Source organism: Telopea speciosissima, chromosome 4, assembly GCF_018873765.1.
Source record: "Telopea speciosissima isolate NSW1024214 ecotype Mountain lineage chromosome 4, Tspe_v1, whole genome shotgun sequence".
In the NCBI taxonomy this organism is placed as follows: Eukaryota; Viridiplantae; Streptophyta; class Magnoliopsida; order Proteales; family Proteaceae; genus Telopea; species Telopea speciosissima.
Window position 1 is genome coordinate 37,285,045 of NC_057919.1, and position 72,089 is coordinate 37,357,133.

At 39.2% G+C, this 72,089-nt stretch overlaps 1 protein-coding gene across 2 annotated transcripts; it reads right to left on the reverse strand.

The window, feature by feature from the left end:
* Window positions 1-1,077: 1,077 nt before the first annotated feature.
* Window positions 1,078-42,432, reverse strand: LOC122658917 (tetratricopeptide repeat domain-containing protein PYG7, chloroplastic). Of its 2 annotated transcripts, XM_043854073.1 has the most exons (4): window positions 41,954-42,432; window positions 18,852-19,144; window positions 12,850-12,996; window positions 1,078-1,450 (listed from the first exon to the last, which is right to left on the reverse strand). In XM_043854073.1, exons 1-4 carry the CDS (start codon window positions 42,339-42,341, stop codon window positions 1,166-1,168), a joined length of 1,113 nt encoding a protein of 370 aa, XP_043710008.1. In that variant the 5' UTR covers window positions 42,342-42,432; the 3' UTR covers window positions 1,078-1,165. The 2 variants fall into 2 exon arrangements, with proteins under 2 accessions (XP_043710008.1, XP_043710009.1); XM_043854074.1 differs by lacking the exon at window positions 12,850-12,996.
* Window positions 42,433-72,089: the final 29,657 nt, after the last annotated feature.

The window sequence follows — 72,089 nt, forward strand, 5'->3', positions numbered from 1 at the left end:
ATGCCCTAATTAGGCAAATCAAGTGACCTTTTTTTTTTTCATCTTTCATGTGTGTTTTTAGTAAACATATCTCACTCTCCAGATTTTTCTTTTGGACATAGAAGTGGTCAAAAACAATGAGGTCTTGCCCTCATGGTGAAGCCTTCAAGAGGCTGTAACCCTGGGTATAATACCGAGTTTATCCACTGGTTTTGCTAATAAGAATTTTATAAGGCATGTTCGGGATCATCGAACGCTCTGGTTTTAACATATTTTAAATTCTCACTCTGAATAAATAATAAGCTTCTCTTTACACCCTCAAGAATCTGAACAGCTGTGAGATACCTGATTCACATTGGATGATGAAGACAGTCCAACATTACTATAGGAGTTGGATATGTTATTTACATAATTTGATTCTCATGACTAATTGCAATTCAGATCTCCAACTAAACTTGTGTGGATTCTGATTAATCATGGGAGGTTAGTATGTTATTTGGAATCTAATCTAACAATTATGTTAAGCATTATCTTAAATCGTCAAGAAATAAACCTGAGTAAAAGGGAGTTTTTAACTCTCACAATCCAAACGTAACACAAGAAATTGCCCTTCACTCCATCCTGCCTTCACAGTCCACATGCAAAGCTGATCTTTCCAATCCTTCGATAATTAGGTTAGGCACAAGTACCTCACCAACCCCAGCCCTCCCCCTCAAACAAACAAAAAAGGGTTATTAGCCTATAGATTGGCCTTGTGACAAGTCTACACTCCATCTCAACCATAAGAGGCCCATCTGCCCAAAGGTGACTTTTAAACCATTTCTCAAAGATTTACATAGCCATGTAGCAAAAAAATGTTCGCACTGAAACTAAACAAGTTAGATGGTGACATAGCATAGCCATATAGGTATAAAGGAAAACTCACCCCTAACTCAGCTGACGGGTATTTGGTCATCAGACTCCAGTAAGCTGACCTGACTGAATTCTGAGCAGGTTACATTGTCTCTGTCATTGGTATGGGAAATCTTACTTCTCAAAGCTCCAGGAAAATAAAGTAACCATAATGAGTTGTCCTCAGTTTATTTAGATTCATAACAATAAATTAACATGCTCAATGGGACTAAAATGATTACAAAGTCAAAAAAAAAAAATCACAGAATATAAATTTACATAGAGCCACAGAAAATTACCTCTCTTTCTTTGATTTCACAGGAATTCCCTTGTACATGTTTACCCGTTCCTTTAATGCATCTCGACGGGGACGTGCTATCTTATTGTTAGGATCAAAAAGGAGCACTTCTTCAAATGCCTTCAGGGCAGATTTTAAATCTTTCTTTGTTTCATAGGCATCACCAAGGTTATTCCAAGCTATTACATACCCTGGTTGGAGGTTCACAGCATTCTCAAACTGAGTTATACCCTTTTCAAGCTTTCCATCGCGAACATAGCTGACACCGAGGGCATTGTAAACCTAATCAAATGGTAAAGAGACAGAAATTCGTTAGCATGGCACAAAGACACAGTCCAACCAAGGAGTAAAACAACGAACCATGCCAATGAAACGAGCAGGCAATTAAAACGTAGATGGCATAAGCTACTACAGATTTTCTCGTATGTTGTGTCTTGTTTAACAACGAAAAATACTGGAAACAGAACTAAAGCATGACCTAGAGAACCAAAAATGAGAATTTGTGCCTGTTGTCAGAGATATGAGGCATCATAAATGCCATAACTTAAAGATCCTGGATACAAAACCCATTTTATATATTCTCAATTACAGAAAATAAATAAGATATTAATAAATACCTAAGAAAAGGTCCATTCCATCCAGATTTGTAGAATGGCTCCTGTTGGAAATGCATTCGTGTTTGCTAAATAAAAAAATAGGGAAAATTACATGATTATCTACATTTGAGTTTCTCCTTACTAAACTAGCCTATCATTGTTTGGGTTTACAAAATTAGCCAAAATAGTAACCTTCACTCCATCAAAATATATTTAACCATTTTTAACCCCAAACTACCCTCCACCTCCTCCTTCTCCGATCACTCTTTCCTGAAATCACCTCGCCCAACTCTGCAATGCCCCACCCCTACCCGGCCCTCACCCCCTGTTATTCACTCCTACCGCCGTTCTGCAATCCCGCCCCACCTCCTGCAATTTCCGTCCCAATTCCCGCCCACACCACGACCCTGCCCCTGCTTCCTCACATCGCCCCCACCCGGTGCTTCTTTAAATAATTGTGGGGCTCTTATTGCTCCTACATTCCTCACCGAAACGACCAAAGTAGAGCCCCAAAACCATTAAAACCATCTATTATGGTCATCACAGGGGCGGATTTCAGAACCTACAAATCAGTTTTCATGGAGGTGCTTCTGCAGCACTCTTATTTTCCTTCATCCCCTAATTGATTCGTGATGGTATTTTTCATCCTCCCTGTTTTGGTTTTTATTTGTTTGTTTGTTTTTCACCTCCTCTAACTAGCTTGTGAATTTGCAAGCCATGTTGTAGATTCTGGAAGGTCGCAGACGTATCAGGCCCAGTTCTGTATACTTCACTCTCTGTTCGGTATACTTGGTCCCCTGCTCTGCAAACTTGCTCAATCGATCAGTAAAGAAGCTCCTGAGCATTCTGGGACCGCTCATTCCCATGATTTCAATGTTAGGTTTCAAGCAGTTGGGAAAGGCATCCAATTCAACATAAATAATCCAGATGTGAGATTCATGGTTGAAAGTGGAAGTTCGTCTACCTGCAAACCTCATATTCATACGGTAGATATGGGTGTCCAGTTGAATGAAAACAGGGGATTATCCACCGGTCGGTGGCCTCAGGTTCCCACCCCATCATTTGGGATTCCAACCCCCCCTTCTCCATGTCTCTCATCCACCACACCTTTCAGCAGCAAACAACGGAGCAGCGGTGAAGGTCCGATTTGGACAAATTAGGGGTAGATTCTGGTATGCTTCTAATTGTATGGAGGATGGGAGGGAATCAGGGAAGAGAGTGGTGAGAAGGAAATGGGGTTTGAAGAGAGTGGGTTACGAGCTCACAGCGAAGGGAAGGGCTGAGGTCGGCGGTCATGGTATGATCGAGAGGAGGAAAAGGCAAGGGATAAAATGTCAAATAAATATATGCCGGTGAGGGTGGGCTACTGTTTTGATTATTTTTGTAATACTTAAACTCGATCTGTCTAGTTCCATTAAGCTAAACATTGAGTCGTTAAATCATCTGTAAACCAAAACCCAATGTTGCCTAATCCTGTAATTTTCCCTAAAAAATAATCCTCAAGCCGTCATGAATACTAACGATTTATGAATTTATGTAGTACCTGCTCTCCATTGTGTTCTCACGTCAGGTGGGTTGTCAACAAGCTTACCAGATCATCTTCGCATGGCTGGCCATGAGTCAAGCCTCACCTCATTCCTGTTCCAAAACTGAACCTTATGCTGGGATAGTGATGCAGATCAAAGGTACTCAAAAAAGGACCAAGGAGGAACAGAGCTCGAGTCAATTCAAAGGATCCACTCAGTGGGCTAACCCAGTAACTTAGCTGAGTTGACTCAGTCCTAATTTGTTACATGGTATCAGAGCTGTAACCAGTATCTGTTTTAAGAATCGTTCATGGGTCTGGTTTGTGATGTACAGACACTTGTGCTGCCAAATCCTATTTCTGAAACCCTAGTTGATAGAAAAAGATCTAGGGTTTCGATGAAGTTTACACTTGTATGAAAATCCTACCAGCGCATGAAGATGTTCTGCCATTTTGATGGTGTGCATCCTCTACTGCTGCTGCTCCAATTATAACAGACAGATTTTCCCGACTTGCAATAGTTGGTTCTACTGGAATACCTGACGAAGTCGGAGTCCTGCTGCTATTGTTAGTTTGCTGAAGTTGCTGGAGTCCGTTGATTGTTGGTGCTATATGTTGCTGCTGCTTTAATGTTTCAGAAGATCTGTTCTGCCCACAGCATAGTTGTCACGGCATCTACGCGACCCAAGGTGTTGGAGAGGATCCAAAATCAAGGCGACACCAACTATGCGACCAAGGCGCCTGGACGCCTAGGCGACGGCTTGACAACTATGGCCCACGGTTGCTTCTGGTTGATATTTTCTGGTTCTTTCACTATCGGAGGATATTGAACTAGGGTTTCAATTTGTTTGACTTGATTCCCCTACTGTTGCTGATACCCCTCCAATCTGCTGTGCTGAAGATTTATTTTCTGGTTGATTTATTTTATCAAGGGTTCCCAGTATCTGCATGATCCCATTAAAACCTGAACAGTCGAACATGAGTTGGCTATAGAGTGGAACTCTTTGCTCATTTAGCTCTGCTTCTGATCTTAGGGATTGGATCAGCGATGTTCTTCAAGGCATTGAGGAAAAGATGCAACCATGACCAAGAAATCACAAGCGAAATCTGTTGAGGGTTTTTGTTTCCCGCTGATAGCATGACTGTCAAGAGGTAGAATATAGTCACGACTCTGAACTTGGGGGATCGATTCCTTTCCCTTTTACGAGATTGGTTTTATCGCTTTTGGTTATCTTTATTTTTTGTTTCTCAATAAAACCCCTGCCTTTTATTTTAATTCAGCCAATATCCATATTGAGTGTTATTGCCAAGACTGTTACCAGACAATAATGTCTAATTTCCTTCATATCCCTTATGTTTATTTGCTTCCAAGTGTACCTCTGGTGAATAATTACAAAACCCCTTTGTGTCCCCTCTTCTTTACATACCAAGTAATTACAATTATCCCACCAGACCCTTTACTCAACCTTTGATATACTTTTTGCCACTATCTCTTGTTAGTGACATATTTTGAGTATTCTCTTGCTTGAGTGGGCCCATAAGCGTGGCCAGAATTTACAGCATTGCCATTGGGTCGTAAATTTGCAATTTAATTGCTCAGGTGGGGCCCTATATCACAGTTTAGGGTTGCAATTTTTTGAAGATCAGTACTTGCGTGGAGGGATGGTTTTTATTGTTATTATTGAGATTATTTTATCAAATTTGTTTAAATCTGGCCAATCTAGGATATCTTTAGTGGCTGCTCTTGATTATGGGATTTATGTGATGCTCATCGTTCATGATGCTGGTTATTGCTGCTATACGATGGTGGATTATGTTAAGGATACAGGTCAATTGTCTAGGTTCAATGTATGTAGAGGCTAAGGGATGTTGACAGTATTGTGACTCAGCCCTAGGTAAGCAAACCATATTTGTAATCCATATCCCATCTATAAATAATAAAGGGACTCTGTCTCTTCTGACAAGCCAAATCATTCTCCAGTATTTCTCTTCTCAACTTGGTATCAGAGCCCAAGCCACTTTTGGGTTCAAAAATTTTTTTCCACCTAGGGTTTTCTTTTAATCACCACCGCCAAGGCTTCAGCCTCTCCTCTATGCTTAGCATGGATGACTGAACATGTGCTACTACATGTCACCCCACGCTAAACACCACTGACCTCTAACAATGGATGCCACTGCCGCTCGTCGCCACCAACTCAGGCCCATGCCTGCTTCCTCCTGGGGCTCCAGGCCCTCCGCAAGCTCTGCCGCCCTCACCTAGGTCCCCTGCTTCCCTACACAGCCCCGCTAGCCCTCTACCGACCTACCTAGGCCCCATCAGCCTTCTGCTGCCCTGCCCAGGCCTGCCAAACCCTCCACCAGCTTTGCATGGCCCTTCTACTACCTTGTACTAACATCCCTGACCCTTCTCTTGGCACCTTATGCTTGCCTCCATTGCACTGTAGAAGTCTACCTTACACTGTCTCCAGGCAAATATGGATCAGCTTGGGGGTAGGCCCGACCCCACCATTACGTCCGCAGCCGGTACAGATGTTGAGGAATATATGTCGGAAGAGGGGCGTGTGCATTCAGAGTCACCGAGACCTTTGAGGCTGCATCAGGAAGTGTTGTTGTTGATGATGATGATGATGATGATGATGATGGTGGTGGTGGTAGTGGTGGTGATGACCCTGCTGGTGCTGGTGGTGGCATGTGGAGTGGTGGTTATTATGATGATCGTCATGAGCATAAGGTGGGGACGCAGGCGGACCCTATGCGTTACACAAGTGAGTCTCAGTTTACGCATGCCACACAAGATCGAGGCCATGGTGCCCCCGCTACGTACAAGAGAAAGAAGGGTCGCAAACACTCACAGGCTCAGGATGATGACATGAGTATGCAGACCATGCTTGCAAGGTTCGGAAGCATGAGTATAGATACTACTAGTGAGCGTCAGTCGTGGCATTCATCTCAGCCTCATCATGACTATGATTATGGCCAGGAGAGCACCGGTTCGGATATGGTGCTATGGTCAGTTTGGGCAGCCAACACTTGAGTTCGACAATCAAAGCATTGGGTCAGATTTTATGGACATATTCCCAATCCCAAACCAGCCACACCCATACATGCCTCAGTATGCTAGTAGCAGTGGATCTCACGCCTCATGGCAACCAGCTGGTCCGGCTCTTCTATACCCTAAGATAGGAGACTTGGCATATGTTGATGACAACACATATATGAGTACTGTGGCAAACTATGTACAATACTACAACAACATGATGACATGGGAAGAATATGTGGACTGACTCGTTCTGAACGAGTTTGAATGCATTGCATTTTATGGGATGATAGAATGTAATATGTGAAACAGATTGATGTATTGTACACTTTAACATTTTTTATGCTTACTTAAGTTGTTTTACATTAATTGAATGCTTTAATTGCTTTCTATGACTAAATTATGTGTAAAGTAGGGTATTTTAGTACGTCATCGCCTACCAACCTAGGGTCCGAAGTGAAACTCTTATTTGGACTTTGTTTTTGCAAAATATGATAGTGTCATTGTGTTTAAATGGCCTAAAATAGGCTGAGTACCAAGTTTCAGACCCGAACTAGGTCTAAAACCCACTGAAACCAGGTTTCGAGTTGAAAAAAAAAACAAAGTGCACCAACTCGACCAAGATCTCGAGTCAACTTGGTTTTTCCCAAGGTCGAGTTCCGAGTTTTAGTTCCTTGCTCCTTGTGAGGTACTTCTCCTACAACTTTTTCCTGGGATCTATGAGAAGATTCTATTACTTCCCTTGGTATTGGGAGTGGGCCCTTAAGCCACCTTAGCACTCCTCATCACCATTCTCTTCAGTCAGGACCCACCAAGTTGAATGGACTTAATTATCTAGCATGGTCACGTGCTTGTCTCCTTCCATACGTGGTAACTATTTTTCGGGGTACCTCACTAGTGACACCTGTATACCTACTAAGACTTCTGCCAAAGAAAACTGGTTGGCTAATGATGCGTTGATTATGTCCTTATTAAATTCTATGGAACCGGCTATATTTGTCTGAGATTTGTTCTATTGAATTCCGCAAAGGAATTATGGGATTTTGTTAAGCACACATGGGCAGATTAGCATTATACCCAGATTTATGAGCTTCGCCATCATGTTCGCGAAACTACTCAGAAAGAGCCGTCTCTCTCTCTCTCTCTCTCTCTCTGCATATTACGCTACCCTTAATACTTTATGGAAGCAGCTGGACTTTTACCATCCTGTTCCCATGGTCTACACCTCTGATGCTGAAACATTCAAGAAGGAACATGAAATGGAATGTGTTTACGACTTCCTCGCTGTCTCAACCCTAAGTATGATCAAATCCGTGTCTAGGTGCTTAGCAGAGATACTTTCCCCACGCTACTCCATGCTTATAATATTGTTCAGCGTGAGGATCACTGCTATTCTGTCATGATGCCGCCTGCTACCCCTCCTCGTTTTGCCCTAGTGACCACTCCTTAGGCTTCCATTGCTTCAAATTCTACTGGTTCCACTAAACCCAGTTCATCTACAAAGTGTGACTATTGTGGGTGTCCTTGCCACACCAAAGGAACATGCTGGAAGCTTCATGGTCGCCCCAAAGGAGGTGGGCATGGTGGGAAACTGAACTCTAGTTGGACCCAGGCTCATCTGTCTGAGACCACAGATGGCACCGCTCCTACTCCTTTTTCCTCTGAACAATTGGTTGATCTCCAGCGTATGATAACACAGCTTAGTACTAAAACTCCTACCATGGCATCTTCAACTTCACCTGCCTCCCATCTTGCCCAGTCAGGTATATTCCTTACTTCCTCTCATTCTGGCTCTTCGTGGCTTCTTGATTCTGGAGCCTCGGATCATATGACTAGATCCTCAGATTTGTTTCACTCTTATAACCCCTATTTGGGTAAGGACAAGGTCCGAGTAGCCGACGGTTCTCTCTCTGCCATTTCTGATAAATGCTCTTTCTCTTGCACTCTGACTATTTCATTGTCCTTCGTTCTGCATGTTCCTAACCTCTGTGCAAACTTGCTTTCTATTTACCATCTTACCTCTAATCCTAATTATTTTGTTTACTTTTTTTCTACTTCTTGTTTTTTCAGGACCCAGTGATGAGGGCAACAATTGGACATGCTAGAGTGTGGGATTGCCTTTACTACTTGGATCCAGGTCTCGCTATTGCTCCTTCTCCAGTTTCTACCATGGAAGAAGAACTCAACCGAAACCTGTCGAAACCACCGAGTTAACTAGGTTTCACAGGTTTCCGAGACGAATTGAAGGGTGATTTTAAAAATTCAGGGTTTCGACCGGGATGTTGGTAATTTCGCAAGTTTCGTCACTTATGCCCATCGAAACTTGGGAAAATCTGGGCCGAAACCAGTTTAGATACTTAAGTATGCTAGTAACCAGGCCCGAAACCACGACAGACACTTATTTATGCCTAATATCCCCTATTTGAATCCAATTAAAATAGCTAAAAAATAAAATTCTAAAAGGAAAAAAAGTCAACCCCCCAGTTCAAAAACAAAAATTGAATTTTCAAAAGTGCGTGCAATTTTCAACTTTCTAATGCTGGGGTTTTTCTCAAATCTAAAAATTCCATAAATCTTAATATGGTAAAACATTGCTAAAACCCATTACCGCGAAAAAATATTCATTTGTTTTGATGTCAAAAAAAAATATTTTCATTCAGAGCAATTTTGACAGCATTTGTGCACACCAAATTAAGTTTGACCGGTACATAACTCCTTCAATATAAACCAGATTTAAGCAATCTTGGACTTGTTGGAAAGCTGAAACTTGGATCAAAACCACAAGTATTATTTTTAGCGTTCTTTATGTGAAACTAGAGCATGGATTGGATTTAAAATGTCAAAAATAGGCAGCACAACAAGAATCAGGGCAACAAAACAACTTCTGGGCCTCGAAACCAAGGTTCGAGTTAGTCTGGAGAAAGTTGTAGGTTTCGACTGAGATACGGTCGAAACCGAGACGAACTCGGTTTTTGGCTGGTTGAAACCTAATCGAAACCCAAGTTTTAGAACCTTGGTTTCTACTCATATTACTCAGGAAGATAGTGCTCTCCATCAGCTCCGTCATTGGTACTGTCATCTCTGTCACCCATCCTTTTATATTTTGCTTCGTTTTATTTCCTTCTTTGGTTAAACATTGTATCTTGGACCATTTTGATTGTGATATTTATGAACTTGCAAGGCACACACGATCCTCCTATTGTCCCAGTCTTATTCCTTTTTCTGTTATTCACTCTGACTTATGGGGTCCTTCCAGGACTGTTGCTCAAGGTGGGTTTAAATGGTTTATCACTTTTATTGATAATTATACTAGATTAACCCGGGTCTATCTTCTTTGGATCAAGTCCGAAGCTTTCTTTTGTTTCCACTCATTCCACTAAATGATTCAAACCCAGTTCAATGCACAGGTTAAGATACTCTGAAGCGACAATGGGACTGGGTACCTTAATGGTCATTTCTTCCAATATCTTGATGCCCATGACATCGCCTCTCAGACCTCCTATCTTCGTACACCAGAGCAAAATGGTATTCCGGAGCGCAAAAACCGCCATCTCCTGGAGGTCACTCGGTCTCTGATGTTTACCATGCATGTCCCGAAGTTTTATTGGGGCGATGCAATTCTTACTACTACCTTTCTTATCAATTGAGTTATTTCCAGTATTTTGGACTTCCAAACACCAATAAGTCAGCTTCCTAATCCCACTATTGCCTTTCATCTTCCTCCTCATGTGATTGGATGGTGTTTGCTTCGCTCACAACTCATCCCCCTCTCGATCGAAACTTGACTCACGAGCCTTCAAATGTATCTTCTTTGGGTATTCTACTTCCCAGAAGGGTTATAAGTGTTATCATCCTCCCTCTCGGAAGCTTTTTATCACCATGGATGTGACGGTTAATGAAGATGAACCTTATTATCAGTCTTCTCTTTAGGGAGAATCCTCAATCCCCTTTCATCATAGATAAAGTTCCTTTTCAAAGGGAGCAAACAGATGAGATCGACTCTGCCATACAACAAAAGGATCTCATCACCTATTCTCGGAGAAAGGAAAACATATCATAGAAATCCGATTCCTGCCACAAACTATGCAACTCAGAATAATATGGGACAGATTGAGTTCCTTCTGCTTAGTCTCGTGAAGTTTCTTGCGCAATTCATAGAACTAGACATCATTCCCAACCTACGAATAGGTTTCGAGCAGCTTTCCAAATTTTGGCAGTAGTATCCAACAACAGATAGCCCCTACGAAGTTGCAACACTGAGAAGATAAGACATTTCCAGGGAGTTAATTGAACTCCACCTCTCTTGTTCAATAACTTCAGTGGTATTATGTGCCAGTAAGACAACCCAAATACCCGTGAAAATCAATAGCGAAATAACAGGATCGAGACCACATCAAATAATTGCTCCCATCTAGACGCACGGAGCATACAGGGAATGTAGGGAAGCCATCATGGGAACCATAAACTTACCCTTTAGTTCTAGATGCTGCAATAGAAAGATCCGACGTCATCATTGCTACCAAAACAAAATCCCCCGGGATGATGTAGGAGAAACACACAAAGTCACAAAGTTGAAGAAGAGATGCTAGAACATCAAACGATAACCAAAAAAATCCACAAAAGGTGGAAACAGCCTTTTAAACCAAGAAAGAAGGCTGGAAGAACAAGCCCTCAGTGGTGGAGAAAAGCACCACTGAGGATGGCAGAGGTGTGGGAGGCAGTAACCCTACCTCTCGGTGGCGCTAGAAGAGAGAGAGAGAGAGGCGGTAGGTGGCGGTGGTGGTAGAGGCAGCACTGAGGAGAAAGGGTGGGGCCCGCCTTCTTTTGGCAGGTTTCCTTGTTGCGGCATGGCACTCTCGCTTCCTTGTAGCATGTCTCGTTGCTTTTGTGGGTGTGCCTCTTTCTTTGTTTATTTAGAGGTATGATTGCGAATCGATGTTTGAGAAGCATTTTTTTTTAGTCGAATTCTTTAATCCAATCATAGTACTAAATCTCGCGAAATCTCAGTCGAGATTTCGAATATTTTGAAAATCTCAACCAAGGCAAAACAAAATGGTACCTCGAATCAAAAAAATACCAAATCTCGGTCGAGATTTTGATTATCTCGTGATATCTTGAGATATTGAGATTCTCTTTTCAAAACACCTAGTACAAAAGGCAGAAACTCGTTAGTCTCGGTCGAAATTTCGACCAAGACTAACAAGGCTGCTCTTTTGTGGTTTGTTTCTTCTGTTTTCTTCATTCTTCAAACTCTCTTTGCTGATTTGTGTACCGACCTTCGAATCTATGCCGGAACCACTTGGAGAACACAAGATTCAAACTTTTTAAGCTGTTTACTTGTTATTGACTTAATGTACTTAATATTATGAGTTAAGTTATGACTTATGAGTCATTCACTTTATGTTTCCAACTTCCAAGTCAATTTCCTTGTTTAAATTGCTTATTAATCATTAATTTATTATGTCCTCTAGAACTTAAAGTCTTAAACAATGTGTATATGTAATTAACTAAGTTATATATTAGGGTTCGACCGTACATTGCCAATTAATGGTCCAAAACACCACTTTGGGTGACTATTTTTGCAATTTGAACATTTAAATATATTTATATAGCCTCAAATAAGGTTTCCATGAAGTTTATGGCCTTAACTTGGCCTAAAACCCACCGAAATGACCTACCGAAACATACCAGGAAAAATGCAAAATTTCGGATATTTCGGTCAACCCGAAACACTGAAACGAAACGAGTTTTCGAACTATGAATCCAATAGCTGCCCGGGTTGAATATCATCCAATACCAAAAAAAGCCTTTTCTCTCATTACATTACTACTATCGGTCTGTTAGGTTCCTTATTGTATGATTGTTCCATTATCGTTTTGCCGTGATTCACACAGCTGACAAGTACCTATCAACTTCCTTATTGGATGTCTTTTCTTGTATCTTGGACCTAGTGCTTTTACAATTGAAGGGATTTGGAAAGAAAGGTTCGACTCCTTTCCGGTCGATAGTGTTTGCCATGAAGAGTACCAGAGAAATTGACCCTGCATCGAGAAAGAGAAAGAACAGAGGAGAGGAGAGATTCGATTAGGGTTTGGAATCCCTAGGTTGATTCTGCTCTGAATCCTCTGATACCATAATGGTTTTGGAAATTATGACTTGTCATTAATGACAGAGGTCCTCTTTATTTATAATGAGATTACAACCCTAAAAGGGTAAAAAGGAAAAATAATAAAACCATAAAAGTAAGGTGTTAATGACCCATCCATCAAGAATCACAACAGTTTCTTTTTGTACAATGATATTGGAAATACTATTAAAAAAATAGGCAACTGGATAAGATGATTCAGATTGTAGTTGGGGTGATTCCATAGGTCATGCCAAGTTGCCAACTCCAATGCATCCATTATATAGTCTGTATCAATAAGCATTTGTGCCATGCATACGGACTTATTTACTTGACATCATTAGGGACAACAGATATTTCCATTCAATAAACTTTCAAGGGCACAAGTTAATACTATACCTGGGCAAGATCTTGATCATCTCCGTCCCATCTCTCAATAGCCTGCAGCAAGTATTTTGTCGCTGCAGGATAGAATTTCCTTCTAAGCATTACAGCACCAAGTTCAAAGAACTCGGTAGCACTAGCGTCACCACTTCGAACCTGCTCCTGGAAACCAGGAAAATAGAACATGAGAAAGAGAGAGGGACATTCTGCAAATATAGAAATTTCCCTAGATAGAACATTCCTTGTTACAGCCCCCAAAAGATCAGCAATGAATTAAATAAACTCTAGTAACATAAAAAATAAAATAACAAAAAACGAAGACTCTGTTCTTTTGCATTCTATGTCAGTTCAAGATAAAATGAGTAATGCATGTACAAACATTAGCAGAAAAGAAAAATAAATGAGAACATATCTCTTTCCTCTTCCCCCAAAAAAAAAAAAAAAAAAGCATGGAAGCAGAACGGAATGCATGAGTAAAAAAACAACTATATTGCTAATTTAGTTATGAAAGTTCCATAGACCTTGAAAGATTTGTATAGAAGTTGCATCAAATATATCCATCGAAAGCGCACATACACATTCAAATCATCTCTCTCTCTCTCTCTCTGAAGTTGCATCACATATATCCATCAAGAAAGTGCACATATATCCATCGAAAGGACACATACATATTCAAATCATCTCTCTCTCTCTCCCTCCCTCCTAAGTGAGTTTCTGTCTTAGTTCTACTCCTTCCTGTGCTCTCCTTGTTTCATCATTTCTTCTCTGTTTTACTGCTACTCGCTTCTTCAAGCTACTAATGGTACTCTCTTCTAGCAGTACCAACAGTCCTCCCTCACCCCTCCTTTCTTCCTCGTAGGTTGGGTGTGAACTTTCCTACCTTAGGCAACTTTAATCCTAGGATTTCACCTTCTACAAACCCTTCAGCTGAGAGAACCAAGTCTGGAATCTCATCTGGTCATACTATTCCCGCCAGGTCTTGTTTCAAAATATTCTTACCAATTTTTCGGCTTTAGATTTGATTGTTTGTTGAGTTGATTTAATAGTCCAGTGGATGAGGGATCCTCCAATCTTCATTGAAATTTCAGATTGAACTGAGCTTTTTTGGGGGAGATTTTTCAACCAAAATCAGAAATGTTTCATCGCCCTCGCTATTCTATCGAGAGGTTGAAGAAGCCTAATTCTGTTATTTACAACTAAGGCCTTCTTCCTGATTTTACCAAACAGCCCCTTAACTTCTAACATTGATTCTGTTTTATTGTCATTCTTGTTTTATTGTCCAGAAACACCCTCCACTTCAGTATTTATTCTCAGATGAGTCCCTGACTCTGTTTGTTCCTTCCTTAAGGATTCTGACTTTCAACAAAAATTACAGAATTGCCACTACTTATTTGTAATTGGAATTTTATCGCTTTGGTGGGTCCATAGAAACCTAGAAATAAGGTTTTGGAACCCAGGGTTGAATTAGTTACTATTAGATATTATCGTTGTAAGGGGGAGGGAAATCGTGGATTAGCGCTATTACTAGTCCACGATTTCCCTCTTGGGGGTATTCTGGTCTTTTGGCCTTTACCCTATTGATTTCATATATAGTGATTGTTTGGGGGGCAGCTTCTCTTACGGCTGTGACTCCCAATCTGTTGCAGCAGTTCTCCACTCTTCCTCCCCTCTTCTCCTTTCTCTCTTCTTCTTTCTTCTTATTTTATTACATGGTATCAGAGCTGGATCGATAGGGGCTGTTTCACGCTTCAAAGGATCAGTCGTTCTCTTTTGATCAAGGTGTTACAGTGGCTAAAATCTTCTTCTACAACTTGATTGGTTTGTAGATTTTTCAGGCTTTCGGTTGAAGGGGTGCAGCACCCTATGCTGTTTTTTATGTTTTTCTAAGGACTAGTTCATGATTATATGAAGAACTAGGTCTGATTTTTTGGAAATTTAGATGAAGTGTTGAGCATTGAAGTTGATGGAAGTCAGCGATATTTGAAGTATCCAATCATGGATTTTCTGTGGTGAGTTGGTTTATGCTTTGGAGGAGATTCACGATTTTTATTATTAATCGTGTCTATTTGTTGGCCTATTTGTTGGCTGTCTCTGTGGTTTGACGGTTACTTTGATTTGTGAGAATGGTTGAGACCAAGACTACCGTAACTGAACTTTCATCTTCTCATCGTATTACTGATTGAAAGTTAGAGGGAATATCGAATTTTCAGCAATGGAAGAAGGTGGTCAGATTGACTTTGACTAGCCGTGATCAGGATATTGAGCCAAATGCTGAATTCAATGGAAAATCAGATTGCAGACTTGGTGACTCATATTGATACAGTTAAGGAACTACGGGACTATTTGAATGTCCTGTACTCTGGACAGGACAACTTGTCACGTATTTATGATCTATCTCAGGCTTTCTATAAAGTGGATCAAAAGAATCTTAATGTTACCCAATACTTTGCTGACTTCAAACGGTTGTATGAGGAGCTGAATTCTGTCCTCCCAATTACCTCGGATGTACAAGCAATGCAAAATCAGCAAGAGCAGCTTGCGGTTATGGTGTTTTTGGGTGGACTTCGTAAGGAATTTGAGTTGGTGAGATCTCAAATTCTTGGTGGGGATAAGGTTACCATTGTTTCAGAGACCATTTCTAGGGTTTTACGTGCTTCCCGGGAGAGCAATCAAGATTCCACCAATGCTGAAAATTCTGCACTTGCTTCATTTCCATCAAACCGTGGTCGTAAGGGTGGAATAGGTACCAATGGTGCTGGTCGTGGTCGTTGGACTGTTACTGGTAAAGCTCCCACTTCTGACGCTTCTGAGAATTCAGGTCCGGTACGGACTTGTCATCATTGTGGTAAGCCTGGCCACATACAACGCTTTTGCTGGAAACTGCATGGTAAACCACAGCAATTTTCCAACTATGTTAGTAGTGATCCGGTGGTCCCTCCTCCCAAGTCTGAGGGTAAACTGTGACAATGTCTGATGAAGATTATGAACGCTTTACTCAGTTTCAAAATTCCCAGTCATCTCAGTTCTCTGCTGCTACTCTGGTTCAGACAGGTAATGCTTTGTTAGGAACTTGGGTCTCATCCTCAAAAGCTACCCATTAAGGAGAGGGTGCCCAAGTTCTTATTAATCCACCCACATCCCCTTTCATATCTGATGTGGGACTATTCTTTTTGCCTTATGTGTGGATATCCCATCAAAGGAAAGGGTGCCCAAGTTCTTATTAATCCACCCACATCCCCTTTCATATCTGATGTGGGACTATTCTTTTTGCCTTATGTGTGGATATCCCAACAATCTCCCCCCTGCATTCGAATGGCAAACACGTGGAGCCTGAGATCCCGATCTCCCCCTCCACGTGGGAGCTGACATGGAACCTGAGATCAAACCTCGAGAACCCTCGGCCAAACGGGAATTTCCACGCCCCGGCTCTGATACCACTTGTTAGGAACTTGGGTCTCATCCTCAAAAGCTAGTCGTTAAGGAGAGGGTACCCAAGTACCTATTAACCCACCCACATCCCCTTTCATATCCGATGTAGGACTCTGGGGTTTCAGATATTTTTTCTTCATTTCGTGAGTCCTCTTCGAGTGTTGTATTAGCTGATGGATCTTTAGCTCAGGTTCGGGGGACAGGCACTGTGCATGCTACCTCATCCTTGTCCTTATCTTCTGTTTCTTATTTGCCTAATTTTCCGTTTAATTTATTGTCTATTCACAAGTTCACCAAAGCTCATAATTGTTCTGTTACCTTTTTTCCTGGCTATTGTGTGTTTCAGGATCTCACGGCGAAGAAGACGATTGGTAGAGGCCGTGAGTCTGGGGGGCTATATCTACTTGAAGACAGATCAGCTGTGGCATGTTCGAGTGTGGCGCTTCCTCATCAGATTCATTGTCGTTTGGGTCATCCTTCATTGGAGAGTCGTTTTAAGTCTGTTTCTAGTCTTAATTGTGAGTCCTGTCAGTTTGGGAAACTTCACCGTGTAAGTTATCCCCCTAGAGTCGATAAACGGGCTGCCCACCCTTTTTCTTTAGTTCATTCTGATGTATGGGGCCCTTGTCCGATTGTTTCTCAGTTGGATTTTCGTTACTTTGTTACTTTTGTTGATGTTATTCCAGGGTTACCTAGATTTATTTAATAAAGAATCGTTCTAAGTTATTCTCCATTTTTTGTGCCTTTGTTCTTGAAATTCAAAATCAGTTAATACTTCATTAAAAGGGTTATCGTTGTTACTCTTTTGATTTAAAGAAATACTTTGTTACAGCTGATGTCTCCTTTGAATCTACTCTGTTTGTTGAATCTTCACTGTCTTGTTTCGATTTTGACGATGATCTGCCCGTCTATGTCATCGAAAATTCGTCTCCATTGCAGGGTCTATGGTGTTGACTACCTGGATACCTTTTCTCCTGTTGCGAAACTTACTTCTGTTCGCATTTTAATTTCTTTGGCTGCTACACACCATTGGCCTTTGTTTCAGTTAGACGTGAAGAATGCATTCTTGCATTGTGCTCTCCATGAGGAAGTGTATATGGAGCAACCTCCTAGTTTTGTTGCTCAGGGGGAGTCTGGTAAGGTGTGTAGGCTGAAGAAATCATTGTATGGGCTGAAACAATCGCCACAAGCATGGTTTCGCCGGTTTACAGATGTTGTGTTAGATTTTGGACTAACTCGGTCTGAGAGTGATCATTCGGTGTTTTTCTGGCACTCTGATGCGGTGAGGATGTTTTTGGTAGTTTATGTTGATGACATTGTCATCACAGGAGATGATTCTTCAGGGATTGAGAGCTTGAAGACACATTTGGGACAGCAGTTTCAGACTAAGGACCTGGGACGACTGAAATATTTCTTGGGTATTGAGGTAGCTCAATCACGGAAAGGGATTTTGCTATCACAGCGAAAGTATGTTCTTGACTTGCTTTCAGAGACAAGGTTACTGGGATCTAAACCTTTGGATATCCCTATGGATCCTAATTTGAAACTTATGGCAGATGATGGTGATGTCTTTGATGATCTAGAGAAGAATCGAAGACTTGTAGGGAAACTCAACTATTAAACAATGACTAGACCTGACATCTCCTTTCCTGTCAGTGTATTGAGTTAGTTTATGTCAGCTCCTCGGACGTCTCATTAGGAAGCAGTTATAAGGGTTTTACGCTATATCAAGAAAGCTCCAGGACATGGTCTTCTATATTCTGATCACGATCATGGGAGGATTGATGGTTTCACTAATGCTGACTGGGAAGGGTCTTCAGTTGATCGAAGATCTACTTCAGGCTATTGTGTGTTTGTTGGGGGGAATCTTGTTTCATGGAAGAGCAAGAAACAGACTATGGTAGCTCGGTCCAGTGCTGAGTCGGAGTATCGTGATATGGCGCATGGCACTTGTGAGCTGATGTGGGTTAAACAATTGATGACAAAGCTTGGGTTTGGTGATGATTCTCCTATGTTATTATGGTGTGATAGTCAGGCTGCCATTCATATTTCCACTAATCCTATGTTTCATGAGAGAACAAAACACATTGAAATTGACTGTCATTTTGTTCGTGAGAAGCTACAACAAGGAGTAATTTCTCCTCGTCATGTTCAAACAGGGGAGCAACTTACTGATTTGTTTCCAAAGTCTTTGGGGAGTGTGAGTAGATTATATCTGTAACAAGCTGGGCATGATAAACATATATGCTCCAGCTTGAGGGGGAGTGTTAGATATTATCGTTGTAAGGAGGAGAGAAATCGTGGATTAGAGCTATTCCTAGTCAACAATTTCCCTCTTGGGGGTATTGTGGTCTTTTGGCCTTTACCCTATTGATTTAATTATTAATAGTGATTGTTTAGGGGCAGCTTCTCTTACGGCTGTGACTCCCAATCTGTTGCAGCAGTTCTCCTCTCTTCCTCCCCTCTTCTCCTTTCTCTCTTCTTCTTTCTTCTTATTTTATTACAGTTACAATGAAATTGTTATAGCCAATGAAAGAAAACAGAACTAAAGCGGAAAAAGAATAGGACGAGGGAATGCAGTTTCTTACCTGCAACTCTTTAGCAGAAAGGTCAAGCTCTCTACGAACAAGGACTTGGCGAATCACAAAGAAGGTACCAGCCCCAAGCAAGCCTAATAGTAAAAGCAGGTAAGATAGCTGAATTCCTAATTCAAATAGTTCTCCAGTTTCATAAACCATATTCAATCTAATCTCCGGACTTGAGTGAACTATTTGTGCCGAACTCAGCCATGCTGCTGCTCCAGTTGAGAAAGAATACACCCACCTCAGTGGCTTCTTGTCATTTTCAACATTATGGGTAACTGAGCGTGCCCATGAACATTCTGTCACAAGGTGTAAAAACATGATAATAAGATAAAGATTATTCTTCTACAATAAGACATTTAAGTGAAAATGCAAGACACTAATTGAAATGTTCTAGAGAGTACCAAAACAATGTTATTGGAGATAGAGGATAGAGGACTGGAGAATATTTGATGGAAAAGTCTCTTTTAACACTGTTTAGAGTATAATTTGTGAGACAACCTTAAAAATATTTAAGAATTTATAGATAATTCCTACTGCGCAAAACCACAATAGTGGATTCAGCTACTAAAAAACAAAACAGAAAAGAAATTCATGTCCTAGGAACATGTGCAACATGAGATAATAATAATAATAAATCCCATCCTCTTAAAGGCTCAACCAAATTCCTAGGACGTGTGCTAAACCATAAATTTTAACTGATTTTCATTTTTTGCAACTTAAAGAAGAAGAAGAAAGAAGCATCTGCCCCCTGCATGTTGCATATCCTCAGGGGCTTAGGTCTCACAGTAGCATGAGGAGGTCTTGGATTGTTCCTGTATTCGAAGAGACTGCTCCAGTCCTATGCACAGAGGCTGCTCGCAATGCTGGCTAGGACCGTTGAAAGATTGCAGGTGGGAAAGGATGGAAAGATTGACATTTTTCCTGCATATACACCTTTTGACACCATTGGCAGGCAACAGAACCATGTGCATTTCTAGGGGATAACAAACTATTTTGTCCGTGTTGACATGTCACTCCCCTCATCTCTATAAATAGCATCATTTTTTATAAACATTTTATTCCTCCAACCCATGCTATTCCCTCATGGCACTCTTGTAGGATATTCCCCACCCCACCCCCACCCCCCCCCCCCCCCCCCCCAAAAAAAAGAGCTCTTTCCTATAATTATTTTCAATTCCTCACTCCCCTCAATCTCCTCTCAGCACGGTGGCAACTTACATGCCTATGCTCAACAAATGCATAAACTTCCTGCTAAGTGGATGTACCCGCCAGTTAAGCCCTTTCCCATAAACTGCTCAATAGCAACAAGAACCGTAAATTTTTGGTAAATCCATTAGCATGTAAATCACTGAGAATTTTGTGGCCAAAGGCAGAAGGAAGTATTCTGACAATAACACCCATATATTGAGCATCCAAAGAATCCCATTAGCATAAAATGAGGAACAATCTGAAGTAAAGGACAATAATTCAGACATCATTCCTGCTTACTCTGACCTCCCCAAGAAGCAAGAGACATCTTTGGCATTATAGAGGATGAAGGGAATGAACCCATCAGTTGGCATCCCTTTTGCTCCCTGTAGATGCCTCCATTACTCCACCTACTTTAAGCTAGGTCTGTGAACCCACTACAGCAACCTCCCATATCTAGCAATCACCACAGGAGCTCACTGTACTGGCAGACATTCAGGTTTTGTCTCACTTGAGCACCAATCACCAAACTTTCTCCAAGTTGCCAGAAAACTCTATTACTTAAGCGTACACTCTAGCAACGTTTTATAAAGCATGGTTTCAAGTATCGACCGATACCGATACCGATACCGATACAATACATACCGATACGTCTTTGTTTTTTTAAATGAACTGTCTCGAATTGTATCGCAATCTCTCGACCAATATAGGCCGATACGACCGATATCGATACGTCCACTAAGGGGTTCTGTGGGTGGTTTAATACGTATCGGCCGATACGGCTCGATACATTACCGATACCATCGATAAATTCCATAAAAAAGCCGTTTTCACTCACAGATTCGATTCAACTCCTAATCTAACGAAAAAATGAATCAAAACTCTCAACCATTAGTCTAAAATCTTGCATTTAATCTTGGTTTTTCACACTTTTAGACTAAAAAACGAATCAAGGAGTGCTACAACATCATCCTTTGCATCATCCAATACTTTTCATGGCTATAGAGTTAAAACTTAAAGGTAGATCAAATCTGGTTAGAGAGGAAGTTTACAGCAAGAAGAAAAGGGAGAGAAGAGGCAGGAAGAAGAAGAAGAAGAAGAGAAGAGAAGAGAATGGGAGAAATCGATTATGTGTGTTGAGTGATTCTCAACACACATATTAGCTTCATTAATTAAGTCTTTCAAATTACACAAGCCTCCTAGGGAGGTAAAGGGAAATAAGACAAGAAAGTAAAATACAACTTAGTCATATCTTATAACTAGATGGAACAACCCCTATACAAGATATTCTAATAAGTCTAACACTCCCCTCAAGTTGGAGAATAAATGTCATACATTTCTGCACAATAGAGTACTAAATAGACTAGGAGAGAGACCCTTGGTGAAGATATACGCTACTTGATCCTGTCTTCACAAAGGAGTACAAATGCACCAGTCACTTCTCTTTGATGAAGTGACGATCAACCTCAATATGCTTGGTTCGATCATGTTGAACCGGATTATGGGCAATGCTTATGGCAGCTTAGTTGTCACAATAAAGTCTCATTGGCCCTTCAGTTTCAAAGCTCAAGTCTTGAAGAAGTCTTTTCAGCCATATGAGCTCACATACTCCATGGGCCATGGCCCTAAACTCGGCCTCAGCACTGGACCGAGCAACAACTGGTTGTTTCTTGCTCCTCCAGGTAACTAGATTACCACCCACAAAGGTACAATACCCAGAAGTAGATCTCCTATCAGAGACTGAACCAGCCCAATCAGCATCTATGTAGCCTTCAATCTGCAAATGGTCATGCCTGGCAAATAGAAGACCTTTTCCTGGACAGGATTTCAAGTATCTAATGATGCGATACACTGCATCCAGATGTCCACTCCTGGGAGCATGCATGAATTGACTCACCACTCCAACTGCATAAAAGATGTCTGGTCGAGTCAAGGAGAGATAGATTAGTTTCCCAACTAACCTTTGGTACTTGCTTGCATCTATAAGAGAAGAACCACATTCATCACCAAGTTTATGATTCGGATCAATAGGGGAAGTAGCTGGTTTGCACCCCATCATCCCTGTCTCTTTCAGAAGATCCAAGACAAATTTCCTTTGGCAAATGTTGATCCCTTTCCTTGATCTAGATACCTCAATACCCAAGAAGTATTTCAAGAGTCCAGGGTCTTTGATCTCAAACTGTTTAGCCAGATAAGACTTAAATCTATTTATCTCAGCAACATCATTCCCAATCACCACAATGTCATCAACATAGACAATGAGGGCTGAAACTGTACCATTACCTCTCTTGATAAACAAGGTGTGGTCAGCTTAACTCTGGTAATACCCATACTTCAGAATGGTTTGTCGAAATCTCTCAAACCAGGCCTTAGGAGACTGCTTTAGGCCATAGAGAGCTTTCTTCAACAAACACACTTTTCCTTCAGCTGAGGGACACTTAAAACCAGGTGGAGGCTGCATGTATACTACATTACTACTTCTGCTAAATCTCCATGAAGAAATGCATTCTTCACATCTAATTGGTACATTGGCCAATCTTTATTGGCTGCTACTGAAAGAAGAACCCTGATGGAGTTATGCTTGGCTACAAGGGCAAAAGTCTCCTGGTAGTCAATGCCATACACCTGACTATACCCTTTTGCAACCAGCCGAGCTTTGTACCTTTACACTATACCATCGGATCTATACTTGATCGTATAAACCCATCTGCATCCAACTGGAGTTCTCCCCCTAGGAAGATCAACAAGTGTCCAAGTATTGTTCTTCTCTAGAGCCACCATTTCCTCAGTCATTGCTTGCATCCATTTTGGATTGGATAAGGCCTCTGTGACATTTTTTGGAATGGAAGAAGACTCAAGAGCAGTGGAAAAAGCAACACCTGTAGGAGAGATGGAGTCATAGGAAACAAACTGGGCTATGGGGTTAGTACAGGTTCTCTTCCCCTTTCTCATAGCAATGGGAAGATCTAGTTCAGAAGGAGAGGAATTACCTGAGTGAGGATGAGACTGAGGATGTGGATCCAAAGAGGGATTTTGGCAGGGTTGCTTATACCATGGTTGCTTCCCTTTTCCATTCAACAAGGATTCACCTCTTGTGAATACACCATCTTCTTTGAATCTCATACCCTTGTATTCTGGTTCCCTGCTAGCATCAATATCAACAACATCCACTTCTTTGTACTTTCCAATATCAAATAGGAATGGGGAAGTGGAGGTAGGCAAGGGAGATAGGAAGGGAATGACATCCGCATTCTTTTCACTGCTAGTACTCTCCCCCTGAACAGAATGGCGAGGGGAAGAAGAAAAAAAAGGAATAGACTCAAAGAAGGTGACATCTTTGGAGAGAAATCGCCTTCGGGAAGGAGGATGGTAGCACTTATACCCTTTGGTGGAATCAGAGTAGCCCAAGAAGATGCACTTGAGAGCTTTGGGATCAAGTTTGGTGCGGGCTGATTTGTTGACATGGACATAACAAACACAACCAAAGACTCGTGGAGACAAGGGAAAGACTGAGGATTAAGGAGAAAGAAGAGCCAGGGGATTTTGGAGCCAAGGAGTGGAGTTGGCATCCGATTAATAAGAAAGGCAGCGGTAAGAAGTGCATCAAACTAGAAGGTCTTAGGCACGTGCATACCAAAGAGAAGACCCCTGGTGATTTCCAGCAAATGGCGGTTTTTGCGCTCAGCCACCCCCCCCCCCCATTTTGCTGTGGGGTGTCAACACAAGCCAGTTGATGGATGATGCCATTATCAGAAAAGAACTATTGGAACCCCCCATACATGTACTCACCCCCCTTATCAGATCTAACAATTTTGATGTGAATACCAAACTGAGTACTGATGAGTTGATAAAAATCCTTAAAAGCATCACAAACATCACTCTTTTGTTTCAACAAAACCGTCCAAGTAGACCGAGAATAGTCGTCCACAAAAGAAACAAAATAACGAAATCCAGATAAAGAAGTAGTAGGAGAAGGCCCCCAAACATCAGTATGAACAAAGGAAAAAGGTGCAGTAGATCTATTACCACGATAAGGATAAGATGTGCAACAATGTTTAGCAAAAATACAAGATTCACACTGAAAAACATAAGATGCAGGAAAAGAAGTAAACAAGTGGAGTAACTGTCTCCTCATAACAACAAAAGAGGGATGACCCAAACGCTGATGCCAAAGCATAACAGACTCCAAAGTACTACGGTCATTCCGACCACAAACATAAGCTGCAGCAGTAGACTGAGTAGGTAACCGTGGCTCAAGAAGATAGAGTCCTCCTTTCTCAGTCCCACTGCCAATAACCCTCTTCATCTCCAAATCCTGAAAAACACAATAAGAAGGAAAGAAAGTGACACAACAATGTAAGGATTCGGTTAGATGACTCACTGATAATAGGTTAGTAGCAAAGTCGGGAACATGAAGGACAGACTCAAGGGAAATAGAAAGAGTAACCCGCACATTACCCTTACCAGAGATAGAGGAAAGGGAACCATCAGCAACCCTTACCTTGTCCCGGCCAGAGCAAATGGAATAGGAATTATAGTACTGGGACATACCAGTCATGTGATCAGAGGCTCCAGAGTCAATAATCCAGGTGGGTGCAGTAGGGGTAGCAGATGAGACCTGCAGAGCTGAGGCAGAAGTAGTAGACCCTCCAGAGGTAGAACCAGTAGCTGACCCTCCAAGGTGAGACATCAACCGACGTAGGGCTGCAATATCATCCTGTGAGAGGGAATCAGGAGTCAGCTGCGGTCCAGGTGGCTCGGACTCAAATGTCACAGAGTGAGCCTTAGCTCCCCCTTGCTTGCCTCCACGGGCACTAGATGAACCACCACGCATACCAGGGGGCTGCCCATGAAGATCCCAGCACCGGTCCTTGGTATGTCCAAGCTTGCCACAATGGTCACATTTGTATCTCTCACAATGATCGCCACGAGATGGCCCTTGGCCTTTCCCCCCACTCTTCCAGTCTCTATGGGAACTAGAAACAAGAGCAGACCTCTCTGTTGATGGTACAATATCCATAGTGGTCCTCCGGGTTTCCTTACTTTGCAACTAACTGCACACATCATCCAGAGATGGAAAGGGAGATCTCCCTAAGATTTGCAGGCGAAGAGGCTCATATTCAGGGTTGAGACCACCAAGCAAAATAAGGATCCTTTCCTTTTCTTGGCTCCTGTAGACCTTTGCCTGATCATCAGAATTGGACAACTGGAGATTGTTATAGTGATCTATTCCTCCCACAAGCTAATAACAGAGTTGTAGTACTCAGATATACTCCTATTCCCCTGTTCATATGAATGACCTTTTGGAGAATTTGATACACTTTTGTTGAATCTCCAACTCTATCAAAAACTCTGGATACACTGTCCCAAATATCTTTTGCAGTCTCCTTACTCATAAATCTCCGACCTATCTCAGGTTTCATGGAGAATATCAGCCAAGTCATCACAGTGGAGTTCTCAGTCTCCCACTTGAGATAGCCTGGATCGGTTGTAGCGCTGTGATAAACCCAGTAATGTACCCCAACTTTCCCCTACTGCGTAGGGACAACTTCACAAAACGGGACCAATCCAAATAGTTGGTATTGTCCAACTTCACAACCGAGATCTGGGTGTTGGGGTTATCAAAGGAAGCCATGGTTGAGAAACCACCACTTGGGCTGCCGACTGTAATTGGTCCACTGACCTCAGAATCTTGTCCAGACACAGTGGACATAATATGCAAACACATCAACAATCAAGATAAGTTGTTTGCGTAAGTGGGGAATATACTCAACCCAACCAAGGAGGCAAACCAATACACAAATGGTACTCAATCAACCAAACCACTAGGCTGAGACCAAGCCTAAGAAACAGCAAGCATAGAAAGAGCAAAAAATTTGCATAACTCCAACCAAATTCTTCTAGCAGCCAAAAACCTTTAGTTCATAACACCCAATAAGAGCATCAAAATGCAAAGCATTCCATTCTCAATCACATTCATATCCAATACAAGAAGCCTCAAAGAAGGCAAAAACAGAGCCGATACTTGTATAAAAGAACAAGGAAAAATCGAGTAGCCCCTCCGATCCTCCACCTTCAAGAGCGGCTCTTGGGGCTTCAAAATGCACTCCCATACGACATAAATGGGACAAGTTCCAAGGCCAGCCAAGCTGCCAATGGTAGGATCGAATCTGAGACAGTCCAAGGCTGGCGGAAAAACAGGGTCTGTTTCCAAGATTTCAAAACATCTAAAAGCTAAGTAGCATTCCCTAAACAAGAGATTTGGGGTCTGAAACAACACCCCTAGACGATGCAACTCCAATAGGTCTCATGCCAAGCTATGGAGAAGAGAAGGAGAACCAAGAAGAAACTTCACAGGCTGGTGGTAACTTGGCAGTCTTCTTCCATAGCTTCAAATCACACTCAGCAGCTCCTAAACTCTCTCCAACTTAGAGAATACCACTCCCAAGACTGTAAGGAGTATAGTATCTCACATATACAGCCTCTAATGGAACCCCCTTTACATTTATAGGGTTCCAAAGAGAGGAGAAGATGATCACTAAGCTCAGCCAACTCTCAAATCAGAGATGTTGGCTCTGATACCAAGTTAAAACTTAAAGGTAGATCGAATCTGGTTAGAGAAGAAGTTTACAGCAAGAAGAAGAGGGAGAGAAGAGGGAGGAAGAAGACGAAGAGAAGAGAATGGGAGAAATTGATTATGTGTGTTGAATGATTCTCAACACACATATTAGCTTCATTAATTAAGTTTTCCAAATTACACAAGCCTCCCTAGGGAGGTAAAGGGAAATAAGACAAGAACATAAAAATACAACTTAGTCATGTCTTATAACTAGACAGTGACAGAACTACCCCTATACAAGATATTCTAATAACTCTAACATATAGACGATTACAACATGTAAGAAACCTCATCTTTTATAACAATTTCAATTTAATGTAATTGTTTGGTTATACATTATTCACCATTTTAGTGTTTATGCATGACACTTGTTATATATTGCTTATCTATATTGTTTTTTATCCAAAGGTGTAATTCCATGTGTATTTTGATCATTTATGTGTATCTGGATTGTTCGATACGTATTTTTGAAACGATACGATACAATACGATACGTCTCTTAAAATCACCCGACCGATACGATTCCCGATACCGATACTTTAAACCTTGTTATAAAGACTTAACCAGGACTTCCAAGAGCATATCTCCAGATTCTTTAACCCTTGGGAGTCCAAAATAATGAGGATCTATACCTGCTTGAGTTCACCAAGGCACTGAGGAATAATGCTTTTACATGGTACAGTAATTTGGAACCTGGTTCCCTTCAGAACTAGCAAGATCCGATTTACAATTCTTCACCAACAATGTCCCTTGTAGAAGGCCATGTCACTGAGATAGAGTTGTCCTTCTAAGAAAATTATTAGAGCCATGACAATTATTAGCCAATAGTAGAACCAACTTGGTTCCAAGAAATATTAGTAGATATAACGAATCATTTGCTTACAAACATTCATTATGCATAGCCTACTGTACAAACTTGAGATAAATTGTAGTCAATCTATAAAAAATTAGGGGTGTTAATGTAATGAAAAGTGATCAATGGTTAGCTAGGACGTCCCCTGTAAGCGATGTGCCGCGTCGGCACCTGGATGTGGTGACAAGTAGGTAAAGGCTGTCGCACCATGGACGAATGCAAGTCAAGAATCAAGTCCAAAAGCGTAGGATTAGTTAGCATCTTATAACATTGGATCTTTAATGGATAAGAATCTAGAATTGATAGATGTTAAGAGGAGAAGAAGGATTAACATAGCCTGTATTCAAGAGACAAGATGGAAGGGTAAAAGAAAACTAAGGAGTTGAATGACTTTAAACTTTGGTATACGAGGGATAGAAGTAAAAGGAGTGGAGTGGGCATAATAGTGGATAAGGATTTAAACAATGATGTGGTGGATGTTAAAAGATTTGGAAATTGGATTATATCCATCAAGCTTGTATTGGAGAAAAAGGTTGTCAATATAATTAGCGCTTACGCACCCCAAGTAGGATTGGATGAAAGTAGTAATTTGCAATTTTGGAAACACATGTAATGGGGGCCGGAAAGGAGAAAAGAGAAGCTTGGAAGAAATTAGAGTTGCAGGGGGAAAGAGAAGAAACCGTGGAGAAGAGCAGTAGAAGAAGAAGAAAGGGAGAGGGAGAAGAGGAGTGCACACGCACACAAACTCAACTTCAATTCATTCTTTCATTACTCCAAATTTCATCCTAATACAAAATTTTTAAAAGAAGAAAATCCAACTAACAAAAGAAACCTATCAGACTTGGAAACAAACTTTAACAAGGAAACAATCTCCTAAGATTCCTAACCAACTCTAACACTTGCAAACATATCCCACTTTCTAAAATTGACTGAATAAAATATTATCTACCTAGATAAAAGATTACACATCTGTCCCAAAATAAATCCTAAATATCCTAGGAATCTAAAACCCCATGGACCTTGTTCGTCTTCATATGGGTACGCAACTGGGTTTGGGTCGGTCCAAGGTAGTGCACCAGTTGGGTTGGCCCGGTCCAAGAGCATCAACATGTGTTGGACCTAGAAGATTTTATTTATATGTTATGTGTTTTAGTTATGAAAACCATTGTGTGTTGTGTGTTTGGGTGTACTAAAATGTGTGTTAATGTTCTAAGAGTTTGATGATACCCAAGCTACTAAGGTGGAACCATCTCTGTCAATTGCAGCCATCAACTCTCCTGAGGATGTGAAGTTGCCACAGGAAGAGGATGGGGAAAGTTTTGGTAGCCAGATTATTAACCCAGCAAAGGTGGCTTCTTTTTTTTTTCTAATGAAAATCTTCTAAAAGAGGTCATGCTGCCTGCAGATGATAAGCTTTGCTTCACGCATGTGTACAAGGAACTGGAGATCTATTACAGACTTGAGACAATATGGAAAAGATTCGTGTTCAAATTCTTCATATATATGAAGATTCTGAAAACTAAATATTTCGACACCCCATGGTCAGTCATAACATTCCTTGCTGCAGTAGTTATCCTCTTCTTGACCGCCGTACAGACATTTTTTTCTTACGAGTCTTGGAAGAAAGGAAACTGATCATGATGAAATAGTCTGCCATGAATAGTTTTGTTTTAGACTGTTCTTTCTAATAAAATTTTCCCTTTTTTAACATGTTAAATCATAAATTCTGTTCCCTATTTCCTAATTATAATGTTCTGCCCTTAATAAAGTGTCCTGTCCTAAGTTGCGGAATTTTTCATTCGTGGAAACTACTTAGTTGGGCTTTAGAAGGACCCTATCCATATTATATTTGATGTGAGTCCAACACAGGTCACAAGTTTTGTCTGCAGTTTGCAATCCTATGTCCATACCCATTGCACTTATAGCAATATCCAATAAAAAATGTACCCTGTCTCACTGGAGGCCTCTGTCATCTGTGAGGTGCACTATATCTGTCGAAACTTCTAGGCATTTGATGAGTGCACTGGGTAAAGCCATATCTGTCCACTCTCCTGCCTTGCCATACATTTTCTATTGGACATGCATGGTTAGTCTTATGGGATTGGACATGACAAACCCTTCTCACTGGTCTGTGCTCCACTCTGTTCTGGACCTATTCAACTCTTCTGTTGGGTTCAATAGCTTCCTCTTTGAGCTTGCACAACCAGTTTCCTCTTTTGTAATCATTACCTTTCCGTTGAGCTTGTGTAGGTGCCGTCATCTTCTCAGTAATTCTAACAAGATTCTCAGTTGTACCTTCTTTTTACTATTGTTCTGTGCCTGTCTGGATGACTCCCCTGGCTCAAATCCCAAACCAAATCTAATATGTGATGGCCTCTAAAAGATAGGAGGATTTCATTCAACACATTTCCTTCTGTCTATGCTTGGGGTGGAATGCTTAGGTTGCTCACTTTAGACGACGTGACAGGTGCCTCCAACTCTTCTACCTGTGCTCTCAAAGTTGCCAACTCATCTTCCAGCTCATGATGATCACAAGTAAAAGGTAACTGCTCCTCTACTCTAGCTCTCAAAGATGCGACTTCCTTTTCAAGCCCTCTGAACTCTGTGATTTTGTCTGAAAGCTGCTTTTGAAGATCATCTGCAGCCTTTTCTAACTTCTTCAATTTGTTCCTGTAAGTCAACAATGAGTGCATATCTTTCCTTGATATGTTTTGTCAATTATTTTTCTTTTTCTACTTGAGCTCTTCAATAGCTGCTATTAGTTCACCTTCCAAGCCAGTCTGAGCTTCAGGCACTTCCTTGTTGCCAAACTCAATCTCTTCTTCTTTGTATTTTACTTCAAAGGCCATAAACAAGGTGTCATTTGATTCATCATCTGAGCTTTCATATGAGGAGTTGCTTCTTTTGGAGACGTAGCCATGGTTTAAAGTATCGGTCTGTATCATATCGTATCGGTATTGGTCAGTATCATATAGTCGGTATCGATACGATACTGACCGATATGTCTCCTTTTTAAAAAAAATTAATAGTGTATCAAGTGTATCGTATTGTATCGGCCGATATGCACCCATACGATATGTATCAATGCACTCGATACGACCGACACAAGCCATTAAGTGAACAAAATACTTATCGATACGATCAATACGATCGATACAAGGCCTTTAAACCCTCTTTTTTACCCAGAAACTCGACCCAGCAAGCCAGAGGCGGAAAAAACACCCAAAACCCACTTTGAAAACCTTAAAATCTTGCTTCTAAATTTTATTTTTTCACACTTACAACCTTGGGGCTTCCATTCAACACTTGAAAACGATTCAAGTAGTGGAAAAACATCATCCTTTGCATCATCCAACAAGTTGAAATCAAAGATTGAAGGGGATTTCATAGGAAAAGGTATGGTTTTTGAAAAACTTGATTTTTTTTGTTTCAAATCATGTTTTTTAGTTCTGTTTTTTGCTATAAATCCATGCATTTAGGTTAAACTTAGCTATTAGATGCATCAAAGTCATTTGCAAGGATTTGAACTCTTCATGGCTATTGAGTGACTGCACATGTAAGAAACCTCATTTTTTATAACAATTTCAATTTAATGCATTTGTTTGACTATACATTATTCTCCATTTTATTGTTTATGCATAATAGAGTGACTCGATATTGCTTGTTTATATTGTTTTTTGTTCCAAAAGTTTATTTCCATGTGTATCTTGACCATTTCCATGCGTTTTTGCACCGTTCGATACATATCTCCGATATGATACATCTCTTCAAATCACCCAACCAATACAATACCCGATACCAATACTTTAAACCTTGGATGTAGCTTCTTTTCTTGGTCTTTCCTTTCTTAAGAAAAAATTTCTTCTTCTTCCCATTGCTGCTTTGTTTGTGTTTCTCATCATCACCACTGTCATTTTTGGTGAGGGCACTCTACAAAGTGTCCCACTCCCCCACAATTAAAGCATTTAAATGGAAGTTTGCCTTTGTATTTTCTTTAACCTCTTGTCAATTTTCTCATAAAATTTGTAGCTCCTTCATCATCATCACTGCCTTCCTCTGAGTTTTCCTTGATTTTTAAATTTTCAAGGCTTGAAACCTGCCTCCTTATCCCCAGACGTGCCCTTGTCCTCGCGCTTGCATATCCTCATCTCATAGGCAGTGAGTGTACCATGCACATCATCCAAAGTAATTGTATCAAAGTCCTTGGCCTCCTTTATGGCTAAGACCTTTGCATCAAATCTTGGAAGCAGAGATTTGAAGATTTTCTGAACAATAATTGAGTCACTCAGGACTTCACCCAGTCCTCTGATGAAGTTCACAACTTCATTGACTCGGATCATATAATTTTCAATATTTTTATCCTCTGTCATCTTCAAGTTCACAAACTAAGCTCTGTGAATTTGAAGCTTGGCTTTCTTAATCTTAACATCCCCTTCATGGATGCTGTTCAACTTATCCCAGACTTTTTTGGTTGTAGTGCAATCCATAACTTTGGCCAACTCATTGTTTGCGACCACTTTGAATGGCATTCATTGCCTTGAAATTAATTTTCAAAATCATTTTTCTCTACTGTACTTGCAGGAGCCGTCTCAGGAGTGTATCCACTAACCACAGAAGCCCAAACATCATATCCTAAGGACCCCAAGTGGGTCTCCATTCTCCTTTTCCAGAAAACAAAATTTGTGCCGTCAAACATGGGTACTTTTCTTGATGAAGAACCTTCCGCTGATGCCATAACCATCCCTCTCAGATACTGCTTAAGTTGTCATTGAGCCTGGTGCTTTGTTACCAATTGTTGAACTTAGCTTGACATAGAAGGGGGAGTTGAATCAGTGTACTTAAAAATTATCCCTTTTAATTGCCCAACTGATCACACTACCATATGTCTACTCAAACTCCATGACTGTCGACTGTAATTTTGAACTTGCAATTATCATACAATCATAAAGCACACCTTGCCTCTCAACCACAGGTATTCACAACCACCTGGCAAGGTCTACCCGATATACATACCCATCCTGTAGAAAAGGCACTCCATATATCCACACATACAATCCACAAGCAACCACCCACAACACCCTATTTTTTATGTGGTTCGGCAATAAGCCTACATCCACAGAGCAATGCCTTAAATGGGCTTCGTATTTGCTCAATACTCAACATAATAGCTACAATTGTTCAGGAGCACCCACTTCTACACAGCCCCAACTATAAGGGAGCACCGACCCCTACTATCAAACACCCACTTGATAGCCAAATAAAATGATGGAATATAGAAATGAGATACAAGCATGAGTTGGTTCAGACGTTTTTTTCAAGCACTTATTCTACCAAACACTTTTCAACTGAGTCACAGGATTCAAACCTGAGATGCGAGTAATGAATAACAAAAAGCCAAATATAAAAGAAAGCTTACAACCCTTGTTTTTTAATCAAAATCTGATCTCTGAAGAGCCAATAAACTTCAATCAGTGCCTTTGATGTGAGCTTGAAGCAACCAAGATGAAATCCCCAATTTGAAACCTTTTTTCTTCACGTTTCTACTCCCTAACGCAAACCCAACTTGAATATCCTCACAAAGCACCCAACAACCAGTCTTCAATGTTTCATTGGAGCATTTAATCCTTCAAGAATGGTAGGTATAGGTAGGTTTTTGCAAAGGGGGCTCTCCACCCTCTTTTCCTCTTCTTTTCTTCTTCCAAAACCTACTTTTTCTTTTCAGATTTGTGCAAGGGAAAATACAGGAAAAAAATGCTTAAGAAGGGCTTCAAAACGCTGGTTGAACGAGAGCCCTCAATTTGAAATCTTTCCTGTCATGCCTCCTACTGCTTTGCACACCACTAGGAAAATGGTCATATCTCACTCGTCCAATTTTGGAATGAACTGATTCTAGTGGCATTGGAAAGAAGACTCAAAGATCTACAACTTTTATGTTATAAGATTGTTGATGTATACATTGACGCGGCCCTTCCCTAATAATTCGAGCTTTTAGGTGAAATGGTCGCGAACATGATACCAGAGTAAGGAGGTCAAGTGTTCGACTCCTGGGAAGTGCATCAGAAGAGTTTTCCTAACATTTCTTCTTCCTCGATGCAGCGCGAAGGAAATGTCGCGTGAGCTCCACGTGCAAGGACCATGAGATCTTGGTATGCACATGCGGGGGAGTGTTGATGTATACATTAACGCTGCCCTTCCCTAACAGTTCGAGCTTTTAGGTAAAATTGTAGCAAACAAAGATTCTGCAGATTCCAAATGGACGATGACTCAAAATGCCCATGAAGTTGTTATATATTTCAAAACAGCAATCTGGAAATTCTGCACAACAGATAATGTTCAAGTCATATATTCCTCATACGAATTCCGATTGAGCTGATTCCAAAGCCAATGGAAATAGAACTTGTTAACAAAACACAATTGGAATGAATGGCTTGAACGATTAATAAGACCAAGCAAGCATCTATTTATAAAAGAGGAATTACAAACTAAAGGACAGAATTGTCCCAGCTCTAGCCGACTCTAAAATAGAGTTGGCCGTACATAAAATTAAATAAATAAAACTCAAAAAGACCAGAATACCCCTACGGTGGTATTACATTATTCAACACTCCCCCTCAAGTTGGGCATCAAGTTGGAGCAAATATATCGATCATGCCCAACTTGACTAAATTAGGATGAAACAGCTTTCCAGGCAATCCCTTGGTGAAAATATCAGCAAGCTAATCAACAGATTTCATAAAGGGAACACAAATCAACCCTTCTTCCAATTTTTCCTTGATGAAATGCCTATCCACTTCAACATGCTTGGTACGATCATGCTGTACCAGATTATGTGCAATGCTGATTGCAACTTAGTTGTCACAGTACAACATCATAGGGAGGCGAATAGGAACACCAAAGTCTTGTAGCAAACCCTTCAGCCAGAGCAACTCACAAAAGCCTTGTGCTATAGCACGAAATTCAGCTTCAGCACTAGAACAAGCCACCACATTCTGCTTCTTGCTACGCCAAGTTATAAGGTTGCCACCTACAAAAGAACAATACCCAGAGATAGACTTGTGATCCGGAGAACCAGCCCAATCTGCATCAGTGTATGCCTCTATCCGTAGGTGATTATGAGGAAACAGGAGAATACCTTTCCCAGGAGCTGACTTCAAGTAGTGAAGAATACGAAGAACAGCCTCCATATGGGAAGAGTAAAGTTCATGCATGAACTGACTTACAGTACTCACAGCAACAGTAATGTCAGGACGTGTGTGAGAGAGATAAATCAACTTCCCTACAAGTCTTTGGTACCGGCCTTTATCAACAAGTTCACCCTTCTTTTCTTTGCGACAAACATTAGTATCCATAGGAGTATCTGAAGGGTGACACCCTAACAAACCAGTTTGTGCCAACAAATCTAAGACATACTTCCTTTGGGAGAGAAAGATGCCCTTAGAAGATCTGGCAACCTCAATCCCAAGAAAGTACCTCAGCTTTCCTAGATCTTTAATTTCAAACTCCTATCCAAGAAAGGTTATCAAACGGATGATCTCATCACCATCATTGCCAGTAACCACAATATCATCTACGTAGACTATAAGAACAGTGAGTTGTTCACAAACCCTCTTTATAAAGAGAGTGTGATTAGCATTACTTTGCTTGTAGCCTACAGAGACCATGGCCTTGTGAAACCGGCCAAACCATGCTCTAGGTGACTGTTTCAGCCCATAAAGTGCACGCTTCAATTTGCACATTTTGCCTTGGTTTTTGTCACAAGAGAACCCTGGTAGAATATCCATATACACATCCTCATCCAGTTAGTTCCCCATTTAGGAAGGCATTCTTCACATCCAGCTGTTGCAAATCCCATCCAAGATTGACTGCACAAGAAAGCAAAACTCGAATAGTATTCAGCTTTGCAACAGGGGCAAAGGTCCCCTGGTAATCAATCTCATATGTCTGAGTAAACCCCTTTGCCATGAGTCATGTCTTATATCTATCCACAGTGCCATCCACTTTTTGTTTCACTACAAACACCCAGTTGCATCCAACATTCCTTTTCCCTGGTGGAAGAACTACAAGCTCCAATGAGCTATTTTTATTCAGGGTTTCCATTTCTTCCATCATTGTTGCCTTCCACTTTCCATCTGATAGAGCTTCCTGCCAATTGTTAGGAATATGAACAGAAGAAACAAAAGCACGAAAAGATGGAGAAAGTGAGTAATAGGAAACAACATAGGGTATAGGGTGCTTAGTGCAAGCCCTGACACCTTTGCGAACAACAATAGGTAGATCAAGAGAAGAAGTATTACCAGGTGGAAAAATAGGTTCCGGATCCAGGTTCGGCAACTGGATGGGTAATGGTGCTGCAGTGGATTGAAGTTGCTTATGTTTTCTTATATATGGCTGCACATTAGACTCATTAATCCTCCTCTGAAATTCACTAATGGTTTTCTGGACTGGAGTTTGCTAAACCTGAACCCGAATTGGATCATATTCAGCATTAAGTCCAGCCAAAAAATCATAGGTATGAATCTGGTCCACATATTTGCGACAGCCAGCAATGTCCACAACAGTAGAGGGCTGAAACCGAGAGTAGTTATCCAATTGTTGCCAGAGACTCTTGAGGGAGCATAGTACTTAGAGACAGACAATTATTTCTGTGTAGTGGTATGGAGGGTCGTACGAATCTCATAAACTTGAGCATCATTCCCCAACTGTCCATACGTTTCCTTGGCAACAGTCCAAATTTGTATAGCTGTGTCAAGGAGAAGATACTGACCAGAGATATCAGAGTGCATAGAGTTCAATACGAATGACATAACCATCGCATCATTAGCAGCCCAACAAGCCCGAAGAGGGCCTTCATCAGAGGGCTAAACAGAGGTGCTAGTAAGATGGCCAGTGAGTCCTCTTCCAGCCACAGTTAGAGAAAGAGATTTGGCCCACATCAAGTAATTGGAACCATCCAATTTAATTGCAGCAGCGTAAGGGAGGAATTCAGTCCTGGACTGACCTTCTTCTCCAGAGGCAGCTGTGGTAATATCTAACCCAGGCATATTTGCAGGTAATCAACAGAGAAAGCCAGCAAAAATCGATCCAACAAGAGAAGATCCAAATATTGAGAGGAGGCAGGGTTATTTAAAAAACCAGAAATTGGAAATCTGAGATTTGGCAGCAAAACTCCAAGGATGAGACTGATATGCTGGTCGAGTGCTCCTTTGGTGTGCATAAAACTCCCCTCAAAAAATCAGCAAAAGGGGGGAACCCTAACCCAAAAATTGATGAGTGTCAGAGTTTTGAAAACCCCTGAATTTGAGATCGATAGCGGAAAGGAGGCTTAAATATTTGATGTAGTCTTGCAATAGAAGCTGTCCAGAGCTGCTAGAATGGAACCTCCAATGCGAACAACCAATCTCCAGTAGGAATGAGACTTGATCTTCAAGGGGGAGATTCTCCAAAAATCGCAGAAGGAAAACAGGGCAGCAGCCATCGCAGAGAAGAAAAAATCCTTATAGCATCGATTGAGGTAGATGGAGGGCAGCAAAGATCATTCGATCACCTCATTAGTGCTGCCCCTTAAGCAGTGACAAAAAAAAACAGAAAAAAAGGAGAAGACAGAAACGATGGGATGGAGAGGGGGGAAGTGTTTTGTAACTTTAGATCAGAATTGGCTCTAATGCCATGTTAACAAAACACAATTGGAATGAATGGTTTGAATGATCAATAAGACCAAGCAAGCATCTATTTATAAAAGAGGAATTACAACCTAAAGGACAGAATTGTCCCTGCTCTAGCCAACTCTAACTAATAGAGTCGGCAGACAGTACATAAAATTAAATAAATAAAACCCAAAAAGACCACAATCTTTGAGTTTTGAACTTCAACATATTCAGCCTCTAAGACGACTCAAAAATTGCACAAAGATGATGCAAATGCAAAAACCAAAGTTTTAAATTGTTTTGCCTATTCTATCTCGGCCACTTCACCTTGATCCTTTCTAATCTCTATTCACCTGAACATGCATGCTATCTAAACATGTTGCCACATCAAACTCATGCTGCCACATCAGCCATATACACAAGGAACGACGGAATGCCGCTGCCAACAGTGACCACTCACAGGATGTTGCCATTTGCCAACAATGACAATTCTTCAACCATTCCTGTTGTTACTGTTCTGACACCACATGCCCAACACCGATCAGAATATTTGGATGAAGGTTGCTAACTCAAGGGGTTATTGAATCCAATTGATTCACTCTCATATTAGTAACAACAAAACAAGTATTGAGAACTGAAACCAAATCTGGCGGTAAAACAAAGACCTGATTTGATTTCCAACCTCAACTCACAACAGAGATGATATTAAAGGGCAGGGGACCTAGGGCTTAGGTGCCCAAGGGTAAGGGTTCAGGCCCAGAGTTTGAGGCTGAAAGAATACCAGCTAAGATACATTGATTCTCTCTATGGCTGAACCTAGTTAACACTGAAACAAAGATACAACAACAGGACAGCAAGAGAGAAGGATGGAATAGAAAGAAGATGAACATAAGAAGTAAAGGAGGAAGACGAAGAAATATAGCTGAGAAAGGATAAGTCGGAGAAGGAGTGGAGGATCAGGAACACCCGATCGATCTGCAAGCCACACGGGTACACTCAAAACAAAATTCAATTTCAATATTCCATTCTTTGAAACGTATGGAAACGCTTAGGATATTCAAAATACAGTTTTGAAACATAAAACACTATAAATAAGTAATATGTAAAATAAATCATGTACGCAAAGGAAAACAAAGTACAACAAGACAAGTGCATTCAATTGATTATATATAAAGAATGAGGTTTCTTACATGCACTAATACCAATTTTGTTTTAGATATCATATCGGTACCTTAAAGATATGATACATATCGATTAGTATCGGCGGATACGAAAGGATACTTAAAACCTTGCGTGTGTGTGTATATATAAGGGTGTATCGAGTGCACAAGGCTCCCGCCATTGCAGGGTCTGGGGAGGGTCATAATGTACACAGCCTGACCCCTACAAGATCTGTCATGAACAGGTGAATGGGCTAGGTCAAAATAGGGTTTTTTGGTGAAATTAGGGTTAGGGTTTGTTGATATTAGGGTTATGTCAAGTCAAAGTAGAGGAGTCTATCAATGAAGGTCCTGAGGTGTTTTAATGGATAGAAGTGTGTAAATTTGAATGGGCAGCAACTTATGTTTAGGGTTTCGGGTTTTGGAAAAGAGGAAAAGAGGGGGATCTAGGGTTTAGGATGGGAATTTGGGGCTAAGGTTTGATCGACTATTCCTAGTGTAGGAAAATGAAATTCGATTCAGGTATGGTGTGTTCCTAATGGATGGATTAGTAATGGATGATCTCCAGAAATAGGTGGGATGTTGTGGTTTGAATGGGGTAATGGGAAAACAGCTTGGTTCGAGTATTTCAATTGGGCAAGAGAATACTCGATCCAATTATGTGAAGGTGTTGTTAGCTGAATGGTTTGTTAAGAATTTTGGGAGATGGGATGGTTTCAAGAGATGGGTGGGAAAATTAGGGTTTTGGGGTGGTTTGGAGGATTTGGAGAAGAATGGGTATTGATGGGATGATTTAAACTTACTGTTGTTGCAAGGGCAGCTCAGTTGGTTAGAGGATCTTGAATAAATCTTGAATCTTGATCCTGAACTTGAAGAAGATCTTCAAAGAATTGAAAGAAAGTTTCAAAGAACCAACCGGGCTTCATACCGCAAGGTGTTGATTGGATCAAACACCAATCCCATCAACGAACCACCTGGGCTTTCCACCGCAAGGTGTCAATCGGATCAAACACCGATCCCACCAGCCTTGATCAAACACAAGACAAAAATATTCAATGGAGAAGAAGGGCAGAAAAGCTTTCATTAATATCAAAATTCGTGTTCAATACTTGCCCCCCTTACAAATTACAACCTTATATAAAATACTCAAAAATAGACTCCTAAACTTAAAAGGAAAAGCCTAATCCAATCCTCAACCTACTAGGTAACTTAAACTGACTAGGAAACTGAAATAGACTCAAAACAAAGTCTTAATCTAGCACAACTAAACACTTGAAAGGAAACTATTAAAATCACTTAAATTGAACCATTGGTTGAACCGGTTCAATTTATGAACAAAAACACCAAAATAAAACTAAGTATGGAACTAAAACAACTAATCCCTTATGCAACTTAATTACCCATATTTTAGGCCCATGAAAGTGGCCTATTACATAGAAAACCCATGGGATCAAAGGCCCAACATGTACATAATCTAACCCTAGACTTATTCCCACCAAAATAAGCCTCTTTTGGTGATGAATCTGCATCAAAACGCATGACCACTTGGTCACAATGGAGCAACCTACCGTTGCACCAAGGCCCGCCCTCTATATATACTTTCATTCCACTTTCATATTTCTACATAGTCCTTAAGTGTGTACAGTCTTTCGCACTATGCGTGTACAGTCCTTTCGCACTTGATCAAGACCCTCTTATGCACAGCAGAAATAAATCTCAAAGTATGATACCAAAATAAGGAGTTAATCTTATCTTCAGCAGGTTCCAGAAATTAACTCCAATCACAGGATCGCAAAATACCAAAATAACCAGATTTAGAAGAAAGTTGATAACTAAAAATCAGCAAGTCTGATCTTCCTCAAATTTGGATCAGGTATCCCTTTCAATCAATAGAATGAATCCCCAAAGTATGAAATAGATCCAATGGTTGGACAGTCTTATGCAGGTTAAGTTTCAGGCAAAAAAATAAGATTCTAAAAACTAGGAACTCAAAAATCTTCCAAACCACAGATCAGATAAAGACCAAATTGTGGTTAAATATAAACCTTAGGGCAGTGAATAACTTCCTAAAACAACAGCCTGATCAGACAAGAGAAGATCACTTCTTGGAAACAGTTAGGGTTTTCCAAGAAGTGCACAAAAACTTGTCTGATAGCAGTAGGGCTTGGCAAGAACTGCAGGAAAAAAATAAAAACCAGCAGCAAGGCACAATCAACAATATTGCAGATAATTCATCCAAGAAAAAAAACAATATCGCAGATCAAGAAAGGAACCCCCACATGGAATATCATCATAGCCACAAATCAGCAAGAGATCAGATTTCACATGGCAGCAACCATATACCACAGCAGAACAGCAAGACGGCATCAAAACAGTAGAAACCCTCGTTCTTCTTCATGTGTGTGTGTGTGTGTTTATTTTTCCATTCATTATGGAGGAAGGCAGACACATTGAATGGAGTCCAAGATTAAATCCTTATTTCAACAAGTATTGAAGATTGTTCCTGTTTCACAAATATCCTTATGCCCAAAGTTCAGTAAAAATTAAAAATATTTCATGAATCTAGTGCAAATGATAACCTAATTTGATGTGATTAATTGACAACGGGCATTCACACTACTAAGAGCTTAAACTGATGGACCATGGTCATGAAGGACAAACCATTCTTCATAAGGCAACAAAATGATGTATTGCTAATGAGGTTTGCATCCAGCTATAAAGGTAACAAAATGATGTATTGCTAATAAAACCTATATTAGACAACGGGCATTCACACTACTAAGAGCTTAAACTGATGGACCATGGTCATGAAGGACAAACCATTCTTCATAAGGCAACAAAATGATGTATTGCTAATGAGGTTTGCATCCAGCTATAAAGGTGGCCAAGAATGCACATGTAAATACAGTTCTCTGAACATTTTTTTCAAATATGGATCATAAACTGGTATTCCTAATAAAACCTATATAGGTTGAAAGGTTTATTTTCAAACCAGAATAACTGAGAAGGCAAACCTAGTCAGAGCAATTAAACTCCATAAGTTCTCATTCAGTCTTGCAAACAAGTTAAGTAACATAGCAAATCCTTTACGAAATGCGTAATGCAATAACTGATGAAAACAGACTTCTCAAACAATCATGTGAACCACTTTAGAGAATTATTTGTGCCATTCCAACTAACAGATAGCAAGTTTATTGATTCTTAAGATAATAAAAAATAAACCTAAGATCGCAAAAAATAACTAATAACACCTCCAAAGAAACATTATAAAAAGCACGCTCAATGTACTCCAGATCATTGTTTTCTGCATGTAATTCTTTTCATTTTCCCCAATTCCAAGCACAAAAGCATTTTATGTTCAAAACTATACAGTGACAGAAACATCTTGCACAAAGCTGCAGCCAAAGACCAAAAACTAAGAGCCCAAACGAAAATTCCTTCCTTTTTTTTTTAGGGGGGGGGGGGGGAGAGGAGGGTTATTAAAAGTGAAAATTCTTTCCAGCAGCAACATTTGAAAAGGAACTCAGGAAGACAAAGAAGAAATCAAAGGGGGGGTATCCCAAAGGGGAATTCATGCCAAGAACAGAAATAATTCATGATCAAATTACCAAGAAGAAAGAAAAGAAGAAGAAGAGAGTCACCTGCATCAGTAATGGCATCCAAATTGGTCTCACAATCTTTCCCAAATGGTTTCAAATACCAGTTTATGACCCATCTCGAATCCTGTATTCTGGACAAACCCTTAATCCCGCAAGTCGACCCAAGAGAACCATATTCTTTCTCCAACCTCTGCTCATAACCAGTTGGAGAAGCATCTCCCTTCACCACTCTCTCCTCCTTTACAATATCAGCAGAACCCACCACACCTACACCATTATCAGTTGCCTTTGTGGATAACAAAAGAAACAGACTTCTCCTGGAGATTAAGGAGAGACAAGGCCTTTGGAAGAAACTGTTTTTTGCAGAAAAATTAGCAGAGATTGGTGGGAAATGACATGGAGGAGGAGGAGAAAACAAGGCCATAAACATCCTCTGTAGAATCAGAATCACAAGTCACAACATACCCTTCTGTAAGTAATCCTCAACCTAAAAAAATGAGAGTAACTCGAACATAACTGTATATCATGAACGGAACTCTAAACGACTGAAAATAGATTATACTGTTCACTGTAGCGAGACACTCAGACAGTATTCTATCCGTTTATTATCAACAGTAGGTAGTTTCAGTGGATAGCAAGGTACCATATTAGTGTAGCCCATGTGGTCCCATTGCTGTGTATTATGTGATCTATTATAGTAATATATGCAAAGGTTAACCATCACAACCTTTATCTCCACGTATTAGTTTTTCCTCCTGAACAATATAGACGTTTCATTCTGACCTTCGATAAATAAGGAATTCTTACCCAAAAAAAAACATATATATTAAAAGGATTGTTATTCATGTCAGAAGGGTGAGTTACATTTGGAAAAATAACAAAATGATGAAAAGATCTGTATCTAATGACTAATGGGACATTAAAGGATCAAATAAGTAGGGTAAACTAGACATTTTATATTTTTATTAAAATCTCAAGATTTTATATAATAAATTGATATTTAAAATGGTATATTCGTCATTTCAAAATATTCATTGCCTTATCCCCATCTCTCTTTCTCGTTCCGGCAACAAAGGTAACGCTTACTTTACAATCCCATCCCGTCTTTTGATATTTCCTCCCCCGGTTCTTCAATCCTTCTGCAAGACTACAACTTACTTTCTGTTCCAAACGTTGCAGAAATCTTTCTTTGTACACATCTCAAATCAAGTTAACATTGCGTTTGGTTGCGTAAATTTCTAGATGTCTACATTGATTCAGATGTAACATCCATAGATCAGAGTATCTGTGGATGAACGAATCTGACAGAATAACTATTTGATTACCTTGATTCTGAAACCTGAATCTACTAGAATAACTGTTTGGTTACCTTGATTCTGAAACCTGAATCTACCAGAATAACTGTTTGGTTACCTTGATTCTGAAACCTGAATCTACCCAAAATGTGATAAAATGCAATATGAAATAAAATTAATTATACTAATTATTTTATTATTTAATAATAATAAAATATAATCACAATTAGAATATAAGTATTTAAAAATTTTACTATTTTTAATTAATAATTTAATTATGTGTGCACACTGCCTTCCATGCAACCTTTGCCCTTTATTTAATTATATGATGCTTTGGTTGAATGATTTTTTCCGACAATAGAAGAATTAAATAGAATTCAATCAAACATGTTATTGCACATTTATGTGTCACTTGATTCAAGTACATAAAACAAAAAAATAGGGTCCCACAATGCCATGTGATTTTTTTTCACATTCTCTTCCTTCCTCCCAGACATTGCATAATGGTCATGATTTTCTTAACTGAATATGCTATGAACAATTGAATAAAAGGATCTTAGTGGATTCGAACCACCATACCCTTGGAACATGCTCATGTTCCAAGTGCTCTACCAATTTGAGCTAAAGATCCAACAAGTACAGTAGCAGACTGTTTATGGGACATAGACATATTTTAAAAAAAAGGTACAACATATGCATTTGCTCCAAGGGAAAAAAACAGAGATGAAAGAGAGAGAAGCACTAGAGCACCAAGGATGGGATGGACCACTACTCTACATGCCCATTTTGTTCATGCAGTAGAGCTTCTTGGTGGCCATGAAAGTAAGAAAATCTCCATTAATCAATTTCTTCCTTCTACCAAATTAATCAATTTTGTGAGTTATTTTTTTATAGAACAGTGAAGAGCACTGACAAAGGAGCATGTATTTGGATCTTCCCCCACCCCCCCCCCCCCTCTCTCTCTCACTCAAGATTTCATTGGTACTGGACTGGCTATAGTCCACAAGAATTAATTTTTTCTGGGTACCTGGCTTTAGTCCCCCATCAATATTTTTTTATAATGTATTAGCATCTGATATAGCTTCTCTCCCACTCAGAAATACCCACAAAAACTTTAGATGTAGAGATCATTAAAGATTGTCTTGGCATTCTAAATGAAGGTGTCCTATCAACAAAAAAATGGCTTTGTTGTTCTATCATTTCTCTTACTTGTAACCGACCATGAGATCAAGGAAAAGATCCATGAACAACATAATTAAATTTTCATTGCAATTGCTCTCCATCAATTTTCATTGTAACCGACCATGATGATCCATTAGAGAATGATGTCTCTGCAAAGGAGCAAATCTCTAATATTTGAAAGTGCAAAACAATACAAGAAGGCACAAACAACAGAAAAATTGTTGACATAGCTCCATTGCCCACCATTCTTTAATTTTCCTTTTTCATGGGACCTCTATGTCTCTATACCCCAGGGGAAGGGAGCAAGAGATGCGTGGAGTGGGTTCAGAACTTTAATTTTCCCTTTTCTTGCTCCCTATTGTACTTCATTTCTTCCTATTAATGTTGCTAGGAAGTGAAGAACAGGTCTGCATATTTTGCTTGAAATCTTTTTTTCAAGAATGAATGAAATATATTAGTGTTACCTATACAAAATAACAAATTTTAACAAGGGTAGACCTGGTTTAGGCACAATGTACAGGTTCAAAAGCATTCTAGGCACAGCCCCATCCATTAGCTATACAATCAAATTTCCTTTTAGAATGCTACTCAGTAATTCACACATGTATTTAAATATCTTAAATTACAATGTTGGAATCAAACAAATAGATATGAGAGAGCAGAGAAGGACTCTGAGACAGAGAAGGCAGAGAAGGAGAAGAAAAAATAAAAAAAAGCCAGATATCCAACAGAGAAGGGAAGGAAGATGAGAAGAATAAAAAAAAAATGCAGACAGAAGGAGAAGGAAAAAAAAAAAACAGATATTCAACAGAGAAGGAACGAATATGAGAAGAACAAAAAAAATGCAGCAGAAGGAGAAGAAAAAAAAAAAAAAAAAGGATATCCAACAGAGAAGGGAAGGAAGATGAGAAGAAGAAAAAAAAAACAACAGATATCCAACAGAGAAGGGAACGAATATGAGAAGAATAAAAAAAAATGCAGCAGAAGGAGAAGAAAAAAAAAAAAAACTCAACCAACAGAGAAGGGAAGGAAGATGAGAAGAATAAAAAAAATGCAGGTAGGAGATGGGGGAGAGAAAGGGCTTCAGGGAGGAGTGCCGGCTTGCCATCAATGGAGCCAATGAGCCACCCAAGCATCAGAATAAGAATTAAAAGAAAAAATAAACTAGAGAACGAGAAGAAGAGCAAACTAGGAGAAGAAAAAAATACAGAAGAGGAAGCCGGAAGAATCTAAAGAGGGTTCACAAATGGCCATATGCAGAGGAAGATAGAGATCATCCCACACATAGATTCAAAAGCCCTAAAAATTACCTGATATCTCCGATCGAACACCAGAAACTCTTCTTGCAGGTTGATTCAGAACTTTCCACAATCGAAACCCTAAAAATAGAGAACGCAAGAGAAGTTCCCTCCTTCGTTCTCCTTCGATCGAACACCAGAAACCCTAAAAACAGAGAAAGCGAGACTGAGAGAGAGAGAGAGAGAGAGAGAGAGAGAGAGAGAGAGAAAAAGAGATAAATATTTGTGCAATGTAAGCCATGAACTCACCAGAGCAGTTCCCTCCTTCGTTCTCCTTCAACTTCTCCGAGCAGTTTGTCTCCTTCGTTCTCCTTCGTTCTTCTCCTTTCGCCTTGTTCAACGATATGCCTCTGATATCACGATTTTTTCTTGCATCTGAAGATGTTAGCCTTTTTATATGATAGGGTTTAATTTCTTGAATCTCAAGATTTCACCTCATGAGGTGAAATCTCAAGATTCAGATATTTAGTGTAAAATGCTGCATCTTAAGATTTGATGCATCTTAGGATGTAAATCGGTTTTGCCAACCAAACGGTAAAAAAAATCAAGATTCATGAGTCTGAAGATATAACAACTACAGATGTAAGCAACCAAACACGTTCTAAGACTCTCAAATGAAATAGAAACAGGGCGTTTTGGAACACCCGACTTTTGGAGATCAAGTATGTGGATCTCTCTTCTCTGTTTTTTTTTTTTTTAATTCTGGTTTTAATTTCTCACTGGTCAAGGACCGAAGATGAAATGCTATTGCCAAAGACAAAAAGGATTCTGTTCTTCTTGTTACATCAATAATGGATTGAAACCTCATTCCATTTTTGAACTAACGAAAATCCCATGAAATTTGAATATATTACCAAGTGCCATTGTAATTACTTGATAGGTTGCGAAACTGATCTGCATACTAAGTTGGCTATTCAGTTCCCCTCCTGTTGCTGACTTGACCATTAAACTTCAAATCCTCAACCATGCTTCAAGCAAATAGGTTGCATCTCTACCGTAAACCAGAGAGATGGACACCATGGCCAACAGTATGTGTCAAAAACCTCAGAAACATGAACCTGGTGGATGTTGTTTTTTTATGCTCTTTGTGCATTGTGACTACCATTTATCATACATAAGAGGAGTTGTCTTAGCAAAAAAAAGCCTACCTGATTGGTGATCCTGATGAATTCCTTTCCTTAGTGCTTTTGTACATTTGATTAGGACCTTGGAACATATTTGAGTTAATATCGGACAAAGAAGTTGACAAATATGTTGTACCTTTTTTCCTCTTTCACATGCTATACAAATTCTTCATGTAAAAGTTTATAATCATTAGTTTTGTGTTGCACAGTTGCTGAAATGGATGAGAATATGAATACCTGTCATTCTTCCGATTTCTTTTTTACTTGTTGCATGAAATTTATGTAAATATATCTTAAAGTTTATATTCAATTAGCTTGTTGGATGAATGAAGATTTTCAGTAGTGCCTGCATACAATGTATTTATGATGATCTTATATTGGTGGTCCCCATTATCCTTTTCAAAAATTTTTTGATAATTTTCAGTACATAATTTATAGCATGATACCACTTCAGTTCATTTATCACAGGTTGCACCTTACAAAAAACTTGCACTAAGCAAAGGCCTTTTTACTTGCTGAAGGTGTTAGAAAAAGAAAGATGTTGGGTCAATATTGGATATTGGACCTAATATTTGATTCCTCTAGCAATAGGGATCTTTCCTTGGTGGGAAAGATTGGATGGGTTGGTGATTGAGTCCCAATAGGAAACTCAATATTCCTTGCTCATGTGTGCTACCAATTTGGGAGTGAGAGGGCAAATCCTATATATTCATGAGATTGCTAAAATTCAAGAGCACTCTCTCATCCTTGGAAAATCAGTGGAGCACTCCCCTCCCTAGAACCGTTCTCTCTTCCTCTCCCTCTCTTGGTGTTTGATCTTAGAGAAAGCTTGGGTTTTGAGAACCCTTGTGTGTGGAGGAGTTGGCTTGATCGTGGGGGAACGCCAAGCTTTGGGTAGTGCGTGGAACGACTGAGAAAGGGCTATCATCGGTTGGAGGTCTTGCATCTGTGAGACTTTAGGTAATGATCGATTCCCTTGTTGTTCTAGTTAATTTAATAGCATTCTCCATTGATAGAATCGATCCTACCACGCTTCCACGGATCTATGTTGATCGTCTTTAGTGGTATCAAAGCCTTGCTATCAAATGGGAATGTTTTATTTTTGGAAAAAATACACTGCCACCCCCTGAGGTTTGTATAAAATATAGGCCGACCCGTTGTGTTTCAAAATTATACAGCTACACCCCCTCAGTTGACAATAAGTAGATGGTGTTAACTTATACATTTTAAATACCAATTTTACGCTCCTCTAATATCCTATTAATACTTAGTGGAAATTCCAACTTTGACCTCATCTAAGATTATAAACCAAACCCTTTTTACCGTTTTCTTCCCCAAATGTGAAGTTGCCTCCATCGTTGACCTGCAACTCCATCGCTGACCTACAACTCGATCCATCGTTGAACTGCAACACTATCGTACAGGTATACATATATTTCTCTCCCTCATCTATTCTCCCTCGATGCTTGTTCTCTTGGATTTTTTTTCCCCTTTCTCTCAGTCATTCGCTATTAACCCTAAAAAATCTGCAAACCCAAAATTTGAAGGTATTCATTTATACATCTATGTCTTCTCTCCCTCATCTCTTCCTCCCTCTATTCTCTCTCGGATTTCATATACTTGTTCTTCATTTTTCTGCTAATTAGAATGCCAGCAGGATGTATGATTTTGGAGTTGGATCCCATGACTTATGTTTTGAAATTCGAATGGTACACGCATGCTTTAATGTCTATTTGACTGAAGTTGTATGCTAGCTTCTGTAACCATCTTATGGTTGATAATCTTGTACTTCTTTGTGATCCAAAATGCATACAAGTTCAAAATTTTGGAGTTAAAGAGACGAAAGAAGAAGAAAAAAGAAACTCTACCTATAAATGGCATCTTTTGATGTGCATAACATAATAGAACTTGGGTCACCTTCATATCCATGATTAAGAAACTAATTAACTAATCTCCCTACCTTGAATTTGAAATTATGAGTACTGACAGCAGACATTCTTTTGCAGATGTCTTCAGCGAGTATAAACAACAGCAACTCAAGAAACAACATCAGCCCAAGCATACTTACCTTTCGCAACATATCATGTCGGTGTTCGAAGAGAGCTCTAGTCCGAATTTCAGAGTCTGAAAATAACAAGGACAAACTGTATCATTGCTGTCCAGACAACAAATGTGGGTTCTTTGCTTGGTGTTTAGCTGTGGAAGAACCAAATCTATGTTTGCACCAAGTTGTAGCAACAAGTGTTGATGATGATGTGCGCAATTTAAAGACTAGATTGGATGAGTGGGCTCAATGTTTTGCAACAATGAAATTTTGTGATTCTCACTTTAGTGGTCATTTCTGTTATTGTTTTGGTTGTGTTTAGGGATATGTAAAAGACAGATGTTTAGGATAAGGAATTTGGGATGATAGGTTTTGTAAGGGGATGATGGGTTTTGCTTATGAATTATTAGAAAGATGTGTTTTGTAAGGAAAGAACCTAGTTATGAATGAAATGGATTAGTTACGGTTCAAAAACAGTGAATGTTGGATGATCTCTCTGTCCATGTTTAATAATGTTCAACTGTTTAAGGAATCAATGTGCAGATAATTAGTTATGGCATGTCCAACTTTTTGAAGACAATAGATTTTCCCTATCTCCAAAAAAGAGAAAAAAAAAAGAATGGGATTCCCTACTTTTAATCTTGACCTAAGAATCTTAATCACTGTTAGGTCACGCTTAGTTGAACCACTTTGACATCATCTCAGCAAAGAACATAAATATTGGATTCTCTTCTGTCTTGTGGTAGCAGCTTGCATGCTCTCTCTCTCTCTTTCTCTCTCTCTCCCCCCCCCCCATGCCCTATTTATGCCCCCTTCAAGGTGCCATGAGGAAATGAGAGTGAAAAAATGGAAGATAAACTACGATTGGCATTCGGAATAGCAGGTACCTTGTTTGTTATTTTCTTAATCTGTGAAAAAAAAGACTGAACTAATGCATGAAAAATGTGTATTCTTTATTGAAATGGCTCTTGAGTCTCCCTTCTCTCTTCTTCTTCTTCATCTTCTTCCTCTTCAATAGCCTATTCTGTTATTGAGATTCTGATATGGGTTTTCTCCCTTCGTTCCCTTCTTCTCTTTCCTTTCTTCCCTTTCCCTCTTGTCAATTTCTAGTTTGGTTTATGAGTTTCCTGGTCTGGGTTTTCTGAGTTTACCTGTTGCTTCTGTGTTTTCATCAATTTCACTTCTGATTTATCTGAGTTTCAAGTTATGGTTTTTGGAGTTTCTCTATCTATAGAGTTCATCTTCTGTTTATGTGTCTCATTCATTCCTATTCTGTGGAGTTCATTTTTTGTTTCTGTGTCTCATACGCTCCTATTCAGTGGAGTTATGCAGGTCATGTTTATCCATTCTTGAATCCATGTCTGAACCAGATCCTCATGACCATGGAGACGAGATGGCCCATTCCATTCTTAATTGATCCATTTGATCTTGTAACTTATATATATCCCTGCTGTAACCATAGCACTTGAAATCTAAAAAAGTACTAGAACTTAAATTCTAAAAAATTACTAGCACTTGAATTCTAAAAAAATTTGGCAGCGTCCCTGCTGAAACCATATCATACATCCCTATGAAGATCATAATATGATAATGCATATTCCCACATCTGAAATAAACATCCAGGTTAGATTCCAACATCTGAAAATAAAGTTCCAAGTTATACTCCCACATCTGAAAATAAACATCCAACATAGTTGTCCTACAGTTATACATTCTGATAGTAGATCTAATAAACAAGTGCCATTCAAAAATTATGAACTTCCTAGTCAAAACTAGAAACAAAACAAAATATGTCTGCAACACTATCATACAGCTCCATGATCATCTTCATCCTTGTTCTTCTCTTTCTCTCTTCTTTTGACTTGGTAGGCTGCTCTGGCTGCCTTTTTCCTAGCTTGCAATGAGCTCATTTTGGCTACAGCAGAAGACTGCAACCTGGTCTGCCTCTGGCTCTGGGAGGTGTCTATGTCATCTTGTTCTCTATTCTTCCTCTATATACAAAAATAAAGGGGATAATTAGTTAAACAGTTAACCCTATTCTGTAGCTTGTTCTATTCTTTCAAGCCACAAGTATGAACTGAGAGAACAGTGTATATGATCAAATTTCAAACCTTTAGGGAAGATGACCCTTTCTCATAAGTCTTCCTCTAACTCTGGGAGCTGACTATGTCTGCTTGTTCTTTACCCTTCCCCTATACATTAGCCATTAAAGTCATTAGGTTAACAATATAGGTAATAAACTGAAGGGAAAATAGACATTAAATACAAATAGCAGAAATTAAATCCTAGGCTTAGCAACCTTTTGGGAAGATGACCCTTTCTCATTTGTCTTCCTTTGACTCTGGGAGCTGACTATGTCTACTTGTTCTTTACCCTTCCCCTATACATTAGCCATTAAAGTCATTAGGTTAACAATATAGGTAATAAACAGAAGGGAAAACAGACACTAAATACAAATAATAGAAATTAAATCCTAGGCTTAGCAACCTTTTGGAAAGATGACCCTTTCTCATTAGTCTTCCTCTTACTCTGGGAGTTGACGATGTCTGCTTGTTCTTTACCCTTCCCCTATACATGAGCCATTAAAGTCATTAGGTTAACAACATAGGTAAGGGATAAATAGAAGGGAAAACAAACACTAAGTACAAATAACTAGAATTAAATCCTAGGCTTAGCAACCTTTTGGGAAGATGACCCTTTCTCATTAGTCTTCCTCTTACTCTGGGAGCTGACTATGTCTGCTTGTTCTTTACCCTTCCCCTATACATAAGCCATTATAGTCATTAGGTTAACAACATAAGGGATAAAACAGAAGGGAAAATAGATACTAAATACAAATAACATAAATTAAACCCTAGGCTTAGCAACCTTTTGGGAAGATGACCCTTTCTCATTAGTCTTCCTCTTACTCTGGGAGCTGACTATGTCTGCTTGTTCTTTACCCTTCCCCTATACATGAGCCATTAAAGTCATTAGGTTAACAACATAGGTAAGGGATAAACAGAAGGGAAAACAGACACTAAATACAAATAACTAGAAATTAAATCCTAGGGTTAGCAACCTTTTGGGAAGATGACCCTTTCTTATTAGTCTTACTCTGTCGGTGGGAGCTGACTATGTTTGCTTGTTCTTTACCCTTACCTTATACATGAGACATTAAAGTCATTACTTTAACAATATCGGTAATAAACAGAAGGGAAAACAGACCCTAAATACAAAAAATTAAAATTAAATAATAATCTTGTTCTTCACCTATTGGGAAGATGACCTTTTCTCCTTGACTGAGCCCTTTGACACTTCCTCTTGTTGTGTCCCACTCCATTGCAATGAGAACAATAGACACTCCCTGACCTCTTCCTAAACTCTCCTGCTTGTTGATCCTCACCAACTTCTCTTCTCCTATTTATATGGGGCCTACCAGGCTATCTCCTAAGTGGAGGAGGTTGCACCTCACTACCAGGCTCACTTGTGGAATCTATCATGTCAAAACTTGGCATCGGGTAGATCATTTCCTGGTATGACAATATATATTTTTTAACTGTGAAATATTCATTACAATACTCTTCCAATGTCCCTCTTGAATATGCAATGGCTGAGGCTGCATGTTTACAAGGTATCCCAGTAACTTGCCAAATTTCACAATCACAACTCCTATTAGTCAAATTTACAACAAACCTAGTAAGGCCTTCTGTTACTTCAAACAGACCATGGCCTGATGCTGTTATTGTACATGACCTTGACTCAAGGTTGATTAAGTTTATTCTTTTTCTTGTCCTTGGAGTGACTATGCCAGTATCAGTACAACCCTTCACATATCTTTTTTGTAATCTAGCCATCAAATTAACTCTTATCTGGTCAACTAAGGTCAAAATGGGCTTGTCCCTATAAGGGTTGATCCAACTATTAAATGACTCAGTCATGTTGTTTGTAATGTGCTCACTCTTACAACTATGGTCGAATGCATGTCTGCACCACATAGAGGTTGGTGTCCTCATTAGTCAATCTTGTGCTTCCTTATTATCTCTTTCCATAGCATTCATTGACCTCTGGAATAAATGCTGAGTATGGGCCTTGGATGCTTGCCAGAAGTAGTTTCTCAACCATACGCCTGGAAATTTTGCCTTGAAGTTGTTGTATAGATGTCGACTGCAATACCTATGATGTGCATCTGGGAATATGGTAGAAATGGCATCATTTAGGCCCTACAAGAATGTAAAACATACATATCATTAGTTATTCAACATTTATACAATGAATAAAACCATTTTACTATTGCAAGTTAAACAGAAAAAGTGACCTCACCTTCTGTCTATCTGACATGAATGTCAAAGACCTTCCATTTATTGTGGAAATGGTTTCATACAAACAGTGTAAGAAATAGGACCAACTATCTTTGCATTCGGACTCTACAACACCAAATGCCAATGGGAACAGTCCATTATTCCCATCGAGTGCAACGACAGATAGCAATATACCTCCATATCTCCCCTTCAAATGACAACCATCTAGCCCAATAAAGGGTCTACAACCCTTGATAAAACTCTTCTTACAGGCATCAAAACAAATAAAGAGCCTTTTGAACTGTAGATTCATTGTCAAGTCAATCCTGTCTTGATATTGCAATGCAAATATACTACCTGGATTCTTTTACAACACCATATCACCATACCTGGGCCGTTGTGCATATGAAAACCCATAGCTACCCTCGTTCAAATCCTTTGTTTGCCTTTTTGCCCTATATAATTGCATATCTCCAATATTCTCAAGTGAATAATCCTGTGCAAGGATAGACCTCATTGCCTCTCTGCTCATATTTAGGTCTGCTCTGAGGTGGGCCTCCAATTTCTGTGCTATCCAAACTGCATTAACCTCGGCAGGTTTTTTTACCCTCTCACATGTATGTGCAGGAGTATATGACTTAATCATGTAAGTCCCTCCATCATCAACAGATGAAGCATGTATCCTCCACGTGCATCCTTCTGAAGCACAAACAGCTGTCACCCTAGTTCTCTCATTTTTCAACCTCAGTAGATCAAACCCTTTTTGAATGCTATACTCCTTCAATGCAGTCTTTGATTGACATCAGCATAAATCAATCCTTTCTCCAATTCCACTTTGTCATTATTGTCTTCCTCTTCCACTTCGTCACCCTCAGAGTCGTAATCTGACAAATCATCAATGCTATCACCATTTAATTCCACAGATTCTTCATGCATGCCTTCTTCTTCTTCATTGTCCTCATCACTTAAATTATCAGTTCCTTCATCAGAACCATCCTTCCACTCACTATCATATGACTCATCAACAACAATTGTTTTACTTGCAATACCCCTTGCACTCTTAGAAGAACATTCACCAATTGTTGCTTCACTTATACTTGAAGCCCTCACCGAACTACTTCCCTCAATTTGTACATTGCTATTACTTGCAACCCTAGCACTTCTCCTTGGACTACCAACTCCAACATTGCATTCATTCTGACTGACACTTTTTGTAGTTGTAGTATCCCTCATATTGGCAGCCATACCAATATAACCACCCCTCCTCACTCCCATCTTTGGAATCCTACCCCTACTACCCTCCCCAATGTATACGGTGTTGTTGCCTACAAACTTTAAATTACTACCTCCACCAATACCAGCAGCCAAAGGACTAAACTAAACTTCAGGTGTAGTCAACCATCGCCTACAACTTTGATCATCTCTACAAATTATTGAATTCGGGTATCCATTTATAGTGTAAATGGTGGTTGGATGATCAACCACTTCAACATTGTAGACAACCAGTTGAATAAAGGATGTTACTTGATGTTTAGCAATCACATTCATCACATCTGTATCTGACTTTAATTCCATATTATCTGCTTCATCAGTGGACACACACTTCACATTGAACCTCAATGTATATCCTTCTGGTATATGCCTTAAGATTGAGTTGAATATGTCATACAACATTTCAATCAAACTGTACTTATCTATATCCACCATTCTTTCTTCCTTACATCCATTATATATGTAGGAAATAACAAAGTGTCCCATGCTGTAGACAAGTATTCAGACATTTATTATCAAAGATGAAGTAATATAGACAACAATAGTTTATCAGGGATGCATGCATACTATTTTAATGGAACACTATATGTGCATGAATAAGACAAATACAAACAACTAAAAGAATGAAATAAGAATGAGTAAAAAGGTCTTATTTGTTGAAGTAATATAAACAACAATACTTTATCAGGGATGCATGCATACTATTTTAATGGAACACTATATGTGCATGAATAAGTCAAATACAAACAACTATAAAAGAATGAAATAAGAATGAGTAAGAAGGTCTTGTTTGGTTCCCCCAAGTAGAAAGGTGTCGACCAAACCTTAAAGTTTACTAAACCTTTCTCTCTCTCTCCCTCATGGCACACATGCATAACAGAGAAGGGTGTGGACTACATAGTTGGAATCCAACAAATTTAATAAGAAAAAGCAACAAAATTAGTGGTAAAAGAAGAGTTCAGAAATCTTGGTCATAATATTGGGATATTGTTTCAACAAAAAGAATGAAATAGCAATGAGTAAAAGAGGTCTAATTTGGTTCCCCCAAGTAGAAAGGTGTGGACCACTTTGTTGGAATCCGTAATCTAGAAAGACAATGGCTATTAAACAAAACAAATTGCTAAAAGTTGGATCAAACTCCAAGAGGGGTCCAGTGCAAGCCTATAACGTGAATAAGAAAGAGAGAATTTGAAGTGGTCCACCATTAATCATTCATCATAGTCTGCATTGGTTACACACACCCCAGAAGCCACATTGTTAATTGCAATGGTCCCACCATTTGTGTTTGTATGTAGCTGGCTGGGGAAACAACAATTTCTGTAGTAGGGCCATATAAGGGTGAGATTTTTGGTCAGATTCATCAAATAAGAGAATGAATTTGAATTAAAAAAGTGCAATGGTCAGCAACATTGGTGATTGCAATAGTCCCACCAAGCTGATATCAATCCTTTGTATAAAAAATTGATGCAAAAGGGCCTTTTCTCCTAAGTCTCAACAACAGACACATAATTCCCTGCTCTGCAAAGGGTGTGAACGAGAGGGACTCCTTTGTTCTACGACAGAGATGGAGTAATGAGAGGATTGGAAGGGGGAGAAGTGGTGAGCAACTCCTCTGTTCTGCGAAAAAACCCTAAATCGAGATGTTTGGATGCAAAACCCTAAATCGAGATGGTTGGATGCAACAAATAAAAACCCTAAAAGAGTTTCTTGCTACCATGAAGCTTCAGAAATGAAAAAAGGGATTACCTCCTTGTCGCCGCTGCCTGCAGATCTCGGTGATGATCTTAGCAAATCCCATGTCGTAATTCTCAGTGATGGACTTAGTAGCTATCGTCGGTACGGTGGTCACCTTTTCGTTCGTGTAGCAGGCATGGGATGGCGATGAACACTGCCTCAGAAGATCGCCATCTCTGAAGTTGTAGAGGACCAAAAGGGGGTGGGAAGCTCCTTAGTTCGAGTAACAGGGCAGGGGAAGGCGGTGGGAAGCTCAAATGATTATTAGGGGTAAAATAGTCATTTTAGGTCATGAATTACCAACACCGTACAACATAACGGGACTGATATAACAGAACAGGGCTGACTATAACAAATAACCAAAACTGAGGGGGTGTAGCTGTATAATTTTGAAACACAGGGGGTTGGCCTGTATTTTATACAAACCTCAGGGGGTGGCGGTGTAATTTTTCCATTATTTTTTTGTATCCATTTGTACATGTGATACTCTTGTTGGGGAATTCTAACCCCACCTCCATAAATGTTTCGATGATAACAAACATGTAGACATGGTCCTGTATATGTCTATATGTCAACAGGGCTAATAAAGTCAAAAGAGTAGAAGACATATAATACAAAGGGGAGATGTTCAAGTCAAAGCCATAAAGATCAAGATTTCAAGGGCATTTCAAGAAAAGAAGATCTTGGAAGATCTTTTGAAGATTGAAGAACAACATTCGAAGATAGAGACCAAGACTTTAATGAAGACTCAAGATGCCCGTGTGCACATACTTAGACACACAACACTGCATACTTGTAATTGCATTTGCATTAAATAAATAAAAAAGTATATGCATTACTTAGAGACCTTAGGAGGTCAAACTTGAACCCTCCTTGACTCTTAAACATCTTGGAGTCAGTTGGAAAAAGCCCCGGACCAATCCCCTCAGTCAAACGATCGGAATCAAATCTTGATTGTGATCCGGTCTAAGCATCCGATCGATCGGATCTCAGTACATGCATAGACCAGATTGGGCAGAAGCTTCATGGGTACGTTCCCATTGATGATCCGGTCGATCGGATCAAGTGGGACGATGATCCGATCGACTAGACATCGATCGGATGGCCCTATTGCCCTCCAACGGCTAGTTTTTGTAACGGCTAGGATCCGATCGACCGGATTGATAAAAATAGAGCCGTTAGAGCACTTTCTGCACATGTTTCTTAGACCATTAATGAGCCTATAAATAGATAACATGTCAGCCCTTTTCACAAATGAACTACAGTCCAAAATCCTGCTTTTGAGAAAGGGGAAAAGTGATTATTGCTCTCTAATTGAAGTCTTGTCCGCATTATTCAAGAATTGACTTCAAAGGCTAAAGAATCTTCCTAAGCTTACACTCTTAACTTTTATAAGAAGATCTTCATTGTGCAAGCATACATTCGTATCATTTGGCACTTGCAAGTACACATCACACTCCTTGCCTAGGTATTTTTACCTTTATTTCTCTTGTATTTAGTTTATGCTTTTAAGTTTATAAAGCATTGGTTGCATTGGCCTAGACTGTACTTAGGCATTGCAAGAATTCTCTTGTCCTTATAAGATTCGGATTCTCTTATCCTTAAAAGATTGGGATCCTCTTATCCCGTGTAAAAAGATTGTAAAGGTGTTTTTCCTGCCTACTGTACTAAAATGAAGAAACTAGTGAATTCTCTCAAGGTTGAGAGGAGTGGACGTAGGCTAAGTTTAGCCGAACCACTATAAATTCTTGGTGTCCTCTATTTACGCATTTTATTTCTATCTATCTTGTTTATATTCAAGAAAATTTAAAAAGGACATAAATTCACTAGTGATAACCTATTCACCCCCTCTAGGTTATCTAACAAGTGGTATCAGAGCGGAAGCTCATTTTGATTGAGACTAAGATCTATGGGATCGCATTACACCAATCCTCTTGAGGGACTAAATGTCTCTAGACCTCCCTTGTTCAATGGAGACAATTTTCCTTATTGAAAAATTATATTCCGAAACTTCACATGTGCACATAATCTTGAAATTTGGCATGTAATTGAACATGGACCTTACTCTTTCAATAAGACTGTAGATGGTGAAAGTGTACCTAAAGAAACCTCTGAATTGACTTCTGTTGAAAAGGAGAAAATTCAGTATAATTTCAAGGCTATCACCTTCCTACAATATGTCTTGACTGATTCTGAATTTAATAAAATAGCCATGTGTGAAACGGCTAAAGAAATTTCGGATATATTTGTGGTTTCATATGAAGGAATCTCACAAGTAAAATAATCCAAGATTGATAAATTAGTACATGAATATGAACTGTTTAAAATGTTAGAAAATGAGAGTATTTCTAGTATGTTTTTGCATTTTACTAACATCACCAACAAGTTGAAGGGCTTGGGTAAAACATATACTAAGTTCGAAAATGTGAGAAAAATTCTCAGGTCACTTCCCCCCAGGTGGAGACCGAAAGTAACAGCCATTATGGAAGCAAAGGACCTCGACAAAGTGAGCCTGAACGAACTTCTTGGATCTCTTCTTACTCACGAAGTCGAATTGAATGAAGATGAAAGATGGTCGAAAATAAAAGAATCAAAGAAAAAGACAATAGCTCTCAAGATAACTAAATCATCAGATGAAGAGAGCAATGAAGAAGAGGATATCAATTTCTCAAAAAAGAAAATGCCTCTTATCACCAAGAAATTCTAAAAATTCCTCAAAAGGAAAGGAGACAAATACTTCAATAAGGGACAAACAAGCAAAGGTAAGATTCCTACCAAAGATAAAACTTTTCCTTCTAAGAAAGATATTGTCTGCTATGACTGCAGAAAGTCTGGCCACTTTAGAATTGAGTGCCCAAAAGGACAAGAAAAGAAGAAAGCTTATGCCACTGAAATTTTATAGGACCCAAGTGAAGAAGAAGTGGTAGGGGATTCTGATGAAGAAGCCACAAATCTAGCTCTTATAGCAACAGAAGATGACATAGAGGTAAGTTCGGCCTATCTTACTTCTAATTCTAAATATAGTGATTCAATTGATGAGATAGATACGGATGACATAGATGAAGATGATATTGAAAAGAGATTTGAAGCTCTCTATGAGGCAAGTCGAAAGCTTGAAGCTTCAAACTTCTTTTTAGAAAAGGAAGTAATAGAGTTGAACAATAAAATAGATGACCTACGGATCTATATTGCCCAACTCGAAGGAGAAAATGGGAGATTGACGTCAGCTTTGCTAACCTTCACCAAAGGTAAAAAATCTTTAGACACCCTCCTTGGTACCCCTCAAAAGCCACCACAAGACAAAGAAGGTTTAGGCTATAATGGAAAAATCCCATACCATGCCAAAGGTAAAGAAAAAGTGGTAGAGGAAAGAACATACCAAGGTCAAACATCAACTTCTCATATTCCCCTTTCAAGGAATCAAGGATATAGAAATCATGAGCATAGAAATCAAAGGTATAGAAATCAACATCATCATGCATTTCAATATACCTCTCAAAGAAGGAATAGACCTCAAAGGGAATATGTACCTCAAAGACCTCAAAGATCCCAAGGTCAATATATAGGCCACATGCTCCATACTCAGTGGAAAGAAGCTATAGACCTCAACCAAACCATAGGCCATATATGAAGTATAATTCATAAAGACCTTATGACCATCAAAGATTCCAAAGAGGTAGAAGGACTCTAAACTCCTTCAATAGCCAAAGACCACAAAGGCAGAAAAGGGCACCATCTTCATTTAACATTTGTGACCCTAGGTACCAACAACCTAAGAACTATGTTCTGAACACAAACTATAGGCCTAATTATAAGACAGTTTGGTACGTAAGGAATCTCTCAACTCTAACAACAATGGACCCATGAGATTATGGGGACCAATGCATGTGTAAACTTTGTTTTGTAGGTACGCTTGAAGAGCATAGGGCAAGTAGAATGGTATATCGACAGTGAATGCTCCAAGCATATGACGATAAATACGAAGTTATTCACAAAGTTGAGAAAGTATGATGGAGGATGGGTGACTTTTGGAGATAATGGCAAAGGAAAGATAATTGACATTGGAAACATCAATATAGGAGGTACTACCATCTCAAACGTCTATCTGGTAAACAAACTTGCCTACAACCTACTCAGTGTAAGTCAACTATGTAGTGTTGGATATAAAGTAAGTTTTGATGTTTCACATTGCTTAGTTATGGATACAAATAATAAAATAGTATTGAAAGGAACTAGAAATAACAATATATATACTTGCATCATTGATGAAGCTAGTTCTAGCAATACTTGCTTAGTTTCCTATGAAGATTCAAGTGTTTGGCATAGAAAACTTGGGCATATAAATATCAAATTGATTCAATCAATAGCTTCCAAGGATCTTGTCCGAAACTTACCTAAACTAAAGTTTGACAAGAATCATTTTTGTGATGCATGCCAAAAGAGTAAACAAGTTAAGGTTTCTCACAAATCTAAGAACATGGTTTCAACTTCTAGACCACTTGATCTTCTCCATTTAGATCTTTTTGGCCCTATCCCTACTCCAAGCTTGAGTGGAAAAGTATACACTTTTATCATTGTTGATGATTATTCTAGATATACTTAAACTTCTTTTCTTAGACATAAAAATGAGGTTTTCGATGAATTTTCAAAACTATGTAAGAAAATCCAAAACCAAAAAGGCTATTTGGTCACTACAATAAGAAGTGATCATGGTGGTGAGTTTGACAACTCAAACCAGTTTGGGAAATACTGTGATGATGAAGGCATCACTCATAATTTTTATGCTCCTAGAACACCCCAATCCAATGGGATTGTTGAAAGGAAAAATAGATATCTTCAAGAGATTGCTCGGACTATGCTTAATGAATATTTCCTACTTAAATATTTTTGGGCTAAAGCTATGAATACTGTTTGTTATGTTTTAAACCGTATTTTGATTTGAAAGATCCTATCCAAAATACCTTATGAGTTATATTTTGAAAAGAAATCCAAAGTTGATTATTTTCAGATTTTTGGTTGTAAATGTTTCATTTTGAATACTAAAGGCTTCAAAGGAAAATTTGATGAAAAATCAGATGAAGGCATTTTTCTTGGGTACTCTAGCAATAGTCGTGCATATAGAGTATTCAACAAAAACACCTTAGTAGTGGAGGAATCTATGAACATTAGATTTGATATTTCAATCAGATGAAGGCATTTTTCTTGGGTACTCTAGCAATAGTCGTGCATATAGAGTATTCAACAAAAACACCTTAGTAGTGGAGGAATCTATGAACATTAGATTTGATATTTCTCCTCTAAAAGAAAAGTATAAACCTCTAGTTGATGATGATGAGGATGTTATATCCGAAATCTCAAAATGAGTTGAGACTACCTCTTTAAATGAGAATAATTCTCTTCTAGACACATCAAATAAAGACTCATTAGAACTTCCTAAAGAAGTTAGACCAGTAAAAAATCATCCATTAGAATAAGTTATTAGTTATTTAGAATCAGGTGTTCAAACTAGGTCTAAACTTCAAAACACTTGCAATTTTTCTGCATTTCTATCCATGGTAGAGCCTAAGAACATAAAAGAAGCCTTGATGGATAATGATTGGATTTTGGCCATGCAAGAAGAACTTCATCAATTCGAAAGAAATGATATTTGGGAGCTTGTGCCCAAACTCAAGAATAAATCCATAATTGAAATAAAATGGGTATTCAGAAATAAATTGGATGAAAATGGTATTGTGGTAAGAAATAAAGGTAGACTAGTGGCTCAAGGATATAATCAGCAGGAGGGAATTGATTTTGATGAGACATATGCCCCTGTTGCTAGATTAGAAGCCATTAGAATGCTCCTAGTTTTTGCTTATCATAAAAATTTTAAACTTTTTCAAATGGATGTGAAAAGTGTTTTCTTGAATGGGTTTATTGAAGAAGTGTATGTATCTCAACCTCTTAGTTTTGAAAGTTCTTCTCACCCTGATCATGTTTTTAGATTAAAGAAAGCTTTATATGGACTTAAATAGGGTATGACAGATTGAAGACATTTTTGATAGAAAATGCTTATACCATTGGTAAGATAGATACTACATTATTTGTTAAACGTAAGGGCTCTAATTTGATTATAGTGCAAATATATGTAGATGATATTATATTTGGTGCTACTAATGATTCACTATGTATTGAATTTAGTAATTGCATGAAAAGTGAGTTTGAAATGAGTTTAATGGGTGAATTCAATTTCTTTTTAGGTCTTCAGATCAAACAAACTAAAAATGGGATTTTTTTCAATCAATCTAAATATATCAAAGAGTTGCTAAAGAAATTTGATATTAACTCCCAAAAGGCCTCTAACACTCCAATGAGTATCTCTATAACTCTCTCAAAAGATGAGAGTGAAACCCCTGTTGATCCTACTCGTTATCGAGGTATGATTGGAAGTTTGTTATATTTAACTGCTAGTAGACCTGACATCATGTTTAGTGTTTGTGCATGTGCTAGATTTCAGGCTAGTCCAATGCAATCACATATTAGTGCAGTTAAAAGAATCTTTAAATATTTAAAAGGGACAATTAATATAGGATTATGGTATCCAATGCATAATAATTTTGAATTACTTAGCTTCTCTGATGCTGATTTTGCTGGTTGTCATGTTGATCGCAAGAGCACGAGTGGTACTTGTCACTTTCTTAGATCTTGTTTGGTTTCTTGGTTTAGCAAGAAGCAAAACTGTGTGGCACTCTCAACCACCGAAGCTAAATATATTGCAGCCACCAGATGTTATGCCCAAATTCTTTGAATGCGTCAGACTCTTCAAGATTATGGACTCCAATTCAATCCTTCCAAAATATTTTGCGACAGCACTAGCACCATCAATTTGAGCAAAAATCCAATTCTTTACTCAAGAGTAAAACATATAGATGTTCGCCATCACTTTCTTCGAGACACTATCCAAAAGGGAGAAGTAGTACTCGAACACATTGAGACTGAAAAATAAGTTGTGGATATCTTCACCAAACCTCGGTCTGAAGAACGTTTCTACAATCTTCGTCGAGAGTTAGGTATGTGTAACCCTTTCGATTGAGAAAAATCCTCTGTTCCTGTCCCAATAGACCTTACGCTCCAAATCTAGAGAAGACCGGCCTAAAATGCCCATTTAGGGGCATCCGGTCGACCGAATGGCGAAAATCTTATTTTAAACCCAAATCCGTGGGTTCTCAAACCCATTTCTAATTTTTCAAAATCTATCTCTCTTCTCTCCCAAACCCCTCTTTTGAGTTTCTAGGGTAAAATCTTACCAAATCCTTGAAGATTTTTGTTTTTTTTTTTTGTGATCTAAACTCATTCTCACCATCAAATCTCTAGTCTCACCATCAAATCTCTAGTTTTTCACACCTTTTCTTCTCAAAATCCTTTCCAATCCCTCTTTCTCATAACCCTTTCTCTCAATGGTTTCAAAAGGAGAATCCTCAAAGAAGAGAAAGACTGTGGCTACAAAGAAGGATCAATATGATGAAACTTTGTTCATCTCGAAGGAGGCATCGATTTGGTGAAAGGAATTTCAACTGAAGAAACTCATTCGAGAAAGGCTAGTAAGTGTTATCAAACTCAATGCCATTCTTCCTTGTGAGATAAACACTTTCTTTGAGATGTTGGGTTGGGATGCTATTCTCTATCCCCAAGAGAAAGCCTATACTAGGCTTGTTTAACTATTTTATTGCAATCTCAAAGTAGTTGGTGTTGAAGGTGACTACACCATCACCTCCCTAGTTAAGGGCAAATATATTTCCTTTAACACTGTGGAACTTGCCCAAATAATTGGGGTTGATGACTCTGGAGAACAAAAGTATCTATGTACCAAGACTTCCCCTACAGGATTTATGGATGTTGATGCAATGTATGGTTCAATTTTCAAGAATTATTTGGGGGAAACCAAGGGTCTTATTGCTATTCATCTTGGAGACATTCCTAGGGTAGTCAATTTGATTTTGGCCTATAATATCCTCCCACTTGGTGGGCATAGAGATGCAGTTACCCGTTTCCAGGCATATCTCATTTGGGGCATTGCCAATTCTCACCAAATTTGTCTGCCCTATGTGATTATGAAAACTATGGAATTAACTGCTTAAAGGGACTCCAAGACAAGCCTCCCCTATAATCGGTTCCTAACAGTTATCTTTAAGCATTTTGAAGTTGATCTATCTGATGAAATTCCAACTTCAAATCCTTCTGCAATTAATTCTTCCACTTTGAAGAAGATGGCTATCCTTACTAGTGGAGCTAATGCTCCTCCTCCTCCTCCTCCTCCGGGTCATCAAGCTAGGCATAAGCAGGCCTCTTCATCCATCGTTGACAGTGATGCTTCTGATGAGGATGATAGCGAAGATGAAGAATATGTAACAAGGGCCGAATTTGCTGCATACCAGGAGAAGCTTGATTCTCGCCTGCAGGGCTTTGATGATCAGTTTACAATACTTTGTGGAGACAACAAGGAGATCATGGCTCAGCTTAGGGCAATTACTCAGCATTTCCACATCTCTACCCCTCCTACAGATGATTAGTTCTATTTACTTATGTTTAGTTCAAAAAGATAATTTGGGTTGTAATATTTAGATTTGAGACAACTTTTCAACTGCTGCACTTCTCTAGGGGGAGAGTGCTTTTGATTTGGACTATTTGCTTTAAACTTTATTACTATATGGTTGACTTGTTTGAACTTCCTGCCATCCTTTGCTTTTTATATATGATTCACTATTGTAGGGGGAGCCTTCTCTATACCTTTTTGTTGTTGACAAAGGGGGAGAAGATATACTGATTTATATAATGATTTGGATACAATTGACTTTTTGATTATATGATGCAAGATTATGATACATGACTTGACTACTGCTTTAAAGTTATGATTGCTATGCTATGAATGCTATGCTATATAGTACTACCAAATCATATATTTGTCATCATAAAAAATGGGGAGATTGTTAGGGAATTCTAACCCCACCTCCATAACTGTTTTGATGATAACAAACATGCAGACATGGTCCTGTATATGTCTATATGTCAACAGGGCTAATAAAGTCAAAACAGTAGAAGGCATATAATACGAAGTGGAGATGTTCAAGACAAAACCATGAAGATCAAGATTTCAAGAAAAAAAGATCTTGAAAGATCTTTTGAAGATTGAAGAACATCACTCGAAGATAGAGACCAAGACTTTAATGAAGACTCAAGATGCCCGTGTGCACATACTTAGACACACAACACTGCATACTTGTAATCACATTTGCATTAAATAAATAAAAAAGCATATGCATCACTTAGAGACCTTAGGAGGTCAAACTTGAACCCTCCTTGACTCTTAAACATGTTGGAGTCAGTTGGAAAAAGCCCCGGACCAATCCCCTCAGTCAAACGGTCGGAATCAAGTCTTGACTGTGATTTGGTCTGAGCATCCGGTCGACCAGATCTCAGTACATGCATAGACCAGATTGGGCAGAAGCTTCATAGGTATGTTCCCATTTATGATCCGGTCGATCAGATGGCCCTATTGCCCTCCAATAGCTAATTTTTGTAACGGCTGGGATCCGATCGACTGGATCAATCTTCAGGTCGATCGGATTGGTAAAAATAGAGCTGTTAGAGCACTTTCTGCATATGTTTCTTAGACCATTAATGAGCCTATAAATAGAGAACATGTCAGTCCTTTTCAAAAATGAACTACAATCCAAAATCCTACTTTTGAGAAAGGTGAAAAGGGATTATTGCTCTCTAATTGAAGTCTTGTCCGCATTATTCAAGAATTGACTTCAAAGGCTAAAGAATCTTCCTAAGCTCACACTCTTAACTCTTATAAGAAGATCTTCATAGTGCAAGCATATGCATCATTAGCATACATTTGCATCATTTGGCACTTGCAAGGAGTACACATCACACTCTTTGCCTAGGTATTTTTATGTTTATTTCTCTTGTATTTAGTTTATGCTTTTAAGTTTATAAAACATTGATTGCATTGGCCTAGACTATACTTAGGCATTGCAAGGATTCACTTGTCCTTATAAGATTCAGATTCTCTTATCCTTAGAAGATTGGGATTCTCTTATCCCGTGTAAAAAGATTGTAAAGGTGTTCTTCCCACCTACTGTACTGAAAGGACGAAACTAATGAATTCTCTCAAGGTTGAGAGGAGTGGACGTAGGCTAAGTTTAGCCGAACCACTATAAATTCTTTGTGTCCTCTATTTGTGCATTTTATTTCTATCTATCTTGTTTATATTCAAGAAAATTTACAAAGGACATAAATTCACAAGTGATAACCTATTCAACCCCCCTCTAGGTTATCCAACAACTCTTAGTTTAGATTCATTATAAAAAAAAATAGTTTCAAGTTTTTTTTTGTTTTTTGAAAGAGGATGGTCCCCTTTTCTTTTTCCCATGGGCTGCCCTTGATGGGACAACAAGCATATTAAAAAAAAAATCAATTCTAGGGGTTTTTTGAAAGGAGACTCATTGGGGAAGATGAGAGAAGAGATTTTTCTCTTCACCCATCTTCACCATTTTACATAATGACTTATTTTATTGGTTTTTTTATAAGTATGTATGTGGTATTGATTAAATCATGATGGGCATTAGATGCTCATGACCATTGTGACATGTTTAGTTATGGCAATGGTGTTTTTATGTGTTTTTGGTATTTTTCACATAAAATATGGAATCTATAATCTTTGAACATCATGTATATAATGAGGACCATGGTTATGAGATTTAATAATTTACATGCATTAGATGGATGTGTGTGCTAGGCATGGCATGAATGTGATTTTGGATGCAATTATTATTTTTTTCCATTCTTCTCCCCATCTCTCATGTAAAGGTTATGTAATTCTCCCTCAGGCAGTTCAAATTGATGGACTAGTTTCCTGAATTTTATTTACATTTGAAGGGTTGTAATAATTTTAAATTAGTTTATATTTTTTATTGTAACCGCTTGATGATCATGATAAGATCGAGATCATGATTTTGATCGTGGATCAAGGATCTTGACGGTTCGTTGGTGAGAAGGTTGGAGGAGGGACTTGCTCACTTGAAGTGTCCAAGTTATTTACAGTTTTGGATTTATTTCTCTATAATAGTTAGTTGCATCTACATAATCACATGATTATTGCCATGTGTGGGAGTGACATATGAGGCTGTGATTACTCCCATCCTTCTTGTAATCAAAGTGAGTTTATATTGGATGTGAACTCATGTTGATTAAAGATGTTATCTCATAACCATTGGTATTTAATTTTCCTTGGATGAATGTGTTTATGTGCTTATACATTAGATGTATGGTTGTGATTTTATGCGTTTCCGTAATCCCTCAATTTTAAAACAAGTGTGATATAAGAAACCCTGGTTGGTGGGATTCCCATGGCCTCCCTTAATTGGTGAGTGTAGAAATTTCATCGATCTACTCTTGTAGATGTCGATAGGATAATACTTGGATAGGTTGATGAAATTGTCTACACCCATCTCACATGTGATAGGTAGAGAATGTGGTCAGTGGTATGTGTACTGCGATAGTAGGCATTAACTCACAAACACCATAATTCCCTCCAACACTAAGGATATACACTTGACTTGAGTGTATGTCAGCCAATAGGAATGGGCATGACACTCAAGTGGCTAAATCACATTGGAAGTCTAAGTGACGGACAGAATAGTCTACTCAACCAACATGCAAATGATGAACTCCGATAGGCTAAGTCAAGAGCATAAGGGTTGATAAGTTCTAATTCATACCCTATAAGCTAAAGGGAAGCTAAGGGTGTGACTGACCATTGATTGTTCTTACTCCATTTTTCAATGGTTGCCGATCAGGCTAATCATTATTGTTGTACATCATATAGATTTTATACTATGTAGACCCAAATCAACTATACTACCTTCATAAAAGACCATATTTTGACCAGCCCGAACTATGTTGACTGGAGTAGGAACATCAAGTTACTCCTGACTGCAAAAGGTCTGATGTCAGTCATTGAGAAAGATGAACCTGAATTCCCGTAAAATGAAGACCATGTTGATTAAGTGGCATATGAGTTGTTTCGTCAAAATAATTCTAAGGACAAACTCCTCGTATTGAACTCTGTGAAAAAGACCATCGCTGATTCTGTGAAGAATTTGTACTTGACAAAGGATATGATGGAGGAGTTGAATGAGATGTATGGGAGAGAAGAAAGACATGCCCATCATCAACTAGTGACACTTCTCCATGGCGCAAAGATGGCCCAAGGAACTCCAGTTATAGATCATGTGATGAAAATGGGAAACTTGTTCTACGATCTGGAGAACTTTGGGACGTCTTTTAAGCTGAATTATAAGACGGATGTTATCTTCTACTCTTTGCCTTGGGATATCTACAGATCGTTGCAAGAGGTAGAGGCTGCATCCAAAAAGCAAAAAGTGGAGGTCTTGACCATAGAGGAAAAGCCTTCTTCTTCCAAGCCTAAAGGTAAGAAGAAGAAGAAGAAGACTGACAAAGGAAAAGCCCCTAACGTTGAGTCAAAGGGAACTCAGAAGAATAAGAAAAAGAGAACTTATTTCTATTGCAAGAAGGACGGGCATTGGAAAAAGATATGTCGAGCTTTCCTGGCTGCTCAGAAAAAGAAGCCGGAAGAAGGTATTTCTTAAACCTTAGTCCTTTATGAGTCTAATTTGTCGAAGGAACTTACTAATACATGGTTGTTGGACTCAGGGTCTACCGTCCATATTTACAACATGTTGCAGGGGTTCAAGCTGATAAGAAGGCTAAGTAAAGATGAAGTTCGTCTGAGAACAGGTACAGGAGCTGAGGCCGTTGGAGATTTTACTTTATATTTTAACAATAAAGTTATTTTGATTTTGAGAGGTTGTTTTTATGCCCCCCTATTTAGAAGGAACATTGTTTCTGTTAGTAAGCTAGTGAGGTTATACTTTTCTATTTGGTGATAAGTTGACTATTCAGTTTAAAAATTCTTTTGTTACTACTGGCTTACTAGATAACAGATTGTATCTCTTAAAATCGGTGTTTGATGTGAATTAAATCTTCAATACATCTATAAAAAGAAAATCAGCCTAAGGTAATTCAACATATCTTTGGCACTTAAGGTTAGGTCATATTGGAGTAGAAAGGATAAGCAGGCTGGTAAAGGATGACCTTTAGATTCTTTGAAGGTAAAACCTTATCCAACCTGTGAGTCATGTTTACAAGGAAAGATGACCTAGATACCCTTCTCAAATAAGGGAAGAAGAGCCCAAGCTGTGTTAGAATTGGTACGCTCGGATGTGTGTGGATCCATTAATGTTCAAGCGAGGTATGGTTACAATTATTTCGTAACCTTCATTGATGATTACTTTTGTTATGGTTATATATATTTGATGCACCACAAGTCAGAAACTTTTGATAAATTCAAAGAATTTCGAGCGGAAGTTGAAAAATAGTTGGATAGTTACATCAAGTGCCTTTGATCTGATTGAGGAGGAGAGTATTTATCAGATAAGCTCAGGGACTATCTGAAAGAAGCTGGGGTAGTATCTCAGTTGACAGCCTCAATAGAGCGGAGTCTCAAAAAGGTGGAATTGAACCTTGTTGGACATGGTTCAATCCATGTTGAGTTATTCAGAATTACCATTAAGTTTTTGGGGTTTTGCACTAGAAACTGCCATCTATATACTGAATAGGGTACCCACAAAATCTGTACCTAAAACACCTTTTGAATTATGGTATAGGCGCAAGCCTAGTCTCCAACATATCAGGGTGTGGGATTTCATAGCACATGTGCGGAAGCAATAGGCAGATAAGTTGAAATCTCGTACAGATAGATGCTATTTCCTTGGATACCCTAAGACTACAATATGCTACTATTTCTATGACCCGGTGAATTAGAAGGTCATAGTTAATAAACATACGACATTTCTAGAGGATGACATGGTCTCATCGAGATCGGATCAAGTGGTCATAAAGGTAATATCTAATGACCAACTACCCTCTGTACCCATAGAAATTTCAGCCGACGTACCCACTGAGGAGCAACAACCTCAAGAGCCTAGATGGAGTGGGAGGTCTATACGACCACCGACTCGTTTGAATCTTCTCATAGAGGAAGATCAAAGTGTGGAAGAATTTCACATGTTATCTAATTGTTCAGACACGGATCCTTATACTTATGTTGAGGCTCTAAAGGATGTTGACTCAGATAAATGGAAGGAGTAATGCGCTCTGAAATAGACTCCATGCATTCTAACCATGTCTGGACTCTTGAGGATCTGCCATAAGGAGTGAAAACCATTGGCTGTAAATGGATCTTCAAGAGGAAGAGAGGTATGGATGGAAAGCTAGGCGAGACTGATTGTGAAGGGATACACTCAGAAAGAGGGTATCGACTATGATGAGACCTTCTCACCAGTAGTGATGATTAAATCCATTCAGATTTTATTATCAATTGTTGTATACCATAATTATGAGATCTGGAAGATGGATGTACAGACCGCTTTCCTTAATACATATCTTGATGAGGTCATAAACATGGATCAACCAAAGGGTTATGCTTCCCCAGGGGACGAAAGCAAGGTATGTAGGTTGTTGAGGTCCATTTATGGACTGAAACAGACTTCCAGAAGATGGAACATCCGTTTTGATCAAACTATCAAGGAATTTGAGTTTGAGCAGAACATTGATGAACCATGCATGTATAAGAAAATTTGTGGGGGTGCCGTTTGTTTACTTGTCCTATATGTGGATGATATACTTCTCATTGAGAATGATGTGCAGTTACTTTCATCTGTAAAGATGTGGTTATCCAAATTGTTCTCAATGAAGGATCTAGGTTAAGCTAGTTACATCCTAGGAATTAAGCTTAAGAGAAATCGCAAGAAGAGGATGTTGGGATTGTTACAATCCATCTACATTGAAAAAGTGCTTAACAGGTTCAACATACAGGATTCTAAGAGAGGTAATGTGCCTCTCAGACATGAAATCGGTCTTTCCAAGTCACAATGCCCTCAAACTTCTGAGGATGTTGAGGCTATGAAAAGAGTTCCCTGTGCTTCGATAGTAGGAAATCTAATGTATGTCATGTTGTGTACTAGACCTGAAATTTGTCACGCTGTGGGTATTATGAGCCGATATCAATCCAATTCGGGACAAGAACATTAGACAGCTGTCAAGGGGATCCTCAAGTATCTAAGGAGGACCAAGGATTACTTCCTTGTTTACAGTTGTGATCAGCTGCCAATAGTTGGATATACCGATTCGGACTTCCAAACTGACAAGTATGACAGAAAGTCCACCTCTGGGATGATCTTTATGATTGGTGGTGGTGTAGTGATTTGGAGGAGTGCCAAATAAAAGTTAATAGTCGATTCCGCAATAGAAGCTGAGTACTTGGCAGCTAGTGAAGCAGCCAAGGAAGGTGTCTAGCTCAAGAAATTCTTGACCGACTTAGGGTGGTGCCTGAGCTAGTGGAGCAACCCATACCATTGTTATGTGACAACAGGAGAGCTATAGCACAAGCAAAGGAACCTAGAGCTCATCAAAGGAATAAGCATGTGGAGCGGAAGTATCGCTTGATTCGTGAGATCATTCAGCATGGTGACATAACCATAGTTAAGGTTGACACGGCAGATAATTTATCTGACCCTATGACTAAAGCATTATCTCCCATTGTTTTTAAGAAACATGTTGGGAATATGGGGATAAAGTTTATGGATAATTGGCACTGATGTACAAACTCTTTTTGAATTAATAAATTTCATTTTTGATTTTCATGATCAGTTGTTAAGCTCAGTTGTTGTCCATAGGTATTCATACCTAAAACTGTTCACCACTAGGGACGGGACTGGACATATTGTCCGACATGGTGGTCATACTAAGTGTGCTTAGGAAGGTTACTTTTCCAAGACACAAGTGTGATATATAGTCATATGGTGTGTACATTGGCCTGGAT

What these genes read in the sequence shown, in the direction of transcription:
- LOC122658917 (XM_043854073.1), bottom strand. Translation starts at nt 42,341, where the DNA reads ATGTTTATGGCCTTGTTTTCTCCTCCTCCTCCATGTCATTTCCCACCA. An exon ending in TTTCTGCTAAAGAGTTGCAG is followed by an intron (nt 12,997 to 18,851) that starts GTAAGAAACTGC and finishes CCTGGTTTCCAG; the next exon opens with GAGCAGGTTCGAAGTGGTGA. An exon ending in ATGATCAAGATCTTGCCCAG is followed by an intron (nt 1,451 to 12,849) that starts GTATAGTATTAA and finishes CCATTTGATTAG; the next exon opens with GTTTACAATGCCCTCGGTGT.